Source organism: Onychomys torridus, chromosome 14 (assembly GCF_903995425.1).
Source record: "Onychomys torridus chromosome 14, mOncTor1.1, whole genome shotgun sequence".
Classification (NCBI taxonomy): domain Eukaryota; kingdom Metazoa; phylum Chordata; class Mammalia; order Rodentia; family Cricetidae; genus Onychomys; species Onychomys torridus.
Genome location: NC_050456.1, coordinates 82,224,194 through 82,295,775, shown reverse-complemented (window position 1 = coordinate 82,295,775; position 71,582 = coordinate 82,224,194). Strand labels below are relative to the sequence as shown.

At 47.2% G+C, this 71,582-nt stretch overlaps 2 long non-coding RNA genes across 4 annotated transcripts; both read left to right on the top strand.

Moving 5' to 3' along the window:
* The first annotated feature begins 12,264 nt into the window (after window positions 1-12,264).
* On the top strand, window positions 12,265-41,755 carry LOC118595512. 2 transcript variants are annotated; one of them, XR_004946530.1, is made up of 5 exons: window positions 12,265-12,609; window positions 16,682-16,773; window positions 25,231-25,341; window positions 37,264-37,474; window positions 41,647-41,755. It is a non-coding gene; the product is annotated as an uncharacterized LOC118595512 (long non-coding RNA). The 2 variants fall into 2 exon arrangements; XR_004946531.1 differs by lacking the exons at window positions 37,264-37,474; window positions 41,647-41,755 and adding an exon at window positions 26,376-26,711 and having other exon boundaries at window positions 12,267-12,609.
* A 4,043-nt stretch (window positions 41,756-45,798) lies between these two features.
* On the top strand, window positions 45,799-52,850 carry LOC118595513. 2 transcript variants are annotated; one of them, XR_004946533.1, is made up of 4 exons: window positions 45,799-46,313; window positions 48,840-49,032; window positions 52,549-52,650; window positions 52,758-52,850. It is a non-coding gene; the product is annotated as an uncharacterized LOC118595513 (long non-coding RNA). The 2 variants fall into 2 exon arrangements; XR_004946532.1 differs by lacking the exons at window positions 45,799-46,313; window positions 52,758-52,850 and having other exon boundaries at window positions 46,323-49,032.
* Window positions 52,851-71,582: the final 18,732 nt, after the last annotated feature.

Genomic DNA, 71,582 nt, shown 5'->3' with positions numbered 1-71,582 from the left:
ATGTCTTGAGCTGCCAGCAGAGAGGCAGCTGAAGACAGCTATACAATTTGTTCTCTAATCAAAACCATCACGATTCGTGGCTCTGAGTCAGTCCTGATTGTCCCTGCTCACAAGCTCCCTGATTCTATCCCTTGCCCTTGAGTTTTTGGGTTTAAAATTTTTCCACTCTTATTCCTGATTTCTAGATTATAGAGTTAGAAACATCCTTGCTCAGTTGGAGCCAGCTGGGCTCCAGGAATATGGGTTGTGTGTGGAGGTCACTTTTCCTGGGGTGAGGGACAGAAAGTTCTGTCTTTCAGAGGTTTGTGGTCCCTCTGGTTTTCCCCTCCCCTTGGTTCCCAGCCCCAGGGGAGAGTGTAAGGAGCAGAGCTTTTCTTCTTGACCTCTCTCTAACCTTACCCCCTGCAGAGCCAGGAGTCAAAGGTCATTTTCTCAGCTTCCCTGGCTGGAGAGAACTAAAGGCTGCCTTCCCGCTTTGTACACCCCTGAAAGCTCTCTGTGGGAAGGTCAGTGACCTGCTCACTGTGTGCTTTGAGCTGACCGGCCTTGCTATTGCGTGGAAACAGTCTCTAGACTCACAGTGCCTGCTTGTCTTTCAGGAGAGACTGACCGGGTCACCTGCTCAGAGATGAAGGGCTTATCCCATTCTATGTCAGCGTTGAATTGGGAAGACAAGAAAGAGGAGAGAAAAGAGATAAAAGGAAAAAGAAGGGAGGCGTGATAAAGAGTTGCTTTGGGTATTGGTCTCTCCTTGTGCCTTTGGCAGGAAGATGTCACATCACTTCCTTTAGCTCCGTGTCTTTTTGGAAAGAGGCAGCTGGGTTTTGCTGCCAGACCCTGCTTAGGGACACCGAGCCAAGCTGCTTGTGCTCTGCTTCCTAGGAAGAGGCACCTGTCAGTGAGGCACTCTCCTGCTCTTTGCCAAGGGTGACCACAGGGAAGGTCAGACAACTGAAGCTGACCTGTGCCTAGCTTCTGGTTTGTCCGAAAACCCCATCTAGAAGCTTTGCCTCAGTTTCTGTCAACAGTGATATTTTCTAGAACATTCTAGTGGAGGCAGGTTCCTGAATTACAGCTCCTACCACCTGCTCATTGCCCTCACTAAAGAACTGGAAAATACAGATAGATTAAGGGCATTCAAGAGTCACCAATACCTGCCTGACCCAGGGCATCACTGAAGTTTCTTGGAGTCCTGCCTATTACCCCACAACCCACACAGTTTTGGGGATGTGTTTTATGACAGACAAAAGCTGAATCCTTATAGGCACATGTTTTTGAACCCTACCTCTCTCTCTCTCTCTCTCTCTCTCTCTCTCTCTCTCTCTCTGTGTGTGTGTGTGTGTGTGTGTGTGTGTGTGTGTGTGTGTGTTTAGGCAATTAACCCCTTTAAGAGTTTTATTGAGAGCTGGGAATTTAGTTTAGCTGTAATGTGTTCTCTCGGCAAGCTCAAGGCCACAAGTTAAATCCCTAGTACCCAAACAAATAAACAAAAAGCTATTTTTCTAGGTATGGTGACATGGTGACACACATCCATCATCCTGGCACTTGGGAGTAGGAGGTTGAATGATTAGGAGTTCAAGCACTCTTGGGTACATAGTGAATTTGAGGCCAGCTGATGCTACATGAGACCATATCTCAAAAAAAACAAACCAAACAAATAAAAATCCCCCAACAATTGGGTTGGAGAGATGGCTCAGCAATTAAGAGCACATGCTGTTCTTGCAGAGGACCTGGGTTGGAATATCACCACCCACACAGGCGGCTCGAAACAACCTGTAACTACAGCTTGGAGAGATCCAACACTCTCTTCTGGCCTCTGTGGACATCCACATGAATGTGAACATATGTATATATAGACACACACATGCATACACATAATTAAAAATAAAAACAAATTTTAAAAAACCTACAACAGCAAAAATATTGTTAAGGAACATAGGTAAATCTTTGCCTAGAGGATATTAAAAGTAATATTTACTTTTGTTTTTATGTGTGTATGTGTCTGTGTATGCCAAGTGTTGGGGTGTACCTCCAGAAGCCAGAAGATGGCATCAGATTCATTGAAGCCAGAGTTCAGTGACAGTGAAGCACCCTGCATGGATGCTGGGCTCTTCTAGAAGAGCAGATAGTACTCTTAACCGAGGAGCCATCTCTGCAGTCCCAGGGAGGATGTGACTGAGCACACCACATCTTTTTGTTTTGTTTTGTTTTGGTTTTGGTTTTTCGAGTCAGGGTTTCTCTGTTTAGCTTTGCGCCTTTCCTGGAACTCACTCTGTAGCCCAGGCTGGCCTTGACCTCACAGAGATCCGCCTGCCTCTGTCTCCCAAGTGCTGGGATTAAAGGCGTGCGCCACTGCCGCCCAGTTGAGCACACCACGTCTTATTTAAGCACACTGCTATGACATGAATCAGTTTTATGATTGGCCCACAGACACTGATGAGTGGCATGTGCCCTGGTGGTTTCTCTGTAGCCTATTAGTAGAATGGCAACCATCTTTGGGCACCAAATTCAGAAGGTAGAGACATGAGCCCTGTGTATGAATGCATGTGGCCTGCATGCCTGTGTGTGCAGCGTGCATATGTGAGGCCAAATATAGGGCTGCAACCTTAAGATCCAGGTGGACAGGTGTGGTGGATTGCTTGGGTCCAGCCAGGGCTCACCTTGCGTCTGAGCCCTGCCGACATCATAGGAGGTCAACTAAGAGTTCCTCCTGGAATTGAAGCTGGTGCCAGATATGGAGGCCTGTAGAGTTCACCTGCTACAGCAGGAGGTCACAGCTGGGAAACAGGGAGCAATGGAATTTTGCACTTTCTGCCCTCTTACCTGTGTGGGAGCAGCCTGGAGACTGGCCCAGGGTGGTTTAAAGCAGCAGGGAGCAGTTTCTATTGTTACAATGTCTGTTTTTAATAACAGTTAATGTCAAGGGAAAGCCATGACGAGGTGTGTTTGGCTGCCATGAACATCAGCCCTAGTTCTTGACTTCTGGCACATTCTCCCGCCCCACCCCACCTCACCTCCCTCCCTGTTTTGTCTTCAGATCCACACAGATCGGCTGGAGGTCCCCTTTCACACCCCAGTAGATGCTGCTTATGACCATGGAGCCCTCTGAAGGGAAGCACACACTGAAAGTAGCATGTGCCACCCATCATCCTATTAGTTTAAAAACATTAGTCTAGGCAAGGTGTGCTGGCTCAGCCAGTAGTACAAGTGCTTGCTGCAAAAGCCTAACAACCTGAATTCAAGCCCTGGAACCCTCACGGTGATGGGAGAGAACTGACACCCCATAGTTTTCTCAGACCTCCACACGGGTGCTGTGGCATGCATGTACCCCCTCCCACATAAAATAATAAATAAAATAATTTAAAAGGCATTAGGCCCTGGTCAGCTCTATTGCTTTTCCTCTTATGTGCAAATTTCAACACCACTGACTTCTAATGGTGCATTGTGGGCATGAGTGTGAGGTGCTGAGTGTGAGGTGCTGCGTGCTTCTGGTGCTTGCTTGTGAGCCAGAGGAGGGATGTGCCGGTGAGGACACTGGCTGGGAGGTTGGATCAGACAAGCCTGATGGGCTGTCATGGTTACGGTGTGTTATTCTGGAGACACAAACAAGCATCCACAGCACACAGCAGATGAAGTTTACATACACCTTACCTAAAGCAGGGCAATGACCTTGGAGGCTTTATGGCTGGAGATGGTATAAAAGAACTCAGTAAAATGCATCTATGGGGGTGACAGAGACTCTTCCAGCCAGGCAGAAGGAAATGCATTGAGACCAGAACTTCACACCAAATTGTATCCCACTTAACTCACAGTGAAGCTAGTGCTTCCTGTCCCCGAGTTTGATCAAAAATGATCTTGATGGTTGCCAAGAAAAAGTTCCAGACATAGTAGAGAAAACTAACCCAGGAATTCAAGGCAGTTTACTTTGAAAATTTAAAATATCCAGTTCTTCCCTTAGTAGCATATAAACCTGCTGTTTCTAGGGGCTGTCTGTTGAGTTCTTCCAAAGTCACCACTTGGGCCAGAGTGGGAGTACATGTCTTTAATCCCAGGACTGGGCAGAGGCAGGTGGATCTCTGTTAAATTCGTCAAAGCCATCCTTTTCTACATAGCAAGTTCTAGGTCAGCCAGGGCTGAACAGTGAAACCTTCTTTCAAAGAGGAGGAAAAGGAAGAGGAGAAAGAGGAAGAGGAGAAAGAGGAGGAGGATGAAGAGGAGGAGGAGGTTTTAGTTCCTATTGAGCATGAATAAAACTTTCACTTCCTGGGCTGAATAGTAATGGGCTTTAGTGCCTGTACCAGTACCCAGTCTGTCATGCACACCTGCCCCTTCTGGAACAATGTTTCCCCACTCACTACCATTCTTTTCTCTTTGTTTGTGATCATAGTCATGGTTTGGAGCAGTCACTAAGGAAGAAGAATACGGGAGCTTGTGGGTGGTTGGCAGGTCCTCGAGAGTCACCCCAACCACACCTACATAGCTGATGAGCTATTCTGTGGACAAGAGCCCATTCTTTGGGTGAGAATGTGAAATAGATCTCCAGGTTCCAGAAGAAATACATAGAGGTCAACAGCCACAAGAGCCAGGGAGGAGGAGCTCTTTTCATGCAGCGGTTATATATTGCTAATGATGAAATAGCCAGTGGCAAGAAGCATCATAGAAACCAGGTCACATGGCAAAAATAACAGGCCAGTTCGTATGCAATTAGAACATGAAGAGAAACCACCCAAACATGTACGTACATACGTACGTACGTACGTGTACACACACACACACACACACACACACACACACACACACACACACACACACGTGTCTGAGAGACACCCATGATGTTGGAATTGGGCAGGAGGCTCATGGGAAAGGACGGGGATGGCTTGCTTCTCCACTACCCATGGCTGCTGCATCTTCTTACAGACAGCTTTTGTCTCAGAGATACAGCCTAGGCAAGGAAGGGATCACTAGCTTTGTGCCACCAAGCTTCACCAAGCCTACCAGTGAGCAGTTGCATAAGAACAGCTCTTATAACTGTGTTTATTATTTTTGTGTGTGACTGGGGTATGGGCTCCAGGAACTGAATTCAGGTCTTCAGCTTATACAGCTGGTGCTGGGTACTTTTACCTGCCAAGAACCCTTTTGCTGATCATGAGCAGTTTTAAGTATCCAGTGTTCCTGGTTATCCTTGAATGGTCACAGTGTCGGCATCCCATCATAAATAGAATGTGTTAGAGTTCTCTTGGCCTAGGTGAACTTGACAGATGGCTGGCAAGGGCCTGTGCTCTGCTTGCTTTGTGTTTTCTACTTTAGGGGAACACATATCATGACATTTTAAAACAGCAGATCTGTTTTTGATTCTTGCTACAGACTTTTATCAAACCGGGTAGACAGCAAAGACACTGACTGGGTTGTGATGTTAGTGGCTCCTGAGCAGCCAGGGGCTGGTTCTTGGGGGGTTTTAGAGGAGGCTTCAGCCAAGGAGGCATTACAGGTGTGGCCACCTGTCTACTCATCCAGGCAAAGTATCACCACACCCACAAGAGGATCACTGGATCATTTTAAATATAAGGGCACGGATCTCCTGTTCTGTTTGCTGATGTTCCTGATTACCTCCCCCCTACAGTGCTCAGTAGTATTCCCATCTATCTGTGTCTGTGCCTGGGAAGCTTTGAAAGGACCACATGAACTCTGCAGAATGAGTGGCTCTAAAACTGACCTATTGCTGAAGGTGACAGTTTGAATATAATTGGCCCCCATAAGCTCATAGGGAGTGGCACTATTACGAAGTTTGGCTTTGTTGGAGTAGGTATGGTCTTTTTAGAGGAAGTGTGTCACATGGGGTGGGCTTTGAGCTCTCCTTCACTCAAGCTTCACTCAATCTAACACTCAGACCACTTCCTGTTGCCTTTGGGTCAAGATGTACAACTCAGCTCCTTCTCCAGCACCATGTCTGACTGCATGCCTCCATGTCACACCATGATGATAATGTACTAAACCTCTGAAAATGTAAGCCACCCTAATTAAATGTTTTCCTTATAAGGGTTGCCCTGATCATGATGTCTCTTCTCAGCAATAGAAACCCTAACTAAGACAGTAGCTTTTCCATTTGACCTTAGGGTAGTGGTTCTCAACCTGTGGGTCATGAACCCATTGGAAGTTGAGTGATTCTTTCACAGGGGGTGCCCATCAGATGTCTTACAAGACAGAGATTTACATTATGATTCACAACAGTAGCAAAATTACAGTTGTGAAGTAGCATGGAAATAATTTTATGATTGGGGGTCACCACAACCTGAGGAACTATATAAAGGGGTCACAGCATTAGGAAGGTTGAGAACCATTGCCTTAGGGAAACCAACATTTCAAACACAGGAAAATACCACTAGATGTTCAGATGAGATAATTTTGACAATGTTGAGGGGAAGGGAGGAAACTCTCTTGCACTGGTCTAAGGCTGACTGGGAACGTTGTGCTAGCCAGAACCCCTCTTGGCTTTAGAGACACAGGGTGAGAAGGGATTGCAGGGCATCACAATTTTCTATTTGTCATGGATGCTTTCCCAGGTCCTGATAACCTTCAATTCAGCAGTTTGGCAGAGGCCAGTGAGCTCCTAAGACATTCTCATCTTTGGCTGTAGAAGTAGTGCAAAGGCAAGATGGTGTTCACTCAGGATCTGGGCAGACACAGGGCAGACCATTGAGCCCTTTGTTCTAGATCAGGGTCACTTTCCCATGAGTCCCAGCAGCCAGCATGCTGCTCAGGAGGGCAGGTTGTCCCATGAAGACTTGGAATGTAAGGCATATTGGCTAGCAAAATGACATTCTCTTCACCTGGCATAGAGACCCTCACTGGTTTGCCTGTAGTTGACAAGTATCATCTGAACACCCTTAAGCTAACAGTGAGAGGGGTGCATGTGATGTTGGAGAGCTCTTAGCTGGTCTCAGCTGCTTGTTTTATAGTCCTGCATATCTAGCCATAGTTCCATTAAGAAGTTGGGGACCATGTGGTGGCTGCTGTGATAAGGACCATTTCTAAAAGATGGAAAAAAATGAAGCTTTCAGAAGCAAGACTTGGGAGCTAGAAAGATGGCATAACAGTTAAGAGCATTGGCTCTTCCTTCAGGAGACCTGAGTTTCAGTCCAAGCATCCGCATGGCAAGGCTCACATTCTCTGACCAAGCCTTGGGGGTTTCTGCAGCTCTGGAGGTGACCTCTACCTGACTTTTCAGCTTTCAGTGACTCATAGTCATTTCCACACAGTTCATGGGTATCAGTGGCTCTGATGGCATCCTCCATACAGAACTTCAATGGTATTTTCTGGATTGCTTTGCAAATGTTCAGTGGCTCCTCCAGTATCCTCAACAGTGTCAAATATAGGAGAAACATGTTCTCCTCATAGGCCCAAAGGCCCCAAGATCAAGTGGTCAGCGTCTGGTGGGCTTTATATTTGATAGTGAGGGGTCAAACAGCAGTGTGTCTAGAGCACAGTGTTACCAGTTGGTGACACTGATGTACCAAGTGAGGGCTGAGAGTTGCTGTTTACACAACATATTCCCTTCAGAGCCCATAGACTTCCTTCACACTGGCAGCCAGGCACTCCTCAGAGTTATGTGATTCCGTTAACAGTTGACAATGAGGTGGTCTTCCAGTGACCCTGTCTGTATACTGAGTTGATGGGCACCAGGCAGTGTGGCAGCTGGCAAGGATCTTTACAAACACTACTGGCCTTCTACCTTAGCTAGAGTTTATGCAGCTCAGATTCACGTGTTCTTCCTTCCAACCCCTACTACCCTTCTCCATTCTCCCTTCCTTCTAGGCCATCACGCCGGTTTCCTCAACCCCATCTCCACTTTCAGCCCCCATCTTCCTTTGTAACCCCTGTGCACTTTGCCAGCCCATGTGAGGAGCAGGGTGCCTTACACCTCGCCCCTCCCTGTACTCTCCCTGGTGGGCGGAGCAGCTCTGCCTCAGCTCCTGTTGCTAGGACTCTGTTGCTAGGATCAGGCTGTCTCCATCCCCGGCAGGAAACATGTAATGAATTATGGATGGCTGATTCTCTCCGAGGCCTGATCTGTAATGCAGATGAGCTCAAAGAACCCCCTTTTTCTTCTGGCTTCTTAAGGAAAAAATCAGTCTTAAATCTGAAGCAGAGCTGTCCAAGCCCCAGCTGCCCCTGGCAGTGGCTTCTTCTGAGCAGGGTGCTGATTCTCATGCAGAGGGCCTGGCCAGGCTCTGCTACTTGTCCTGGGGGCTGTGCAGGATTTTCTCTGGGCCTGTGACCCTGTGGGAGCATGCTCTCTCTTCCCTCTTTGTGCTGAGCGGCAAAATGGAATATAAACACTAGACATGACATTTCTTAAGTGCGTGGCCTCCTCCTCTGGGCCACACAGCGCAGGCACTGGTCTCTTTCCCTCATTTATTGCCTTCTTTTCCAGCCTCCACCCCAGAAGGCCCAGGACTTCTGTGTGCACAGAAGCCTGCACAGATGAAGGCAAGAGAGGGCCTGAACTGCAGGGTCGCTGTCGGCATGGTGGCCATGGTGCCACCCCACTGCCCTGACGCTGGGGGTCAGAGGACAGAGGCGCTTTCCTCTATCTTCTTCCCCTTTCCAGCATCAGTGACTGTCAGTGAGAGCGGATGTCAGGAGGAAGTTCCAGCCCTGAGTGAAAATTCCAGGTCTAGGCTCCAGCATGGGTAGCAGTGTTGCTGTGATGAAGGTTGCTCGGAACTATTGACGGGATATTTCACTGTGAAGAGGGAGCCAGGAGAATGTGAGGAAGTTTTGGGGTTACTCTGGAGAGATGTTCAGTGGGCAAAATGCTTGCTGCACAACATGTGTTCTTGAGTTCAGGTCCCCAGCGCCTACACACAGATGCTGGGTGTGGGGCTGTGAGACAAGTGCCCGTGCAGGGTAAAAGCAGGTGGGGCCCAGGGACTCATTGGCCAGCCAGGATACTGAAACAGTGAGCTCCAGGGTCAGGGAGACCACGTCTCCAAGTAAGTCACTGAGGAAGACACTAGAGCAACCTCTGGAATCCATATGAGAGAGGGAGAGGGGGGGAGGGGAAGGGGGAGGGGGGAGGGGGAGAAGGGGAGAGGGAGGGGGAGGGGGAGGGGAGGAGGGGGAGAGGGAGGGGGAGAGGGGGAGAGGGAGGGGGAGGGGGGAGGGGAGAGGGAGGGGGGAGGGGGAGAGGGAGGGGGGAGGGGGAGAGGGAGGGGGAGGGGGGAGGGGAGAGGGAGGGGGGAGGGGAGGGGAGAGGGGGAGGGGAAGGGGGAGAGGGAGGGGGGAGGGGAGGGGAGAGGGGGAGGGGAAGGGGGAGAGGGAGGGGGAGAGGGGGAGGGGAAAGGGGAGAGGGGGAGAGGGGGAGGGAGAGAGAGAACATAAACACTGAAAAGAGGAGCTGGAGGGATGTCTTCACAGTTAGGCTCACTGGCTGCTCTTGCAGAGGACCTGCTTTTGGTTCCCAGCACCCACACAGCAGCTCCCAACTGTCTGTAACTCCAGTTATAGGGGGATTCAATGCCCACTTCTGACCCCCACAGGCACTGGGCACTCACAGGTGGTACACAGACAGACATGCATGCAAAACACCTGAACACTTACTAATAAATTATTTATTAAACAAACCTTAAAAAAGAAAGCCTTTTCAATTATTCAATTATCCTTGTGACCAAGGATTAAATATCCAGACTATATAGAGACCTTAAAAAATTAAACACCAAATTTTCTTCTCCAAATTATCCAGTCAATAAGTGGGCAAATGAATTGAACAGATGATCCTCAAAATAAATACAAATGGCCAATAAATATGTGAAGAAAACAAATGTTCACAGGATCAGTATCCACTGGGGAAACACAAGCATACTGAACACAGTGATTGCATTTCCTACCTATCAGAATGGTTATCACCACCGAAGCAGCAAATGCTGGCAAGGATGGGAAGGACACCCTAATCCACAGCTGGTAGGAATGCAAAACAAAAGCCAGAACTTCGAATGATACAGCTGTACCCTTCATGAGACTATATACCAAAGGAATATATGTCAGCATAGACTAGAGATGCCTGTATGGCGATGCTCATACCCACCAAGTCATGGGCTCAGTTTAGCTGTCCACCAGCAGATGAATGGATGGAGAAAGTGTGGTCCTGGGGCTAGAGAGATTGCTCCATTGGTAAAGTGTCCATGATGCAAGCATGAGGACCGAGCACAGATCTCAGCACCTAGTTACAAGCTGGCTGTGGTGGAGTGTGTCTGTGAATCCAGAGCTAGTGTAGACATAAGCAGATTCCTAACGCCCGTTGACTGGCGAGCTTAGCAGAATCAATGAACTCCAGAGTGAGTGAGAAACCCTATTTCCAAAAAAAGTAGAGTGACTGAGGAAGACACTCAGAATCGACCTCTGCATTCACTCATACCCTACATGAATATGAGCACATGCATATATAAAAGAAAATACAGAGAGAAGTTATATTCAACCGTAAAGAATTGTATCATTTGCAAGAAAATGGGTAGGACTGGAGATTATCTTGCTAAATGGAAAGCCAGACTCAGAAAGACAAATACCACATTTTTTTCTCACACATGGAATCTAGATATTCACACACACACACACACACACACACACACACACACACACACGACATGGAGGTGGAAGGGAGACCATTTGGATAGAGGAAGGGAACATGAGAAGGTCATAGGGTCAACATGTCAAAGAGCTGGATAGACTTGCCTAAGGATGTTATGTAGGAAAAGGAAACGTTATTCTGAAATCTGTGCTTTGCACAGTGAGTTTACACTAGTGAAGAAAAGAACCACAGGCGGGGTGAGCACAGAGGTTTGGGGACACTCAAGAGATTGAAACAGCTCTTTCTGCAGCCCACTCCACTAAAGCTCAGAACAGGGGGCCATGGGTACAGGCCCTTCTACACACAACACCTCCAGGTCTCATCCTGGTGCCTAGGGAGCCAGCACAGCTGTAACTGAGCCTGGGAGATTCAGGCACAGACAGGCTCTGCCTTAGGAGGGAAGCAAGTGAGACTCTCAGGCTTGGAGACCCACAGAGCTTGAAAAACAACAAGCCAATTTGCTGAAAAGGTGCCGGGCCAGCACAGGCAGAGATGGAGAGTACCGGTTACTGCCTGCCTCTCAGCAGGCCCTCTCAGCACCCCAGGCTCACAGCCATCAGGAGGAGGAAGCGGAGAGAAAGAACTTTATTTCAGAGGCGAGTCTTCATGCTAGAACGAAGAAAAAGCACTTGAGGTGAGAATTACATTTGTTGCCCCCATCTGGGAGTGTTTATTGAACAGCGGCTGGGTCAGTGCACGGAGACCGAGACACGGGGTCCTAAGTAATGGGTTAGTGGAACGGCCTCACAATCTCTCCCAGAATAGAATAGTGTACATTTGTTTGAAGTTCCTCTCTCTGTCTCTCTCTCTCTGTCTCTGTCTCTGTCTCTGCCTCTCTCTCTCTCTCTCTCTCTCTCTCTCTCTCTCTCTCTCTCTCTCTCTCTCCTCTTTCTTGTCAGTGATATGGAGGTTTTGGTTTTAGATTTAGAGTATTGGGTCATAGCTTACACTCAAGGTCCCATATGCCTTCCAGTGTGAAAGACAACAAAACAGACAGGGAAAGGCCCCCGAGGACCTGACCTTTTCTCTTGAGTCTGGGTCCAGAGAACTGAGCTTATTAGTCAGATGACCAGGACCACATCCCTGGTACTCAAAGCATGGTGCTGCAGGGGGATGGTGCTTCATGGGGATGATGCTGCAGGGGGATGGGGCTGCAGGGGGTTGATTCCCCTTCCTGGGTAAGGATATGAGCCAGCTTCCTTCGTTCTTCTGGTATGTACACTCACAGGGCTTCCCTATGTGTGACGGAGGCTGTGCAGTGGAAGACCCACCTGGGAGTGGGCAGCTCACATCCCAGCAGATAGACAGGCTGACAGTTCGAGGTGTTAGATTAACTTGAATGTGTTCTGTTCTGGAACATCTAACACCGATAGAGACTGTAGGAAAATGATATTCTTAAAAAAATGGTTTTATAGTTTCTTTTCATGAAAATGTTGAAGAAAACACATAAACAAGCAGAAGTCACCAGGACCTGTACCAGCCTCCCTGGGAGGGTGAAGAAAACTTGGCTGTAATGGAAATGAAGTCCCACATGCTGCTCGTGGTAAGATAAACAAAGCATCATTCAAGGGGCCGATTCTGTTATCAAAACGCAGCCTGTGGGGACCAGATCATCATGGTATTCAGGCATTGTTAGCTGTTGTGTGTGACCACTCACCAGATGCTCTGGACAGTGGAGACATTGCTGAGAGTGGAGAGGGCTGCGGGCGCATCCTGTGCTAGATGCAGGGAGGAAACTCAGGAGGGTGGGCAAAGGCTGCTGCACTGGACAGTGCTTGTGTGTGTATGGCCAAATGGACCACGTGCAGCTTGTTCAAAGGTTAGAAAATAAGCTTTCCAATAGGGAGCTGGGGTGGCTGCTGCATCATTGGCCTGGTGGACCACCTTGGTGGTGTTTATGAAGTGAGCATCGAGTGAAGGCAGAACTGTTTTGCTGTAGGATATTTGTTCAGCATCTCTGAGCCACTGGACTCCTAGAGGGTGTGGTGAGTTGGTGGATTTGTTGTTCTGTAGCCATGCTATTCTGGAACTTGCAGTCTTCATACCTCAGCCTCCCAAGTGCTGGGTCACAGGTGTGCCTCCTCACACCCAATGGGTGGACCATTTCAATGTCAAGGAAAGGCCCTACAGGAGTGCCTGAGCTGTGAAGCTACAGCAAGATGGTGTTCTCTTGCAAGGGCTGCACTGTTCTTTTATTTGATCTGACAAAGTTGGACTGGAGGGGTAATTTCTGGCCCTGCCCTTCCTAGCACTGCGGCTTGCCCCATAGCCAGCTATGCAGCAAATGCAGCACTGGGAACACTGTTCAACAGCCCGGAGTCACCTATGTTCTCACTGCTGCTGACATTCTGTTCCTCTGTCTCAGTTTACCTGTCATGAAAATGGACAGTTAACAGCCTACAGTACTCTTGCTGACAGAGTGTTATTTGGTTAAGGGGGAACAGTTTTCTCATAGTGAGGCTGCACTTTCCCCTGAACACAATGAACAGAATGGCCATGATGTCAGCATCCCTGAGGTCTCCTTGTAATCAACAGTGAGTAATCCTATCCTGAAGCAGCTGTGACTTAGGACCTTTCTCAGCATCTTCCTTATGGGCCCTTCTGTCTGTTCTCTGGGTTGTGAGCCAACCTGGATCCATGCTTAGGGAGACAGGTTCATGACATTGCAAATGGATCAAGAGAACGTAGAGCCAATCACCGTGAAAAATGGGGCTCCTGAAACATCTCCACGGCTGGAGACATCTCAGGGAAAGGAATATTGATGACACTTTCTTTTTCTCTCCTTAAGTCAAAGCATGGTGTGTGTGTGTGTATGTGTGTGTATGTGTGTATGTGTGTGTATGTGTGTGTATGTGTGTATGTGTGTGTATGTGTGTGTATGTGTGTCTATGTGTGTGTCTATGTGTGTGTCTATGTGTGCGTATGTGTGTATGTGTGTGTATGTGTGTGTATGTGTGTGTATGTGTGTGTGTGTGTGTGTGTGTGTGTGTGTGATATGCACATGTGTGCAGGTGTGCTCACTTGGAGATCAGAGGCTAACCAAGTATTTTCCTTTATCACTTTACACCTTGTATTTTGAGACTAACAGGGTCTCTCCCCTAACTTGGGGCTTGTTGTTTCAGCTAGAATGGCTTGTCAGTGAGTCCCCAGGATCCTGTTTCTCGGCACTGGGATTATGAGCATGTGCCACCATGCTCTGCTTTTGTGTGGGGTCTGGGGACCTGAACTCAGACCCTCGCGCTTGCTCAGCAGGCACTTGACCCACTGCACGAGCCTCCCCAGTCTGCCCTCGTGTTTTGAGGCAGGGTCTGCATCTTAGTTGTCTTTCGATTGCTATGACAAAACACCTTGGCCAAAAGCGACTCAGGGAGAGAGAGTTTATTTCATCTTACAGTTCGTGGCCCTTTATCCAGGGCGTCAGGGAAGGAACTTGAACCAGGAACCTGGAGGCAGGAATTGCGGGAGAGACCACAGAAGAGATTTGCTTACTAGCTTGTTCTTCATAGATGACTCAACCTGGTTTCCCCAGGTTGGCACCACCCTTAGTGAGTGGGGCCCTCTCACATCAACTACTGACTAAGAAAATGCCCTATAGGATGCCTGTCTCCAATCTATTGGAAACATTTTTTCAACGGAGGTTCCTTCCTGTTAGATGACTCTATCTTGTATCAAGTTGACAAAAAACTAGCCAGGACAGGCTCTTGCTGAACCCAGACTTCACTAGCTGGCTAGGCTGGCTGGCAAGCAAACCTCAGGAATATTCCTATGTCTGCCCTAAGCACTGGGATGGCAGATGTGCACAGCCCTGCCTGACCTTTTAAGTGCTGCTCAGGATCCTAACTTAGGTTCCCATGCCTGCCTAGCATCTCCCACCCTCCAAAGCATGTTTTAATTCCAGCCAACTCAGCACCATCTTCACATGGCAGGGGGGAAAAATCACTAAATTTGCAACAATCAAAAGATTCAATAAAATTCATGTTTGGAATCTCAATGACTATGTCCACAGATTATCATTGTACCCAGTGAAGGTCTGAGTTGCTCTGAGAATTGGCCTCAGGCCACACAGACACACTTGAGCACTGCTGAGCGCTGAGCCATCTCTAGAACCGGGTATAGTTGTGACATGCCAGGGCATGGTCGCTAAAAAGGTAACCATCTCTGGCTGCATTCTACAAAAGCCCTGGATGACTAGAAAATACTAAACAGTAGAGAGTTTGAGAAGCAGAATGGATTCAGGCTTTTGTTCAGGATGCTCAGTGGGAGGAAGGAGTCTTTGGCAGGTGCCATATGCTCTCTGTTCTGGGGTCTGAGCTTCCTCACCGCAAGGACTCTCTTACAGTTCTATCCTCTATGTTAACACCAAGGCCCCATAACCTCCCCAAGCCTCTCCTGCTAGGGCCAAGCAGTGTGTGTGCCCTGCTTACTTTCCTAGGGGCACAGTACCACCTAGGAGCTGGTCCTGGGCACCATGGACTGAGTTGTTCTTCAGTTACCCCAGTTCTGGACACAGGGACCACTTTCTAACTCCAAGTGCCTTAAGGACCTCTGTGGGGTGCCATGGACATCTGACTTCTGCACTTGCTCAAGCTTCCCACAATGTTCCTGACAATTCAACTTGGCTGGGACAATCAGGAGACTCATAGGTTGGAGTTATACTGTCTATGGCGTCTTCACTGGTGACCTGAGAATTTATGTGGTGGTGGTGCTGGGGTGCCACAGTGAAGCTGGTTAATGGAGGCCCAGGACTTGTTATACATACCTGCACATGCCCTGGCAACCTCTGTGTATAGGCTTATGACACTGAAACCATCTGGAAAGTAAGGAGAGTAGAGAGCACAGACCTGGGTCTCCAGGGAGGCCATTCTACCAGCTAAACTGCTTATCTTTTCTTCAGCTGCTCAGATTTAATCCTGTTTTTTTTCTAGAAAATATGAGCTCTTTGCTGTTACATCTATGTGCACAAGGCAAAGGCTGGGTGCTTTCCTGCTGTGCATCCCTTTATAAGAGAGTAGCTGTTTACTCCACAGGAAAGGTGCCTCGGGGACCCTTTCCTGATGCTCAGGGAAGCTACACACTTTCTGAGACCCTGAGATCAGTGGAAGGAGCCCTGCATGGAAGGAAGGAGCTGAAATTGAGCTGTCTTTAGCAGAAGGCAAAGAGAATGTGACCTCCTGAGTCACTGAGTCACTGTGGAGATGCCTCACTGGTAGAGCCGGTCCAGTGGCTTCTAGAGACCACAGCAGAGGATGATGACCGCTCAGCTCACGGGGCCTGTGTATGGCAGCTGTCTGGACCACACTGACCCTTTTCATCAGAGGCCTGAGGACATAGCCACCAGCATGGGAGGACTGTCTCAGGCCCTCCCAGGGGAAAAGACCAAGGTGAGGATGTGGCATTGATCTGCCGGCTAAGAAGAGTCATGCTCCCAGGAGCTTCCTCTCAGGCACAGCTTCCCTGTGAGAAGGAGCTTAGATTAGAATTTTATTGTGACAGAGAGGAAGCAGAAAGTAAAAATATTTACTTGGAGAAAGCACCAGCGGTTTGCCTAATTACACTGGGTGAAGGGGGTCATTAATAATCCCACCACTGCAGAGGTCCTGTGAATTGTGAGTGAGCTGCTGTGTACCACTACAGAGTGAACCTGTCCTCTGGGCTGGGCAAAGGGGCTTGGCTTTGCTCACCTGCCCACCCCACATCTCTCTCCTGGAGGTACTGGTTTTTCTCTTGCTCACCTACAAACTTATTGCAAGCATGCTCTCTGCCGGGAGACTAATCTGTGAAGAGCCTCTTCAGCGAGGTGCCGGCTGCAGGCTCACCTATGTTCTGTGACCCACAGTGCTCTGTGCTAGGGAGGGACCCTAGAAAGCCCTGTGTGCCTCTCTCCAGTAGCTTGCTGAGTGTGTAGTGTGTCTGCATTGTGTCCATCTCATGTTCTGTGCTCCCCGAAACCAGGGTCAGTGGTAGGCTGGCATTGCTGGGAGTACTGTGGCCAAGACACAAGGTGTAATCGGTTTGCATAGCTCATCACATCTCAACATCTGTATTCCCTCTTCACAGATGAGAAAGCAGAGGCAGAGCCCACAGTGCCCTGACCAAGGTTGCAATGCTGAGCCACCCTCTTCCTGGTGACTTCAAGGAGAACAACAAGGGTATTTATTATACGTATTTGTACATGTTCATGTGTGTGCATGTGTATATACATGTACTTTTATAAATTCATGTGTGTACTTATGGATTTGCACGCATGTGTATATGGAGGCCCAAGGTAGATGCTGAGTGTCTTGCTCAATTGCTCACTACCTTTTCATTGATTTATTATTTGTTTGTTATTATATTTACTCATTTTTATTTTATGTGTGAATGTTTTGCCTACATGTTTGTATGTGTACTACTTACATGCCTGGTGTCCATGGAGGTCAGAAGTGGGTATTATATCCCCTGGAACTGGAGTTACAGATGGGTCCTCTGCAAGAACAATCAGTATTCTCTGCAGCTAAGCTATCTCTCCAGCTCCTCCACATTATTTTTTGAGACAGGGTCTCTCACTGATCTAGAGCTCTCTTCTTGATGAGGATAGCTGTCCAATGAGCTCCAGGGATCTGCTTGTCTCTCCCTCTCAGGGTTGGGATTACAGGTGTGTGCAGCCATACCTTTCTGGATGTGGCAGAGATCAAACTCAGGTCCCCATGCCTCTGTGGCAGCACTTCACAGACTTAGCCTAATTATAGCTCTGTGCCAATGGTGGTTAATAAATAATCTCACAGATATCAGCTGAGAAGAATACACTGATGTAAGAAGTACTAAGTCACACAAAGCAATTAGCTAGAGGAGTGCCCCTGGTTCTCTTATCAGGAAGAGGATCATTCTGTGTTACAGGAAGGACAATCTTGGTTAACGGCTGCCTGGTAAAGTACCCTGTCTGTTCCCTGATAACTACCACAGTATTTTCAAATTATAAATCTTCCCATTTGTCCAAACAACCAAACTTTGACATTTCTGCCCCTATGAAACATTTATAATAGCATAATATAAAATCTGGGGCTGTGAAACTTTATACACCAATGGAATTTCTGTTGGGGGCTGGTTCTCTGGTGTAGCCAGAGTCAGTCATTAATATTTTCCTTATTAGTCTCTAAGTGGTGGAGTGATTTCTTACCGAGAAGACATGCTATTTTTATATACCATTCCTTCTGTGGTCCTGTGTCCTTAGTTAGCATTTTTGTCAACTTAACACAAGCAAGAGCCATTTGAGAGGAGGGAACCTCCATTGAGAAAATGCTCCCACTAGATTGGCCTATGGGTAAGTCTGGAGGTCATTTTATTGATTAACATTTGATAGGGGAGGGCCTATCCCATTGTGGGCATTATCACCCCTGAGCTGGTGGTCCCGGATGATGTAAGAAAGCAGACTGAGCAAGTCCTGGTCTGTGAGCAGTAATCAGAGCTCCTTCATGGCTTCTGCTTCAGTTCCTGATTCCAGGTTCCTGCCTTGAGTTCCTGTTCTGACTTCCTTTGGTGTTGGAATAGGATGTGGAAGTGTAAACAAAACATACCCTTTCCTTTCCAAGTTTTCTTTTTTTTTTTTTTAATCACAGTGGGTTTTTTTTTTTTTTTTCACAATAGAAACCCTGACTAATACATCCTGTGAATTCTGAGTAAATATCTGTATACCATTCTAGGATAAACCTGTTCTTGTACTGGTCAAGCCAGGCAGTGGCCTCCCCAGCATAGCAAGGACATCTAGAGTGTGAACTGGAGCTGGAGAGGTGACTAAGTGTTTAAGAGCATTGGCTGCTCTTCCTGAGCACCCACATTGTAGCTCACAACTGTCTGTAACTCCAGTCCTGGGGGATCTGATACCCTTTTCTGACCTTTGTAGGCACCAGGCACACATGTGGTGAACACAGATACCTACATGCAAAACACTCATACACATAAGATAATAAATAAATCTGGAGTGTGAACTGGAGGTATTTTATGATATAAAAGAGAAAAAGAATTTGAAGTCTGAAAGTCTGAAGTGTCATGGGTGGTAGTGGCTAGCTCCCTTACCTAAGCCTGGGGATGATGACGTGACTGTTGGAAAGTATCACGTATACAGCAGAGGGGCACACATGGCCATTCCCATCCAAGGAATCATCCTCCTGTGACTTCACCTCATGCTGAAAGGAGCAGTTACCCAGGCGACACTTCCCAAGGCCACGTCCCTACATGCAGAGATCACCCTGCGAGCTGGGTAGTCTTATGTCAAATGACACAAGGTGGAGTCATCCGAAAGGAGAAAACTTCAATTGAGAAAACTGAAATCCATATGCTCCAGCTGTAGGGCATTTTCATAATTAGTGGTTGATGGAGGGGGCCCAGCCCTTTGTTGGTGATGCTGGGGTCTATCAGGAAGCAGACTGAACAAGCCATGGGGAGCAAACCAGTAAGCAGCACTCCTCTATGACCTCTGCATCAGCTCCTGCCTCCAGGTGTCTGCCCTGTTTGAGTTCCTGTCCTGGCTTCTCTCAGTGATGGACTATGGTGTGGAAGTGTAAGCCACATAAACCCTTTGCTCCCCAAGTTGCTTTGGGTCATGGTCTTTCATCACAGCAGTAGTAAACCTAACTAGGACACATACTAAGCGTGATCCTAATGGGCTGCAGTGTGTGTAGTACTCTGTGAAACCTGACTCCTTATTTTACACACATGGGCTGTTGCCAGTGTTTAATTTTACACGAAGTTAGAGGCTTAAAGAACATGAATATTTTAAACCCTTGATATCAAAATTTTGTTTTTCTAGAATGTTATTAATTTATACTCCCTCTGGTAGGGCTGTCAGCATCATATAAAAACAGATACGCACCCGGGAAGCAGTCTCCAGCCCTTGGCATATTGGCAGGGAGAAAGTGGGACTTGATGGATGAGGGTTTGAGATTGTTGCTTTTTATTATTTTTTTAAGTTGCCATGCAAATGTGGTTCATTATGGAATTGGATATGTGCGTCATCATGCTTAGTCCTTAATCTGTCCCCTCCCCCACTGTCCTCTCACAGCCCCTCCCTACCCCCTTTTCTCTCACCCCCCCCCCTTCTGCCTGCACATCACAGGTACTCCCTTACTCTCTCCTCTCGACATCCTTTGAGCTTTCCTCCTTCCTTCCAGATCTCCATTCTAGTTCGCGACAGGCAGGCACTCTCTCTTCCCCACTCTCTCTCTATCTCTCTCTTCTCTAACTCTCTAATTTTAGTCTAGATTCTACTTGAGAGAAAGCATGGCATTTGTCTGACTGGTTCATTTCTCCTCACATAGTGATCTCCAATCCCATCCGTATCCCCGCAAGTGCCATTACTTAGTTTTCTTTACAGCTGGATGTAAGGTCCCCATATGAATATGTGCCACATTCTCCGTAACCATTCATGTGCTGATGGACATCTAGGCTGGCTTCATTTCCTGGCTCTTAAGACTTGTGCACCATTAACACAGATGTATAGGCGTCTCTGCACTGTGCAGACTTAAGAGTTCTTTGGTATATCTGGGAGTGGAACAGCTGGGTCATACAGTAGTTCTAGTTTGAGTTAACTTTTTTAAAGTCTTTTTTTTTTTAATTTATGGGTATAGGTGTTCTGCCTGTGTGTCTCAAAGCACCACATGCATGCAGTGCCTGCTGTGGCCAAAAGAGGGCGGTAGATCCCATTACAGATGGCTGTGAGTCACCATGTGGGTTCTGGGGACTGAACTGGGGTCCCCTGCTCTTAACTGCTGAGGTGTCTCTCTGACCCCAATTTTTAGGGCTTTTTGTTTGTTTGTTTGAGAAATCACCATGCTGACTTCGGCAATGAATGGCTGCACCAGTTTACACTCCTACCACCTGTGCATCAGAATTAACATTCACATCCTTTCCAGGCCTTGTTTTCTTGATGGCAGCCATTCTGATCGTAGTGAGGCAGGCTCTCACAGCAGTTTTAATTTGCATTTCCCTGTTAGCAAAGGTGCTGAACACCTTGACCAACATTCATTGTCCATTTGTTTTCTTACATTGAGACCTGTATTCAGTTCATCCATTTTTTTTTTGTTTTGTTTTCCTCAAATTGGTTAGTTTGGTTCTTGGTATCTCATTTTTTATTTATTATTTGAAAATTCTATGTGTATACACAGTGTATTAATTATATCCATCCCCTACTCCCTCCCTTCAACTCCCCAGATGTATCTCCTTTTCATCTCCATGTCTTCTCTCTTCTTTTTTGAATAACCCACTGAGTCCAACTAGTACTGTCCATGTGCTTACAGGTATGGGGTTATCTACTGGGACATGGGCATAGGAGGGTGCCAGATCTGGAACTGGAGTTACAGGGGGTTGTGAGCACCATGTGGTGTTGGGAAGCAAGTGTTTCTAACCTTCAGAGCCATTCCTCCAGCCTTCAACCTTCTTACCTCTCCCGAAACCCACCCTGATGGGCCGGCCCAGTGAGCAGCGCATCAGACAGGTCCTCTCTTACCCCACCCCTTCCTTCTCTGTGTTTTCCGGCCGGCCCTCGTGGTTATAAAGACCTCAGCTGGGGGTAACCAAGTGTCTCTAGTGACTCAGCAGAGCCAGGCTGACAGGAACTGACTTTCCCATGTATTTCTTCAGGTTAGGCAGCCTTTGTCTCAATGTGGGGTGGGTTATTACCCAATTTCTCTGATCCCACAGTACTCATACTGATCCTATTCATCTCCGTGTTCCAAGCCCCACGAGCCAATCTGAGCCAGACTCTTCCATTGTTTGCTTAAAAAGGTTTTTTTTTTTTTTTTTCAATTCCAGAAGCTCTGCTGTTCAATATTCCCTGATTATTGTAATTTTTTTTCACCAGGCCATTGTTAAGGCCTCAACTGCATCTGAATCATGTTTACCCTTCCTTTGTAGGACCTAAGGGGTTTCTTCTGTCAATTTCTCCTCACTGTGTCCCTCCTCACCTCCCAACTTTTCCCATGGGACCCAAGTTTGGGGACTCTAGGAAGGCCTCTTCAGCACATAACAGAAAAAACTCCCATAAAATGACTAAACTGAAGGGGCTTCAATCCCGGGAACAATCAACCCACTGCAGTGCACAGCAGAGACTCTTGCTGAGGACTGACCCCTCTGAAAACATTCAGCTTCCCCAAAACAAACACAGGAGACAGACAGACTGAGAGTCACACAGGAGACAGACAGACAGAGAGTCACACCGGAGACAGAGAGTCACACAGGACACAGATCGAGAAGTGTACGGGAGACAGATTGAGTCACAGACACTCACTCATCTTTCCCAACAATGAAAAACCCGCTCCCCCCCCATTCCCCATGCAATCCTGTTTATCTGCATCATAACTCTTTGTAGATGAATTTAAAACCAAAGTACAAGGATGAGCAAGAGACTAGCGGAGGCATCGTGCATTCTTGGTAAATACAACAAATGATGATGTGCATCATGGTAGGACCACACACAGTGAATATATTTTAATTCAAAATGTAACCACCTGGGCAGGTAGCTCACAGTACTGTACTTGACTGGTATGTGCAAGACCTTGGATTAAGCTTCCAGCAACACACACCACCATCACCAACACACACACACACACACTCGCAGACCACACTCACTCACATACACACACTCACACACCACACTCACTCACATGCATGCATACACACACATTCACACTCACTCTCACACACACATACACCATCACCACACACACTACACTCACTCACATGAATGTATACACATACCACCACCACCATATACTCTCACACACACATTCACAGACCACACTCACTCACATGAATGCACACACACACCACCACCATACACTCACACACACACACACACACACACACACACACACACTCACACACTACTCTCACATGCACACACACAGTCTCAATGCTGCAGAGAAAGGACACATGTAAATAAAACATATCATGCTGCTTTTGTTGAGCACATGATGGGAGTCCTCTGACTTCTGGTCATATAACAGCTAAACACCAGGGAGTCACCTACAACCTTGCAATTCTTAGAAGGTGTGATATATTCATGTGGCAAAAGTTATAGCACATATTGATGATAGAAATAGGTTTATACAGAATACAAACATCAACTCCAAACAATAGTGTGTTTTGTTTAGAATACAGAACCCGAACTGAAAATAGCAAGAAAACCACAGGGGATAAATTAGAGCAAGTCTCTGTCCCCATACACGGGACAAATGTACCAAGACCCCAGTGGATGCCTGAGACCGGAGAGGATTGACTCCTGTGTACTGTTTTCCTAATGGACACATTTTGGATGAAGTTTAATTTATACACTAGTCTCTGAGGTTAACAATAATAACCAAGTACAATGTGCTGTGATGGGAGTGTGCAAATGTGAACATGCACCCTCTCCCAAAAACAAAATGGGGGCTGGGGAGGCTGCTCAGTATCTGAAAGCAGGGATGCTCCTCCTGAGGACCCAGACTTGATTCCCAGCACCCACATGGCAGCTCACAACCACTCGGAACTCCAGTTTGAGGGATCCAACATTCTCTTCTGGTCTCTGAGAGCACCGGGCATACATATGGGGCACAGACATGCATGCAGGCAAAAGATCCCCATATGTAAAATTCAAAAAACAAATAATTCAAGTTTAAAAACTAATAGTGAAGATGGAATTATTTACATTTGTGGAGGGTTTTTTATTTTATTTTCAGACCAGTTGGCCGTGGGCCCCTGGAACATTAATGGGGGGCCTATTCTAGGTCACTCTGCATAGGATAAAAAAGTTCTAAAAATTCAGTTATCAGGGCTACTGCTCCCGTATAACCCTGTAGACGGGTAATAGCTATCATTCATTCAGTTGTTTATTTCCCGTATGCATACATGTGGATGGAGTTTCCTAGTTTACAGATGGAAATTATATATTTTCAGTCAACTGGGAAAAACTGCATCTCAACAAATAGTGAGTGGTCCCCGAGCGTGTAAAGCTGGATATACATTCAGGAAATGGTGAGTTACAAAGGGAAGTCTTCTGAAGCATTCTGTGTGTCTTTAGGTGAGAATTAGCACAAATCCCTTTGACAGAGACTTTGAAATGACTTACTTCTACTTCTACATGAAATATAGGTGCACACTACAAAACTAGTCATTTCAAGAGCAAGACTGACTTGAAGAAGCAAGATGGAATATGCGTTCCAGAATTTGATGATCTTGTGGATATAGATTTTAGAACTTAAGACTTTTAGGGAAAAAAAAAAAACAAAAAAAACCTTCCTTTTTACTCTGTACCAATTTGGGTAACACATTAAATAAAAGAACAACAGAAGATGAATGATACAGCAGGTCCAATATAAATAATGTGTGTGTGTGTGTGTGTGTGTGTGTGTGTGTGTGTACATGTATGTGCACAGTGCTCTCCACAGCAGAAGCCAGAGGTGGACTTTGAGTGTTCTCCTTCCTCTACCCATTTCCACATCACTTTTGAGGCAGTGCCTCTCATTGAATTTGCCATTTTGACATAACTGGCTAACCAGGAAGGTGCTCTGTGTCTGCCCGTCTCTGCCCCTTAGTGCCGGAGTGACAGGCACGCTGCCATGCCTGCGATTCTCCTCCTACGCTCTTGGCAGTTGCAAACCCAGGTCTTCTTGCTCTCGCAGCCGGCACTTTACCCACACAGCTGTCTTGCCCGTTTGTCAACGTGCTCGACGCTCCTAAAGGACCAGGAGTTGAGAAATTCTCCGAGGAAAGCCAGTTTGACTATCAAACACCTGCAGCCAACGTTGAACACATCTCAAATCCTGTTGCTCTTACCTCATCCCTACAATGGAAGGGCAGATCAGTGAGGGGAAGAGGGTCTCCAGACTGACCCTAAGCTGGATTCAAAACCAACTGTTCTCCATTAGAGGCAGTACTGTCATCATTCAGCGAATTACAAGACTGAAAGAAAAATCTCAGCCATGCTGGTTTTCTCAGTGGCATCTATAATTGGACATTTTTAAAGATAAACTGCTCCAGCTACATTTAAACATGAACTTACAGCTTACAAACACATTATGAGATGTGTTGCTGTTAGGAACTCATGTGTCAGGATAAAAGTCTTTCTTTTTCTTTTTTTTCTGAGACAAGATCTCACTGTCTCGATGGCCGTCCTGGAACTCCATATGTACACCAGGCTGGCCTTGAAAGGTAGGCCTGCCTCTTCTTCCTGGGTGCTGGAATTAAAAGCATTCACCACAGTAGCCAGCTAGAGAGGCTAAACGCTTTTGAGTGCTTTCTAAATTCTGATGTGAGAAGCCAGGCATGGGGGTGCCTCAGGAAGCCGAGGCTGGAGGAGTGTGACCTTGAGACCAGCCTTCCTTGCCCTTCCACCTTGAGTAAGTTCTGGGGATCAAAGTCAGGTAGTCAGGCTTGTGTGGTAAGGGTCTTTGCTGAAACATCTCACTGGCTCTAGCCAGGGATGGATACTTTTTGAAGTGGGGTTTTGTGTTGCCTGGGCTGGCCTCAAACTCTCTCTTCCTCTCTCTCTCTCTCTCTCTCTCTCTCTCTCTCTCTCTCTCTCTCTCTCTCTCTGTCTGTCTCTCTGTCTCTCTCTTTGTCTCTCTCTCTCTCTTTCTCTCTCTGTACATGCACAGGTGCCTACAGGGTCAGAAGAGAGCATCAGTCTCTTGGAGCTGGACCTGCAGGTGACGGAGCGCTGACTAACATGGGTGCTGTGATTAGAAATCCATTCTTCTGCCAGAACAGTAAGTGCTCTTAATCTCCAAACCAGCTTTCCAGACACAAGTTAAATGTCTTGGGAGAAACCCCCATTTGTCTATGTAGCTGAGTAACAATTGTTATTTCTACACTGAGAATCTAAATACTTCACAAAGAAAAGCAAAACTCTTCCCAGAGCAATTTCCTGATGCAACATTTTCAGCAGTCACAAGAGGGCGCCTCAACAAAAGATAACAAGACCACACAGATCATCTGCTTCTGGAGATGCACACAGCATGCTCAAATGTTATGGGTCTGTGCACACCAATACCTCTACTCACATGTGCATGCTCACACACAGAAACACATGCATGCACATACAGTTCACATACATGCTCACACAATCTTGCATGCACACACATGGGCACTTGCATGCACTTGCGTACATGTGCACACAATGCATGTGTGCACACGTGCACCCACATGTATGCCCACACAGAGGCACACACACACTTGTATTCTCACAATACACACAGACACATGAACGTCCACACACATGCATACAGAAGTTTAGTCTTACTTTAATTGTGCTCAGGTTACTGAGGTTAAAATGGAGTAAATGCAGTGAGAGGTTGACAGACAACCCTTCTGCTGCCCTTGGCAGTTTTCCTGAGCAGTGGGAGGTTTGCATCCAACAGCCGCTGCTCGGCTTCGAACCCTACAAGTGGCACATCAAAGAAGCGCCAATGTTGGGGTCATTCTCCCACACTCGTGACAAATAGCGATTCGTGTTTTCCTGGTTAATAGAGAAAAGTAAAGTCCATCGTTAATATTTCCAGCCCTTTTTAGCTAAAATAATCCTGTCACCTGCTGAGCTCCCTCCATCCTGAACACACTGACAGGAGGCTGACCAGTGTGCCCAGAGCTGCTGGAGTCAGCCCCTGACTTCAGGGATGGGGGTGGCATTTACCTTCCTGTGCCACAAAACCTATTTCAGTGTGGTTGAGGAAGTGCTTAGGGGGACTTCCATGATGGCTCAGAATCATGCTCTCCTGAACTTTTCTTGATTCTGATTCTCCAGGTGCAGTCAGCAGCCTGAGGAATGAGGCTGAGGAGGTAGATAGGAGTCTCCATCTTCCTGGTCTTTCACCTTTCTGAGTTGTCCAGTGTGAGCCAAGACCTGCAGGGCTGTGAAGCTTCTTGGGGCTGTAACACTTGAAAAATCTCTTGGCTAGCATCTTACAACCAGAGCTCAAAAAATTCTGTTTCATTTAAGCTATCACTTCCCTATTATGACTTATTTTTCCCTTTTAAAGTTGAATTAATAAATTTCTCTGGGTTGAACATTCTTCACTCTCTACCCATTTCATTCTTGGAGAACAGTGGGAGACAGGAGGATTGACAGTCTCACCCAACTGTTTCACTTACAGGAGCCCAAATGATTCAAAGGCAGCTGCACCCAGGAAGGACCCCACCCCAGCATGAGTGATGACTCACAACAGCCACATAATTGGAGTCCCCTGAGAGATTGGCAGGCAGCTGGACAGTGGAAGCAACTTTTCAAAGCAACCATCACTGCCGATGTGGGGAGGGTGGGGCTTGTGGCCTGTATGCTTCAGGAACTTCCTGAGTTTTCTGAGTCTTAATTTCTGAGTTTTGTTTATTTGCTGAAACTTAAGGAGCTTCTCTCCTGGGTGGAATGTTTTAATTAAGAGGAAATTGCTATGTAGCGTCTCCCTTGGTTTGATTTATTATTAGTTTTTGAGGTTTTGTGAATGTAATAGGTGTCTGGATTTCTTTCTCAGTGAGTTTGTTACTGGTTTATAAAAAAAAAGCTACTTTTTTTTTTTTTTTTGGCTTGTTGATTTTTATATCCTGCTACTTTGCTGAGCATATTTCAGATCTACAAGTTTCTGATGGAATCTTCAGGGCATTTTAAGTACAGCATCACTTCTTCAACAATCGGGACTAGTTTGATATTTCCCTCTCCTCTTTGTGACCTGTGTTGGTAGTGTAGTAGTGAGGGTAGCATAGCTGTCTTTCTTTCCTGTGTGTGTAACTCTTTAACTTTTTAAAAATGTTTGTGTATGGTATGAGTGTTTGCCTACATGTATGTATGTGTACCATGTATGTGCCTGGTGCCTGTGGAAGTCAGAAGACAGACAGTTGTGAGCTACTACATATGTGCTGGGAACACAACTTGGGTCATCTGACAAGCAACCAGTGCTTTTAACCACTGAGTCATCTCTCCAGCCTCTCTATTTGGATCTCTTTTATTATTGAATTACTAAGAATTCAAGCAGTATCTAGAGGAGGTATGGAGAGAGCTGACACCCTGGCCTGTGTCTGATCTTAAAAGAAATCCTTTCAGATTTCCTCCACTGAGCATCTGGCTCTGGGTTTCCTGTGTGCAGTCTTTGTTTATGTTGAGGTGAGACTCTTCCAGCCTTAAGTCTCTGGGGGGGGGGGCTGTTTATCAGGAAATGTTGCTGGATTCTGTCAGAGGTTTTTTCTGCATTTATAGATAATTGTGGTATTTTGATGCTATGTACAATACTTTATTACATATATTATGTGTGTTGAGCCACCCTTGCACTGTTTGTGTTAACTCTTTATTAGCATCATTTGTCCTTACAAAATGACGAGAGAGAGAGAGAGAGAGAGAGAGAGAGAGAGAGAGAGAGTTACTGACAACCACACTGATTAAGCCCATTAAAAGTTTTGAGTCCCTTATTTTAATGGTCAGACCAGGAACTGGTTGGAACCTCTGGCAAGTCCTTTGATACCCAGGGTATAGCATTTAAAAAGGCAAAATCACAATTACGTCAGTGCTCTAGGGGACCTTACATTAGTGATGGGTTAGAGCTGCCTAGTAACATTTGCTCTCTTGACAAGACCCAACAATATCTTCCAGATACTACCTGACATGTTTGAACCATGGTCAAGGTCATGGACAGTCCCAGGATTGTCCCCAAGGTGAATGTCTGTTAGGGGTGAAAGGCTGAAAAGTGACCAGGCTAGTGAGGAGGGTTGTGGGCCATGGGTTTTAATCAAACATTTTACAGCATCAAAATTATTTGATTCATGCTCTTATTTACTTAAATTATCTTTAACATTTTGTGAAGTCTCTTTGATGATTCCTGATTTGTTAGCATAGAAGTAGCAAGCCTCTCCCAGGGTTATACAAAGTCCTTCCTGGGACGTGAAACTCAGTCTAAACCTCTGGTTTTGGAGGACTACTTTTGTTAGAGACTCTACTCCAGCACCAGCGTACTGAAGGAGAACTGAAGGTGTCCAGCGTCTGAATCTATCTGATGACTCCTCTGTCGTAGACCCAATTCTCCTCAATCAGGCTTGCAGTACTCAGGCAGTGGTCCCTGCCACCCCCTTTCCTGCCACCCCCGGAGTGAGGAGAGGACCAGCTCTCCTGTACAGGGGGGCAGCCTCGGGGGTCTGTAGCTGGAGACCTTCTCTCCAGCCCCCCGCCAAGCCCTGTGGTCCCACAGCCCACTTATAAAATAAGCACACAGACGCTTATATTATTTAAACTGCTTGGCCATTAGCTCAGGCCTACCACTGTCTAGCTCTTACTCTTATATTGAGCCCATTTCTATTAATCTATACTTTGCCATGTGGCTCATGGCTTACCAGAACCTTACATCTCACTTGTCATGGCGGAGGCTGGCAGTGTCTCTCCCCTCAGCCTTCCTGTTCCCAGCATTCTCTTCTCTGCTTGTCCCGCCTTTACTTCCTGCCTGGCTACTGACCAATCAGTATTTTATTTACACAGAGTGATATCCACAGCAGGGATTCCTGAGTAACACACTGGGAAATACAAGCACAACCATGAACAAGGTCTACAGCAGGTGACACTGGTGGTCCAGGCAAGCCAGGTTCCTGTGGGAACAGAATACATTTCTGAGTGAAGAATAACTGTAAGACCTGTATTACAAGAGGCGGAAACAGGCGGTACACAACCAAACACGACGCTTATCTCTGAGGGTCTTACTCTGAGTGGATCTGGTCCTGGTGAGATGGTTCGTTTCTGGTCCTGGTCTGGAACAGGCTTGGCAGGGGAGTGATGAATCTGGGCTGTCGAGGTTGGCCATTTGCCCCTGTGAGGAGGGTTTCCCTTGTATAAGGAGCCTTGAAAGTCAGGTCCCAGCCAAGGGTGAGCCTGCCAGCTTCCTTTGCTAGGACAGCAGTTGCAGCTACAGCTTGGACAGATTGCAGTAGGCCTCTGCCAGGGTCCCAGTGTGAGGTCCTCCCCCGACTCCCCACCACCGAGTCCTCACCCACAGGTTTAGGCTGCCCCATCATTTGGATAAGATAATGGACCTGCCTTTCCTTAGTCCATAGGTCAAAGGTTGATAAGGCCTTAAATGTAGCCTGGAAGCTCCGCTGAGCCTGCTGACCTCAGAGTTCTGGACAAGTCAAACACGTGACCCAGACTGTTGAATCCACCTTCTCTAAATTAACTTTGGAAACCTGTGAAAATGGACCTAACCTTTTACCCCTAGCCCTTCTTAGGACAAGATTCACCCCCACCTTCAAGATCATGTTTAGAAGGCCATCTGTTTGCTGCCCATTTCAGAGACCCCATCACTGAGGAAAGTACTCATTAGCCTCTTTTACAGCACCCCAGTCTCTCCAACAGGTCCAGCCTGCAGCCTGTCCTAGGGTTCGAGTTACCCATCCAGCTCCCTCCTGGGTGCCCTTCATTCACTCCAACCTGGGACCAAGGAAACATCAAGAAGTTTCAGGAAGGACAGACACCTGCCTCGAAGGGACCTCACACTGTGGGACACATTCAGAGGCAGCCTGCATGGGCATCTCCGGGAGATGCAGGATCTGGCACCCCAAAGAAAGTAACTCAGTCAACGTGGTGGCACACAGACAGGGAGTCTGGTGCAGCTGATGCACCAAGAGACGTCTGCGGGCTTCATGGAGGACAACTCTTGAGTCTGTCAATATTCACCATCCAGCTGCATCCTGTTTTACATCCCGGGAGGGGCCTTTTCTTCTTCATGGGAGTAGATGAGTTGAGGAGGGAGGTAGACATCAGGAAAAGCAATGGGCAAGATAGGCATCTCTGCTGCCCTTCAGTCTCTGGGCTTCAAGTGTGTTGGTTGTTCGATGCCCTTCACAGTCTCCTCTGGGAGCCAGACTGCTTCAAGGAGAGCAATTGTTTTTGTTTCTTAATTTTTTTTTAGTCAGTAGGCCTTTGCCTCAGGCAGGAGAGTGTCTTGGAGGCCTGGGTGGCTGGCCTGAGGTATGTCCAGCAAGTTCTTACAGTCACAGAGGGGGACCTCGGGGTCATCATCAGGTGTTGATGTCACAGGATTGAGATTCTACAGCAGTAAAATTGAGAGGGCGCTGATTGAGCAACAGACTGATATTGAGTGATGCCATTTGCCCCTGTGAGGAGGGTTTCTGCAGCAATATAAGGAGCCTTAAAAGTCAGGTCCTGGCCAAGGGTGAGCCTGTCAGCTTCCTTTGCTAGAATAACAGATGCAGCTACAGCCAGACACTTGGACAGATTGCAGTAGGCCTCTGCCAGGGTCCCGGGGGCTGAGTCCAAATGCCTTTTGCAATGCCTGAGTCTCACAGATGAAGAAGTGGACCTGCTTGGGGACATTTGGTAAAGCCGAAGCTGGGGCTCTGGTTAGGTAAGAGTCTGCTTCAGTTCCCAGGAAGCTTTGCTGCTCTGCTTCAGTCCACTTCAAAGGCTGGTCTCCCGCAGAGGCAGAATAAAGGGGCCGGGCTATTTCAGAAAATCCAGGAATCCAGAGCCTGCAAGCATTATCTCCCCACCCCCAGGTACCTGCTCGCGCTCTCGCTCTCTCTCTCTCTCTCTCTCTCTCTCTCTCTCTCTCTCTCCCCCTACCCCTCCCTCCCCCCCACCCCCCTTTTTGGTTTGAGACAGGGTTTCTCTGTGTAGCTCTGGCTGTCCTTGAATTTGCTCTAGATCAGGCTGGCCTCAAACACAGATATCTGCCACTTCTGCCTCCCAAGTGGTGGGATTAAAGGGATGCTCTGCCACCAACACCCTGCTTCTTGATTTGGGGAGCAGGGATCTGGAAGGCTTCTCTCCCAGCAGCTCTGAGAGTTCTCCTACCTGGAGTGAGCTTTTGTTTGGCAGAGCTGAACCTTTTTTTTTTTTTTTTATGGAGACAAGATATCCCAATGCCTGGAGCAGCTGGAGCAAAAATTTTTGTGTCTTCTTAACAGGTGTCGATGTCAGCTGTTGCCAATAGATCATCTACACCCTGGAGCAGAGCTGAATTAGGGCATGACACCCTAAATCCAGTTAAGTCTTTTTGTAATGCCTCCCCAAAGAGTCTAGGGGAATTTTTGAACGCTTGGGGTGGTCATATCCACGTTAGCTGGCTTGGCTCAGTCTCACTGGACATGGGATCAGTTCACTTGAAGGTAAATATGAGCTGGCTAACAGCACAAGGAGAATGTAGGCAAAAGCATCCTTAAGATCCAGGGTTGTATAGACCCTGTGGTCTGGTAGGAGGAGACTGAGCAAAGTGTACAGATTTAAAATATGGGAAGGTGTTTTTCAAGCTGATTGGCCTGGGGTGGGGATGTTAGCTTCTCACAGCCTTTTAACACGAGGAGCAATCTTTAGTCCAGCCTCTTGGTTCGTGGGATATTGCAAGACCCTTATCAGTGTGGCTTACCAGAGGTGCTTACCACAGCTGGAGGGCAAGCTTCCAAGCATGGATGATTTGTCTTAGTCCATACTTTAGGAGACCGTTGTTGTAAATCCTGGAGTAGGGTCTCTGGATCTGGATTTGTTTCTGTTGTGAACTCTGGGAGAGCTAGAGACATTCTTCGGACAGAGGGGCAGCTAAGCTGAATAGGTAGGCAGATGTAACGAAGATTTTAGTGTCTTGAGGAGTGAAGGTGATGGTGGTACCTAATTTTCTAAGATCTCTGCCCCAGATGGGGAGGGCAGTCTGGGAGGAATGAGCTAGCTGTTTGTAGCCCAGGCTGGCTATTCTTTTAGGTTGAGGTGACAATCTTTAATGGTGCCTGTGGCTCCCTGAACTGGCATCTTTTTATTGGTAACTAGCCCCATTTTTTTTTTTCTGTTTGTTTTTGAGGATCTCTTCCTTGGACATGAGCAGTAAGAGCAGTGGGGAGTTCAGAGAGAGTGGCAGGCAGTCAGCACAACCTTTGCCTGCTTGCCATGGCAGCTTGCCTTTGCCCTTCCGTGTCCTGGTTATTTTGAATTTTTCAGGCCACCTCCATGAGCTGAGAGATATTTATCCCTGCAAAACCCTCTAGCTTCTGGAGTTTGGGGAGGAGATATGTCTAGAGTTGATAAAGTGACAAAAAACAAATTTAATTGAGTAGTATTTTCTGGAGTCAGAGGATTAAAGTGGGTGTAAATTTAAAAAAAAATATTTTTTTGTAATAGCTCAAGAAACACTTTCCCCTCCCTGAAAAACCTCAGTAGACTTGGACAAATTAGGTTTTCAAGCTGCACCCTGAATTCCAGTTATAAAGTACAAGTAAAAAGTGTCCAGGGCCTGGGAACCTGCATATGTACTGTACTGAGGGCCTGGTCAGGGCCTTTGGATGGAGAGCTGTCTCAAAGTGAGTAGCTTTTCTGCGTCCCTATCAGTAAAAACCTCTTCTGCCTCTGCCTCACCAAGTTCCCTTTTCTTTGAAGCAGAAGAGTCAGAGGGGTGGGGTGATGGGTGCAGGGTGGGGGAACTGGACAGATACCAGGAGGGCAGTTATGGCCTCGGGCTTATCAGAATAAAAGGAGGTGTCTGGGTTATCCAGTTATGCGGATCTGAAGGAGAAAAGGAAACGTACATCAGGAAAGGGCAACACCCTTTCTCTAAATCGTTGCTGCTTGCTGTAGGAGGAGCGGTGTCTCCTGAGACTGAACTCCTGAGTTAGTATGGGGCGTGGGGTGGGGGTGGGGGGCTTCAGCGAAAAGCAATGGTGTCTTCTAAGGCGGCAGGACAATGGGGGGGGGGCGCTGCGGGGGTAAGAGCACCTGGGAGTGCAGACCTCAGCCTCCCCAGACCCAGGTCCCCAGTCCCCCTCCCCAGTGCCCCTCCTCCCAGCTCGCCCAGGCTCCCTGGGGTTCCTCAAGGGCTGTCCACCTAGGTTCTGGACTTTGCCACGTGAAGCAGGCCCCCAGGCTGAAGTCGGAGGAACAAACCCCGGCTTTGGAGCCCGCACTGTTGAAGGTGGTGGGGTGGGGGCAGACAATAAGACAAACAGCTAACAACAAGGTGCAGAGGGTGCTACCTCCTGGAAAAATCCGAAGACAAAAACAAAAACAAAAACAAAACAGCAGAATTTCAACTCCTTTTTACAGGGACTAGACAAAACAGAAACACCAGCAACAAAATCAAGAAATAAATAAACAATTCCCTGGGCCAAATTTGCCTGTCACACATTCTCAACTCCCCGGGCCAAACGCGCCCATCACACTTCTGATCATTTACACAGTCTGCCAGCCATTCATTCAAGCAAAACAGAAACCATATCCTTCAGGAGAGGAAGAGTCTGTATGAAGGTCCTGGCTGTGGGTGTCTGAACCTCGTGTGGAGGACTGGGGAAGAGTTTCTGGTCAGTATTTTCTCTTTCCAAACCAGGAAGAGGGCTTTCAACATCTCTTTTATCCAGACACTTTGGGGCCTATTCTTATCCAGAACTGAATTCGGTGTACTGGAGCTTCAGAACTACCTCTCTGGACTCAGTGAGAGGAGCAGAGTCCTCGAACTTTTGTCAGGGTGAAACTCCCCTACAACCTCTCCCTGACTTGGAAGGCCAGACCCAGGCTGAGCGTGGGAAATCTCGCTGGGGGCCTCCCCATGAAATGATCCACAAGAGATAGTTACTGACAGCCAAGCTGATAATGGCAATTTAAAGTTTTGAATCCTTAATAGCCAGACCAAGAGCAGGTTCGCGCCTCTGGGAAGTTTCTTGGTGCCCAAGCTCTGGGGTATAATGTCTTAAAAAACAAAACCATAATTATATCCGTGGTGTGTGTGTGTGTGTGTGTGTGTGTGTGTGTGTGTGTGTGAGAGAGAGAGAGAGACATTAGTGAGGGGTTTAGAATTGCCTAGTAACATCTGCTCTCTTTACAAGGCTCATTGATAAATTCCAGACACTACGAAACATGTTTGGACCATGGTCAAGGTCATGGACCATCCTAGAAGGGTCCCCAAGGTGAATGTGGTGGCTGTTGGAAGTGGAAGACTGAGAAGTGACCAGGCAGGCACAAAATTCTGTTAGGATGGCGGTACCTCAGCCATTTCATTTAGATACTTTAAAACATACTTTAGACATTTTTTATGTGTATGAGTGTTTTGCTTGCATGTATCTCTGTGTGTGTACCACATGTATGAAGTGCCCACAGAGGTCTTCCATCCCCTAGACTCTACCAAATCCCTCTACAGCCTAGAGGGATGTAGGCCTTCGATTCCCTGAAGATGGTTGTCAATCATGTGGGTGCTGAGAACCATACCTGGGCTCTCCAGGAGAGAAGCTAACATTCCTAACCACCGAGAGCCATCTTTCCAGCCCCAGGTGCAAACAACCAAACAACTCCTATCCCCACCCATGGTTCTCATTTTAATCTATTTTGATTTTTGCTTCCTGTTTAAAATTTTTCATTTTAAAACCTTTTTTTTTTTTTTTTATACAGGGTTTCTCTGTGTAGTCCTGGAACTCACTCTGTAGACCAGGCTGGCCTCCAACTCAGAGACCCACCTGCCTCTGCCTCCCAAATGCTGGCGTCACCACCCATCTGAAATTTTATGGTTTTTTTTGAAGCAAAGTATCTTGGTCTTTTCCTTGGAATCTGTGTCCATGGCCTTCATATGTGAAAGTCTTCAGTAAGTAGAAAAGGTAAAAATCTGTATTGGTTTAATTTTGGAAATGATGTGAAGTAAGGTTTTTATTGATTAAGTGATTGAGGTGGTCTTACTCTTATCCCAAGTTGGCCATAAACTTACAAGAATTCTCCTGCCTCAGCCTTCTAAGTGCTAGATGTATTCCCGAATTCAGTTGAGGTTCTAATTTCATCTCTCTCTCTCTCTCTCTCTCTCTCTCTCTCTCTCTCTCTCTCTCTCTCTCTCATTTGTTTTGAGGCAGGTCTCTCTGTAGTACTGTTTGTCTGGAACTTGCTATGTAGACCAGGCTGGTCTTGAACCTACAGAGACCCTTCTGCTTCTGCCTCATGGGTGCTAGGACTAAAGATGTGCACCGCCAAACCAGCCTTAGGGCCACTCTTGTAAGAACTAAGTTTGTAAGAGGAGATAAAGAATGAGCATTTAGTGGTGGCTCATTCTAGCACTCAAGAGGCAGAGGCATGTGGATTTCTGTGAGTTCAAGGCCAGCCTGGTCTAAGAGCGAGTGCCAGGACAGGCAGGACCACACAGAGAAACCCTGTCTCAGGTTGAGTTCCACAGCTGGAGCAGGCTTTACCTACCTGAGAGGTGGAGTCTCAAGGTCTGGCCGCACTGTCAGGGTGCAGGACCCAGCATCGCCAAGACCAGAATTTGAGAGAACTCAGCCTCTATGCTTTAAACTGTTTTTTATTTTGTTTTTTGTTTGTTTGTAGCTAAGGATAGAGAAGGAGAAAGGGGTCTCATTGGGGGCAGAATGGGGAAGAAGTTGTTTTTCCTAGGGAAGCTGTTTGTAAACCTGCAGGGTCTACTGTTTCCTTCTGCAACCTTCATACACATCTGGGTCTGTGCCTGCACCGGGTTTTTCTTTTGTAGTCTCCAGATGGCTGGCATCCTGAAATTTTGAGCTCAATTTAAGATCTTTGCCTTTGTGTGAGTGGGGAAAAATGGGGATTTTAAAAATTCTTTCCTGTAGCGTTGTTAAACAGCCCTCTCTCTGCCCTTATTTCTTATGGGTCTGCATCCTCACACACCATCTGCTTGGCATTTTTTTCTATATCTGTCTCTGAGCTTTCAATTTTGTACCCTGGTGCTCAGCCTGGCAGGTATCTGAGCAAGAACAGAGTGGCTCAGTGAACTCTTGCCTTCAAATCCTGCACAAATCTGCCTGTCTGTGCATGCCTGGTATGTGTCTGTGTGTACACACCTATGCTTACATCTAGGTCTGCATGTGTTCGTATTTCTAGTACCTGCCTGTGTGCTTGCAGGCCTGTGGGTCAATAACCCAGATCTCCTTGTAGATGTGGCAGCACTGTCCATTCTGGAGATGTCATGGTGAACAAGGGCACCAGTCTCCAGTCACAAGGGTAACACTGAGTCATTCTCAGACCTGTGTGGCAGAGACCACATTAGTCTCTTATTACATGTTCCAGTTTAGTTTGCTACTACAGGAGAAATCCCTTTTCCAGGGCCTGTGCTGAGTGCTGTTCCTGAGCCTGGCATGAGGCCAGTGACAATGTTGGTGTCTGTCCAGTCAGCTTGTGCCTGTGCCCACTTCCTGGGTCTGCTGTTGTGGTCTTGCCTGGGAAGATCTCCCTGGTGGCTTCCTATCTGTTGGCTGTCTCTGAGGAAGCAATGACTTCCCAGTTTGACTTGGGAGCCCGAGGAACTGGAGGACTGTTAGTGCTGGGGGTCTCCTTCCTCTACAGGCTGCAGCAACTCCTTCTGAAGGTTTCCTCTGACCCTGACCATGGGGATTCCTCAACCAAGTTTCCCCTTCTGCCATTCTGACAGGCTTGCTGGCAGTCCGCTCTACCCCCCCCCCCCCCCGAAGCACCCACCATGACACTGGAAAATAGAATCTCTGTGGTGTCCCCTGAAACCCCCAGATCCTGAATGTTAGCCACCAAGCAGAGTCCTGGCCAGGAGAGAGCCTGTGGGGGAGGGGGGCTGCAGCTTCTCACACTACCTGCTCTCACCTGGAGACCAGATTATTCTTTTTTGCAGTGTGCCACTACTCCCAACTGCCTTAGCTGGTGCTCACACCCCTGCATTGTATCCACACTCTCCCTCTTCCTTCAGCTCCCTGCTCACTCTAAATCCAAGGACAAAGGCCCTCTGCTTTCAGAGCCTCCAAGGAGCGTTGAGGAATCGTGTTATTTCATGAATACTGAGCAGGCCCAGGGCAAGCCCCAGTGGTTCTCAGCTGAGGCCATATGAGATCTGGCCCTTCAAGCTCCCACTCAACGGTCTCAGTGGAAGGGCGAATTTCTGTCAGGCTGCCAATTAGGAGGTGAGTGTTACACCATGCTGGGCTGGGGGTGGGGAGGGGCTGAGGTGTTTTGTGCTCCTCTGCATCAGGCAAGCTGTCTTCTGTGGAGGTTGTCCAGGGATATCAGTGAGTCTGAGCAGCGAAGAGGGTGAGTCTGGGACGACAGGGCATGTGGTGATGTCTACCGACAGGTACAGTTTTATATCCTTGCTGCTTCTGACCATACAGAACACTGAGTCCAGACTGGGTCTTCCTACAACAACCCAATGTTGGGCACCCCTCACAGACATGCCCAAAGGTTTTCTTCTGGATGGTTCTAGATCCAGTCTGGCTGACAATCAAAATTAAGCATCACAGATTCTGGGTTCACACATGCCATGGCCACAGCATACTCTATTTCTCTTTCAGGCAGGCAAGTATTGGTGAAATTATTAAGGCCACTCCACGAAGTTAAAAGGGAGGTTTATTTTGTGGGGTAACTTACAAATGAAGGGATAGGTTGTAGAGTCTGGCAAAGGTATGGCGCAGTCCGGGGGTGTTCTCTGGAGAACTCTGCTCGGTCTACCTCCTGCGTCCAGTGTCCCAGAACCAAGAGAGAGACCTCCTCTCGATCCTGGGTCTTCTGCTTCCTCCTCCGCCCCGCCTTGTGGGCGTGACCATTACCGAAGCTTCAATGGGGGTTGGAACTTCCAGGCCAATGCTGGGATGGCTATCCACTACAGGAAAGCCTGTCTGTGCCCAGCCCAGCTACTTCTGTACTCTGCCTTAGCCCCATCTGCACAGTTACCCCATGCACAATGCTATGGCAGTAACTGGACTAGGCGGTAGTATGTAACATAACAACTTCTCTTCCTGAATCCTGAACCCAGTAGAAGCAGATCTTCAGAAGAGGAGATTTTCACATCATTGGCATATCTCCCACAGTACAATGGAGCACACCAGTCCAGGCCTCAGCCTTGACTGCACAGGGCACCCCAAGTCCACAGCCCTCCCCACCTCTCTCTGCTTTCCTGTTTTGTTTGCCTTCTGTGGAACCCCAGCCTCTGTGGCATGGAACTCACTACATTCTCCTTGTGCTCCCTGACCCCCGAGCACTCTGTGAAGGGTCCAGAGTCCAGATGCAAGCCGGCTGTTGCTGCCTAGGAATGCATTTCCCACATCAGAGTCTGCAGTGCCTTTTACAGAGCACAGGGGGTGTTGTGGCTCAAATATAAAATATCCATAGGCTCATATTTGAATACCTGGTGTCCAGATGGGAGCACTGTTTGTGAAGGCATGGAGGAGTTGGGAGCAGGAAGCTGAGTGCTTACATCTTAAAACACAAACATGAAGCAGAAAGGACAAACTCTAGGTAGGTAAGGCTTGTTCATCTCAAAGCCTGCCTCCAGTGACGTACTTTCTTTAGCAAGGCTGCACCCATAGGTGAAGGAAGTAGGTAAATCAATCACTCAGGTGATGTCCACTGGGGGACACAGCCAGCTCAGGAGGACACCCCACCATCCCATAAGGCTAGAGGACCTTGAAATTGGTCAGAGTTGTCCATATGGCATCCACAGGCTCTGAGCAGAGCTGAGGAAGCAGTAGGGAGCACTCAGAGGGTCCCCGCAGCCTGTATCTCAAGTGTGGGCATATTTTCAAGATACGGACAGGTCACCCATTCCCCAGAAACAGGCTGAAAAGGGGAAGAAGAGGGATGTGAGGCTGCACCAGTGTCTCTTAGAAGTTTTAGAACTTGTGGCAACACTTCTGTTGCCATCTTCCCCCTCCCCTTAATGCACGTGGGTGTGCATGTGTGCACATGCACACATATTTGTGGGTTTTATGTTATGAAGGTGCACACATGTGTGTTGTTGTGGAGGCTGAAAGATAACCTTAGGTATCATCCTGAGGAATTCTGCCAGCTCCTTTGAAGCAGTGCCTCTCGTTGGCCTGGAGCTCACCAATTAGGCCTGACTGCTAGGCCAGGAAGTTATAGGGATCCTCCCGTCTCTGCCTCCCCAGAACTGGGATTATAAACGTGCAGTCATGCCTAGCATGGGTTCTGAGTCACACTGTTCTGACTCGGGTCCTTGAGTTTGCAAGACAGGAGCTTTGCTCATTGAGTTGTCTCTCCTAGCCTTTCCAGCCTTCCCATTGCCGTCTTCCGGCAGAAGAGTCATCTACATGCAGAAGAGCAATGTCTGTTCCAGGTAGCCCTGCACCAGCAAAACATGCTGAGCAGCCACTGGGACCTGACCCCATCACCACAGCTTTCCCATTCTTCACCCTCTCCCTAGGCTGTTGGCAGGCTAGGGTTCAGCTTTCATCCTGAACTGAGGTCCCTTGGGTGGGGCAATGGCACATAGGATATGAGAGCTTTTGGAGACAGAGCTGTGGCCTGGTGGGAAGAGTCTTGGAGGTTGCCTCCCAGCTCTCAGAAGCTGTCTGGGATGGTTAATGGTTACACAGGTCCTGGGTGCAGCACAATTCTATTGCATCATGAGACTACTGACTGAAAGGTATTGCAGGTGCTAGAACAGGCTGGCAGTATCATCGGTGCCAGGCAGAGGATGCGTCTGCACCACAGCCCATCATGCTTCCCACTCTGGACCTGCCTTCACACATTCCACACCGTACAAACATCACGAGGGACTACCAATGCCGTTGTTCACTCCCTCACATCAGGAGTTTTTGAAGCTGTGCACTGTGACAATGGGTGAATTCCTTTCACCTCCTCCATGGTTTGGAGTACCTTGCTTTACTCAGGGAAGAACTGGAGAAGAAGTGGTTAGGCTTTGAATTGACAGGTTTCCTAAGGGACAGCTATGGATGAAGGAAGCTATAAGCACGGGCCACTGTGGCGGGGATTCAGAGTCCAGTTATTTGTTCAAAGGCAGGTCTAGGTGTTGCTAGGTGAGTTTCCATCTATGACTGAAAAGTTTCTGCACCCCAATAAGCCTCTCCACCATTGCAGCAATCCAAATCAGACCAAATTAGAAAAAGCCCTGATTTAACGGGTAAAGTGTTCGTGGGTGATTCTCCAATACCCCAGAGAGGAGACAGGGACGGGAGACCCGAAAACCATGTGTCTGTTTCCTTGGAGGCAGTCTAATTAGACTGTGGGAGTGGTCTTGAGCATCTCTTGGGGAGGAGCCATGTTTGGCAGGACTTTCTGATGGCAGGGTCTGTGCAGAGAGATGGGGCTTCCACCAGACAATTCCCGGCTCTTTGGGTATATGGGTGCCAGGGTGCCAGGGGCTGAGGTAGAGCTTCCACCAGAACAGTGACCACTGGATTTTGATCATATTAAAAAGGAAAATGTACAGTATGATCTCCTGATCCAGGGGGGCAGGAAAGGCCTGTGGCTGGGACCAGTAGCATGTGGGCATCAGGGCTCAGCAGGGAGTGGTGGAGTTTGGGTGGTGGTAACACCTAGACAGCTCATTCCAGGCCAGCATCCACCACCCAGGTAGGTGATGGGAGGCAATGTGGGACCCTGTGGCCTTTCTGAGAAGGGCTCCTCAGCATCTGTCCCCAGCACAGTGTGACTTGGGTGGTATGAGATTGTCCCACCTATACTTCCTGCCTGGCTACTAGACAATCAGTGTCTTATTTATTATCCAATCAGAGCAACAATTTGACATACAGAACATCCCACAGCAGTCAATATTTTTAAAAAATTAGTTGCTAATTATGTATACGTATGTGTATCTGTGTGTACGTATGCTCATGTGAGTGCAGGTGTCTATGGAGACCAGAAGAGGGAGTCAGATCCCCTGGAGCTGGAGTTACAGGTGATTGTGATCCATCTGACATAGGTGTTGAGAATCAATCTTGGATCCCCTGCAAGAGCAGTATGTACTCTTAACCACTGAGCCTTCTATCTAGACCCTTTACTTTCAGTTTTAAAAGTACTTTTATTTTAGATGTGCTCTTATAAACTGTCTTTTTTAAAAAAAAAAATTAAAGTTTCATATTGAGGCTCTAATTTACCTCCACATTCAAAGTTTTTGTTTTGCTTTTTAGAGGGGCTATGTAGTTCAGGTTGGTTTCAAATTCCTGGGCTCCAGGCATCTTTCTGATCAGCTGGGATTATAAGTTCTATTACATTAATTATGGTATTGAGTGAGTGCATTTTTTCTGTATGGTTGTATTTCTTGTGGTTTCTCATGTTTTTTTTTTTTTCTTTGCCTCTTTTATTTACTCTATTATAGTAAGCTGTGGGATCAGCCCTCTGCTGAGTGTGCTAAGGCCTTAAGACAGGCATGTGCATACAATAACTGATGGAAGTGGATGCAGAGATCTACAGCCACACCCCTGGTGGAGCTCCAGGAGTCCAATTGGTGAGAAAGAGGAGGGATTGTATGAGTGAGAATTGTTGAGACTATGATTGGAAAAAGCACAGGGACAAATAGCCAAACTAGTGGAAACACATAAACTATGAACCAATAGCTAAGGAGCTCCCAACTGGATCAGGCCCTCTGGATAAGTGAGACAGTTGGTTAACTTGAACAGTTTGGGAGGCCCCCCAGGCAATGGGACCAGGACCTGTCCTTAGTGCATGAGCTGGCTGTTTGGAACCTGGGGCCTATGCAGGGACACTTTGCTCAGCCTGGGTGAAGGGAGGAGGGGACTGGACCTGCCTCTATTGAATCTACCAGGCTGAGCTGAATCCCCAGGGGAGTCCTTGCCCTGGAGGAGATGGGAATGGGGGGTGGGCTAGGGAGGAGGGGGGCTGGAGGAGGGAGGACAGGGGAATCCGTGGCTGATATGTAAAATTAAATTATAAAATAAATTTTAAAAAAGACAGTCAGTTCTGTCTGAGATAATCCCATTTTGCTTACAAGCTTATTCTAGTCTGTCATGGAGGCTCATGTCACTGATCCCTGCACTAGGGAAACTGAGACAGAACCTCAAGTTCAGGTCTATTCAGAGCTACCTAGAGAGACATTTCCTCAAAAGAAAACCAAGCTAAGCAAAAATAGGCTGAAGAACTAAACAGACACCTCATCACAGTTCTACAGATGGCAGCTGGGTGTGGTGCTGCACACTCAAGGTCGTAGCACTTGCTTATAGTGGGAGAGAAAGGCCGGAGAATCTGGAGTTCAAGGCCAGACTGGGCTACATGTGAGAAACCTGTTCCACAAAAAACAAATGAAAAGCCCATTTCTAGTGATGACCAGTCCTCTCAGATTACAGTCCTTGCCAGAAGACTTTCTTCCTACTTCACTTTGAATTACCTCCATTTTAAGCATTTTTTATTGTATTTTTAAAAAGCACAAACCTAAAGTTTCAAAAACGTGCAATCTGCAGTCTGTCACTGCCACCTGTGACCTCACAGGGCAGGCCACACCCATCAGCTCTGATTCTTCTGTCACCTGTGACCTCACAGTGCAGGCCACACCCACCAGCTCTCATCCCTCACTGCCACCTGTGACCTCACAGTGCAGGCCACACCCACCAGCTCTGATCCCTCACTGCCACCTGTGACCTCACAGGGCAGGCCACACTCACCAGCTCTGATCCCTCACTGCCACCTGTGACCTCACAGTGCAGGCCACACCCATCAGCTCTGATCCCTCACTGTCGCCCATGACCTCACAGTGCAAGTCACAGAAATCGACCTGCCTCTGCTTCCTGAATATTGGGATTAAAGGTGTGCAACGTCACACAGTGATGCATTGGCTGTACTTTTTAGTGGTTAATCAAAGAGTGGGATGCAGGCAAGGTGATAGTCCTGACCACTTTGATCTCTCCTGAGGACAGCTTCCTCTATAAACTGGTCAAAGCAGAGTTTTAACATAGTTACAACGCAACACACACCAAGATCTGCAGGCGACTTTATCGCTTCCTTCATGGCTCTTTGCAAAATCAAGATGAGTTCCCTGTGTGTAACCTTCGTGGCTCTCCATTATCCTTCTAGGTTGGGTCCCAAGCCTTTACGTTTCTGCCTCTTGTGACACTGACATTGAGAATAGGCCGAGTCAACACCTCTGCAGTGTCTTGTTGGCTTGTGTCTCTTTGACCTGGCTGTGTTCTGCCTGGTTTTTACCATGTGACCTTGTTCTCTGGGCCACATCACCAGCACCAGGGGCTCTCAGCTGCCTCTTTCTTTCCATCTTTACCTGTCGGTTTCTGTCTCGTTCTTTCTGTGTCTCTGCATCTGTCTCTCTTTCTCTCTTTGTCTCTGCTTTGTTGTGCCAGTCTGCTTCCCTTTTTCATCTGCTTTTATCTTTTACTGTTTCTGTCTCTGTCTGTCTCTGTCTCTGTCTCTGTCTCTGTCTCTCTCTCTCTCTCTCTTTCTCTCTCTCTCTTTCTCTCCTCCCTTTCTTGACTTCTGGGAATGTCTCTCTCTGTCTCTGTCTCAGCAGAAGACCTGTAGAGAAGTCTGCTTACTTTATACCCATTTGGCATTTGTCAGCAGACAGGCTTTCTAAACCTTCCTCTTTTTACCACAGGACTTGAAGTGTAGATTTTAACTCAGGGTTCCTATTGTGAATGGATGGAAGCTGAGACACCTGGGTCTTGGTCTAACCTGGGCAAGACCCAGGGACAAACAAGCTGTCTGACCCTGAAGTCAGCCTGGAGGCTCTGGGATGCCTCAAGTAAGAAGAATGACCTCAGGTGGAGGAGCTGAGTCCTTGTATAAGTATCTGCGGGGTATCTAAGGAGGCAAAAGCAACCATGGTCACACAAAGCAGCAAGCAGACAGCTAGAGGGTACGGGGCAGGAGAGGGATTTAGCTCAGAATGTCCTGCTAGAGGGAGGCCCCTGTGTTTTGTCCTTGGCCCCTGCCTACCTTGCTGATGCCTCTGTCCTGGAACATCCCAGAAGTCCCATGATCCAACCTGGGACCAATAGAGAGGAAGCAAATGGTGCAAGTTCTCAGAACACTCCAGAGCCCAGGGTTACTTGCCCTCCGCTGAAGCACTCCACTGTCACAGGGAGCCATGTGAAGTCTGCCCTCCCCATCCATGGCTCCGTGGATATGGTTTCCATGCATGGTGGGCATTCCTCCTGCTGCAGGAATCTTGGCCATGGCCTCTCGCCAATGATGAGGACATTAATGGGACCACTTAGCTCCTTTCCCACGTTAGAGTGTGAAACAGGAAAAGCTGTAGGTCAGCAGTGGCAGAAGTTGGATGAAGGATGGGTGGCGCTGCCAATGGGTGCCAGGAAACATGAACAGAGGGACCAGGACTCCCTTGAGTCCAGGCCACTGCCTGGTCCCCAGTAGCCCTCTCCCAGATGAGCAAATCTGGGGTAGGGGATGATGAATTAACACAGAAGAGATGGTGAGGTAGGTGAAGCCCCTGTCCACTAATCCTCATAAACAATGGAGTCAAAAGTCATCAGAGGAAGTAGGGGCCCCACTAGAAGAAGGATGGTCCCACTAGGGACTTGTGGACCTGAGTGGCACCTTCATGCCCCCCCCAGTGGTTACTGCACTCTGAGGGCTCCCATTTTAGCACCACCCTCTACTGGGGCTGTCTTCAGTAGGAGGCGCTTGTCACAGGGGCTGGGGCCTGGCTGACTGTGTCACACCTGGGTGTGTCCTCAGTTTGCTTTCACACTGTGCTTACCTATCTGGGCTCACACTCTGCTCAGCCTTTGGAGTCACACTGGTCTTTCTCTCTTTGTCAGTGAGAGGGGAAGGCAGGTGCTTTTATCCCCCTCTCTTCTGGAAAGTTTCCAACAAGCCAGTGGGGACCTTCACTGCTCCACTATCACTTCTAGTACCCATTGCAACTAAGACGCCATAAATTCTGTTCTGCTGGCCCTGGCCCTTTCTGGAGAGTGTCTTGCCTGAACCCTGTTTGGTACCCTGAACTAGGAAGGTAAAGGAGGCAGAACATGGTGGGAGTGGGTGGAACCAGACAACCTGCCAATCAGGAGCTGAGGACTCCTAATGTCCTCACTTAGAACAGTAGGAGGACAGCTGCCATTGAAGAGCACAGGGTTGTGGGAAGTCTTGCAGGACCTGTCTGATGCAGGTCTAGAGTTGCACACCTGGGAGCCATACACAGGCCAAGAAGTCTGCAGGACTGGCATATTTATGGGGAAATTGCAGGGTTTTCTGTTTGCATGTCTGGTTCGCCAATACTTGGTGGTTTAAAAAAATACATATTTATTTTATGTGTGCATGTATATGTACATGTGTGGGCACACACATGCTATAGCACACTTGTGGAGGTCAGAGGACAACTATTTGGAGTTGATTTTTCTCTTTCCATCCTGTAGGTCCTAAGGATCAAAAACAAGTTGTCAGGCCTGATGTCAAGTGCCCACACCCACTGAGCCATCTTGCTTGCCCATATTTGTTCTTTCTTTCTTTTTTTAAATTGCTTTTGAGACAGGGTCTTACTGTGTAGCCCAGGTTAGCCTTGAACTTGCCATCCTCCTGCCTTGCCCACCTGAGTGTTAGGAGTAGAGGCCTATGTCACCATGCCCAACTTCATTTGTTTCATAATTAACAAAGCCCTCTGACCATCAACCCTTTAAAATGACTGTTGATGCTACAGAAGGCCTGGGTCTCAGGGCCACGAGCTGAGGCTTGGCCAGAAGGAACACCTCTGAAGCAGGTGCACATTTCCCATGTGGCTTTGCATCTTGACAGGGTGCAAAGTGGCAGGGAGATGTGCTATCTCCCAGCATTCTTCCATGGATACAATGACTGGTTTAGAAAATGCAGCATGAAGTGTAATTAGCGAAAGTCACAATACCCTACCAAGCCTTGCAATCAAGCCACATTGCACTGTGCTCTCTTGGAAAAATCAAGAATGAGCTTTGTCCTTTTTTCTTTATTCCTTTGAGGTGATTATTCCATTTCTGAGTCACTCAGAAGCTGAGGGGAAACACAATGCCTTGGAGTGGGCCTGTGGTAAGTGGCAGGGTCTTCTGGGGGAAGGCAGACCCAGTTACCCATTTGTTTGGAGGTGTGTGAGCATGTGTGTTTGTGTGAGTGTGTGTATGAGATTTTTTCCAGATAAGCTTCTGTTCTTCTGCATTAAAATAATAGCCTAATTAATTTTCATATTCGCCTGACTGTGCATCTAAGCCTGTGTCACAGGAGGAAATTACTAATAGGGTACGTGCCAATTTGCAGGGTGCATACTGCAGCCTGCAGCAGGAAGGTCGGAGCTTTGTGTGCCCGACAATGGAGGGAGTCAGCCGCGGAGGCTGATTACTTAGGCAGCCTCCAGACAGATCCCCCAGCCCATTGAAATTCCAATCATTTCCACGTAATATTCCCATCTAGATAATTGTCAACTGGCCCTTATCATTATTTATTATGCAAAATTGAATTTTTTTGAAGCGTGAAGAGTGAAGTAATTCCATATGCAAACAGCTCAGGCTCTCCTGTGTATTCTGATTACGTACATGTTGATAAATTCACTTATGATGAGTGACAGCGTGAGGTTTTGGGGTCAGATCGGTCAATCCGTGGAAGATGCTGATGAAAATGACTAACTAAATGCCAGCAGAGTCCCTCACACACCTCAGGATGAGCATGCAGAATGCCGGTGTCGAGCCTGCATCTATTAATAACTAAGTATGATTGCATGTAACGAGCAGAGAGCTTCCTGGTGATTGAAGTGCAATAGTTTTGATCTTCCAGATGTCGCTGCTTAGAAATTCACATTGCTCTCTTACTGATAGATGTGGGATGACCTTCTCAGACCTCTTGCTGTTGAAACCCCTATTGTTCCCAGCCCTCGAGTCAAGCTGGGGCATGCGTCTCCTCTGGCCTTGGCTGATGCGTTGTCCTCTGCCTCGTTCTACTCGTGAAGTCCTTCACTATGAGGCCATATGGGTGGGTGGTGATGTTGGTGTGATGTACATCCTCACAGGTCATGTTCACCTCTTTACCCTGGGACTGACAGCTGGCCTAAGCACAGAGATGAGATCTTCAGGAGGGACAGGCTCATGGTTTGCCCTCAGCGCCTGACTCAGTGTTGCCCTTGGTTTGAAGCCTTGGAAGAAGAAGGTGGGAAAGCCCAGTCTAGGGCCATTTTAGGGTTAGGCAGTTAGCCTCATGGGAGCTCAAGGGTAGAGCTCAGAGTTCAGAGAAGGACTTGTCTTGATAACCCAAGGAACCCATTCTCTGGGTATGGGGTTGTGACTAGGTTTTGAAGAAAACGGAGGTCCTTCAGCAGAGTCAGGAAAGCAACATGAGGTTTTGGACAGGGCATCAGCAGTATCATTATTTGTTTGCTCCCACCCTCCTGCTGCAGTATGCACCCTGAAAATTGGCACATACCCTATTTATTCCTTCCACAGAGACATCATCAGAAAGGTTCCTGTCCCGGGCTGGGGGACATGAAGATGTGTCAGGTGCCGTCCAATAGAAATGAGAGGCACAAAGTAGGGCTCAAAGGGGAAGGCTATACATGAAAGCAGTTGTTGACAGTGGCAAGGGTTGGCTGACTCAATCAGTCCAGTGTGTGTGTGCGTGTGTGTGTGTGTGTGTGTGTGTGTGTGTGTGTGTGTGTGTGTGTAAGAATTGACAACACTGGCTTTGGACAGACTAGCAATAGGACTTCATTCTTATGAAATCCTTACGAAGCTACAAGTTCTTGCTAAAGAGATTTTTATAGATGGATTTGGAATAACCAGTGTTTATGTGACCAAAGCTTTGGTCCAAACAGACCCAAAAGTTAACATCAGTTGATTACCACAGGATTGTGTGTCTGCAAGACAACATGAGCCTCAAAGGGCAGTGGTTCTCAACCTGGGGGTCTTGACCCCTTTGAGGGTTGAATGACCCTTTCACAGCAGTTGCATATCAGACACCCTGAGTATCAGAGATTTACATTAGGATTCAAAACAGTAGCAAAATTACAGCTATGAAATAGCAGCAAAAATGATTCTTATGGTTGGGAATCACTACAATATGAGGAACTGTGTTAAAGGTCACAGCATTAGGAAGGTTGAGAATCACTGTTCAAAGGGACCAGCCTGGCTCAGCAGATAACTCCCTAAAGGCTCTGTTTAAGCACAGTGACCTCACTCTGTACCCAAGTCATTATTAGAGTTATTCTTTTAGAAATGCTTCTTTAGCCTAAGAAGGCAAAGTTCATGTGTTTCTGTGTGAGTGTCGTTCTCATAGAGACCAGAAGAGGGTATCAGATTCCCTTGTAGTTACAGCAGTTCTGAATCACCCATTGTGGTGGCTGGGAACTGAACTTGGGTCCCCTGGAAGATCTAAGTGGTAAGGCATCTCTCTAGCCCCAAGTGACTCCTGCCAGGTCAAGTCCCTACAGCCTGCTGGGGGTTCCTGTGCCCTGAAAGCTATGCTTAACCCTAAAACCTTAGGGTCCACGAATGTGGTATTTAGAAACATGGCCTTTGCAGATAGGACGAAGGTAAGATGGGTCATTAGGGTGACTGGGGTCTTTATTCTAAGGTCATGAGAAGGTATGGACATACAGACAGACACGGATGTCACTGGATGGAAACAGTGGATTGTTGGATATGAGTATTACCGGAGTAGCAGAGCCTCCCTGCCCTTGACTTCAGATGTCCTGCCTCTAATGATTTGAGAGGAGACTTCTATCACACAAACTTCAAACCAACTCCTTCAGATATTCTGGATTATAGTAAGTTTCCCTGTGTCCCACCAGGTCCTGCAGCCGCTCAGACCCAATTAAACACACAGAGGCTTATATTACTTACAAACTGTATGGTCTATGGCAGGCCTCTTGCTAGCTAGCTCTTACATCTTAAATTAACCCATTTCTATAAATCTATTCTTTGCCACATGGCTTGTGGCTTATCGATACCTTTACATCTTGCTTCTCCTGGTGGTGGCTCTCAGCGTCTTCTCTGTTCTGCCCTTTTCCTTCCTTCTCTCTAGTTAGAATGTCCTGCCTAACCCTATTCTGCCTTACCATTGGCCAAAGATCTTCATTTGTCAACTAATCGGAGCAACAAAAAGACATTCCCCCATCACTGGATCCTTGTTAGGTCACATGCCTTCCAGAAGGAACCATCTTATCCATTTCTGCAAAGGTGCCACTCAGGATTGGAGCCTGGGGTGCACTGAAACTATACTTCTGCCCAGGGAGCATCACCTCAAGGTGACGTCTCCACATCTGTATACATGCTGCAGTGTCTCTGTTTAGATATTGAGTTCCTCTTGACAAAGAGGTATGATGTTCAGAGTCCAAGCTCTCCATTTCTATGAACCATATTCCTAAGGATTTTATCCCTCTTTGTGCTATTGTGGATGCAATTGCTGTGTCTTTGGAGTGTGCCCTGCAAGTGTGTAGAGACACCTTTGATTTGTGTGTATGGATCCCCTCAGTGAGGCCCTGTGTGACCTCATTGTTCTCTCTACCTGGAGGCTCTTCTACCTGGTGGTGGCCCTGCTGGCTTCCTCCTCTGACAGCTTTCCCTGGCCCCTCTCTGGTCCCAGTCTCCCCATCCAGCTTTCTCTGGATTGGGCCTTTGTTCCAATGGCTGTCTCCCAACCACAATGTGATGCAGGCAGCATTTTCTTCATCATGCTCTCTGAATGCAGTGATGGTGCCTGGAGCAGCAATGCCTGGAAGGCCACTCTGAGCCCTCTTATCCCTCAGCTTTGTGCTTGTGGGTGGACATGGCCTTCCCTTCATCTTTAAGTGGTCAAAATGAGGCCAAGAGTTGCTCTGCTGCCCCCAGCTGCTAGGGGTTTTCTTTAAAAATTTAGTCTTAGAGACAGCAAGTACCATTTCAATTCTTCTTTTCATCTGCTGCCCAGGGTGAGTCCCAGAGAAATGACCTGAGTCACCTAGGGTCTCAGGCTCCTGAGGGTAGAAACCCCCTCAACCATCTCCTAGTGGGCTGGCTTTTCTTAAAAAGCTACAGGAGTTGGAAGTGGGGATGGAATGACTTCTTGGAAATATGTTGCTAAGATTGGCCACAGGCAGGGTGACAGGATGACCTGATCTGGATGAGTCCTTTCAGCAGCCCTTCTTCGAAGAATGGACCAGAATTGCCTGGCCCCCAGCTTTCTCTGGCGGCATACCCAGTAGATGCTCTGGCTTCTGCCTGACCCCGCTGGAATCAGGTCTGGGTTTCCTGGGCATGGTGAGGCCTTTGGTGTGGAAACTCTGAGTCTTCTTTCCCTGCACTTAGAACAGAATGAATATTTGTTGATGGAAAGAATGAATTTATAATTTCGAGCCTCTGGCTCTCCTAGCTAATGCAAGAATCCTGAGAAGTAAATCTGTGAAGTTTGATCAAAGCTGCCTCAGATCCTCCTAGAACAAGGAGGGATATAAATAATAATACAAAGGTGGAGTGCCTGTGCTGGTGAGGGAAGGGGGTGCTGGTCCCCGTGTTCTGCCTGTTAGGATTCTGCCACTCCTCCAGCAGCATGACCATACACGCTCAGTTCAGTAGATAAGTAAGGGGTCTTACATCATCTGTGAGCTGCATGATTATGTAATGTGTGCGGCAATCTGCGCATGCATGCATGACCTAGCTCTATAAGCCCACATGCACATGTGCAGGGAAATCCTTAAAAAGCCAGACACAGACCCCTCCCCTCTCTTCTGCTCTCTCCTCCTCCCCACCTCTGCACATGTCTTCCACAGGCCTGGTCACTCTCTTCTGTCCCCTCCCCGCTTCCTCCTAACAAAGCTCTGATTCTGGGTTCCGTCACCTCGTGACCTTTCTCACACAGTAACAGTGCTGCTCATTGACAACCAGCACTGCCACTTTACTGACTTTCAAGATTCGAGAGGACGTCAGGAGGCAGAAGCATACCATACCCTAGCATCTTTCATGGCAGAGTGGAGACTGGAAATGAGTCCTCAGGACACCAGACAGTGCTGCCAGAGACTGCATGGTCATCTTGGTGATCTTGGTGCTTGTAACATGTTGGCCTGGAGGCTGAGGCTGCCACAACTAAGTGTGAGCTAGTTCAGGTTTCCCAGAATTAGAGAGAACTTGGCTATCACTGGAACAGTCATGGAGAGTCTGGGTCTGTGGTCTGTGGCTCCCAGTGGAGCTGGTGGGGGGATATATCCAATAAGAAGGTGACTGGCTGGCCAGTTTGAGAAGGTCCCCACTCTTATCTCTGTAGCAGAAGTTCAGGTGGGTTGAAGTGACATCAAACTGGCCTGTAGAGGAACTGGTGACTGTGGGTGGGGATTACGAATGGCAGAAGTGAATTGACTTCAGAAGGCCAGGAGAAAGCCTCGGGGTTCTCCCTAGTGTCCCTGATGAGGAGCATGGGTGGAGACAGGGACTCAGGAGTAAGGACAACCAGGACCCGAGGCTTGCAGAGTGGGAAGATGGGGAGCCACAGAGAGAAAGATCAGGTATCCAAGGCAGGGTGTGGGCTTATGTTGAAGGAAAGGTTGGGAGAAGGAGAGGCCCTGGGAAGGGGCCTGATGTGGGTGCCCAGGTAGATGAGTGTAGCTCAGTCTGCAGGCACATTCTGGCGATGGTTCATGTGCACTGGCCAGCAGCTGATGTGAGGAACAGGGTGCAAGTGGTCCACTGAAGCAGGAAAGAGTAACATCAGGGAAGTACTCACACAGTGCAAGGATCTCCATCCACTCATTAATTCCCTGTACGCTTCCTTCTCTCTGCTCAACACCAGGTTACTGACTTACCCGCCCCCGCCATGCTGGACACCCTCTTTTCTGGGTCCTGCTACTTATGGCACTGTGTGTGCGGTGCAGGGCACTGCTGTAGTTTGAGGACATTTGGAAAACTTGCCTTGTGGCCTCTGAAAGGACCTCCTGAGGGTGTGGCTGCTCACCAATCTGAGCTGTAGTCTTACATGCTTTGCTTCCAGAGGCATTTTAGTAACTCATTAACAGGAGTCCAGTCTGTTGTCCTGAGAGCACGGCTGTGTTGGGGGAGTTTCTGGGAGAAGTGAGAGGTATTGGGGGCAGGTGGAGGGGACTTGGCCTCTCCCATCTCTACCAGCACACACTGCTACCCTGAGGGATTTGAGACATTTATTCTGTCTGTGGTTCAAAGGAATTTAAAGAATTGCTACACATACCTTTCTAGTGTTTAAAGAATTAAAATGTAGCAGAAACCTCATTTCTGAAAAGGAGGTGTCCCCCGTGTATTTCTCAAGGAGACAATGTCACTAACTGTGTTCTGATCCCTAGACTGCCTTGGCACAGCCTCTACCAACAGAAAACAAAGTAGCCAAGGTGCCAGCAACCAAACAACAGAGAAGGCAACAGTAGAGACAATGTTTTAAGGGTGAGGTATGTAGGCTCTTGTCTTTATCTTTTTATTCTCTTTAAAATGCTTTAAATTGAACATAGATTTTTTTGCATGTAATATATTCTGATTATGTTTTCCCCTCCCACAGCTAATCCTAGGTCTTCCCTGCCCACCTAAGTCCATACCCTTTCTTTATCTGTCTCTCTCCTTAGAAAAAAAAGCAGGCATCTAAAAAAACAAACAAATAAACGGACAAGAAACAGATAAAAGAACCCAAGAAAAAGCACAAGAAACATAAAAATGCAGAGTCACACACGGAAATCCCATAAAAACACAAAACCATAATGTCTAAGAAACAGACCTGTAAAGGTTAAAAAAATCCAGACAAAGGATTATGAGACAAACACCTCCAAAAACACCATTGCGTTTGTTTTGTGTGGGCCACCTACTGCTGGGCATGGGGCCTGCCCTGGAGTGTGGTTTGTGTCCCCAGTGAGACTCCATTGAAGAACACTAATCTTTCCTTTGAGGATGATTATCAGTGGGAGAGAGCTTCTGGGTTAGGGATGGGGGCTTATGTCCACTTCCCCTCTCAGTGCTGGGACCCCATGTGGCTTAGACCTGTGCAGGCCCTGTGTGTGCTGCCACAGTCTCTGTGAGATCACATGTGCATCAGTCCTGTTGTGCCTAAAAATAAGTAATAAATAAACAAACAAACAAACAAACAAACAAATAAATAAAAAGGCTTTTTAAAAATTTATGTTTGTCTATCTGCATGAGTTTATGTGCACCGTGTACATTCAGGTACCCATAGGGTTTCAGATAACCTAGAACTGGAGTTTGTGAGTCACCCGATGTGGATGCCAGAAATTGAACCTGGGTCCTTTGCAAGAGGAGCAAGTGCTGTTAACCACCAAGCCATTTCTACAGCCCCAGATGAAAAAAAAAATTGAAACTGAAGGTCAAGTAAGACTTTGGTCTTAAGGAATAATGAATTGGGTGCCTGAGGTAGTAGGCCTTGTGGAGCCCAGATGCACCCAAAGCCCCTGCCAGTGTCTACTTTAGTTGCACCTTGTGATGGATGGCATGGCTTTGTTTTGTAAATCATACTGTCAACTTTCTTGGGCTTTTTAGCAACTGTAGAAGAACTTTTAAATGTGTAAGTCTGGGGAAAGGAAAAGCGGGGAGAGTGTAGTGTGAGAGCAAGCTTCTTACAGCCCTGGCCTGATGCAGGAGGCTGAGCAGGCCTGTACAGAGCTGCTGAAGCCTCCAGAGAAGATATATGCTTTCTTCAGCTTGGCACACTCCTGGCCACAGAGGACCTGCTATTCCCTCTTTTGGAATTTACTGGGACCATCTTGGTTCATCTCTGGGCATGAGAAAGTGAACGGAAGTCCTCAAGTCACAGCTGGGCTTGGCCTCAAGACACTTCTTAGCTCTCTTCCTGGCTGTAGAGTGAGGTGCGGATGGAATGCAGACCACCACAGTATATAGATATTTGTGAGAAATTGAAGGGATGGCTCCTCAGGAACTGTATAAGTGTCAGAGTTCTCTAAGCCACATAGTTTGGGGTTTTTCACAACCCTACAGTGTCCAAAAACCTACTCAAAAGCCTGGAGCTCTGGCAACCCAGGATAAGGAGATGGGTGGAAGGAGGAAAGCTGCAGGTGTATTTCTTGGCTCATTCTCCACATTTGGTACCATCTGTAAGGGACCAAAAAGCTCTGAGGAAAGGAGAGGATCCCGAAGCCTGTGCAGGAGGCTGGTGTAGAGGTCTTCTGTTGGAGGGCACTTGGCGGCTGGAAGCTGTTCTTCACAATTTTCCTTGTGAGCTGAAGTTTCCAGAATCAGAACTTCTGTGGTTATTACTGAAGATTTTTTTTTGTGGGGGGAGAGGGTCCTCATCTGGGTTACCACATGTTATCATGGAAATTGGTGTCCTTTCTCAAGGTTCTTAGTCCATTTAATAAAAGAATTTAAGAACAGGTGCAGAAGAAAGCTTTAGGACAATTTTATCAATGTTTAAAATAAAAACTGTAAATTTCAGCAGTTGTCTAGAAGAGAGAGAGGGAGAAGGGAAGAAAGAAGGAGAAGAAGAAAGAAAACATTACTGTTGGTGAGCAGTCACAGGATGGAAGAGGCTTGAGGAATAACTCAGAAAAAAAGTGAGAAAGCCCAGAGTGTGTGGGAAAGCATGTCCAGACTTTGTCCACTATCTGAGAGAAGGCAAAAAAAAAAAATGTATAAAAAGAAGGAAAAGAAAAAGTTGTGTTTCTCTAATTCAAAAAAGCCAACAGTCTTAACTCAATCACATGGGTGTAACTCTGAAAGTGACTTCACTGATGTGGGAATTCTGGGAAGGAAAAGTACATCATTTCATTAAAGGGATAATTATTCCTCCCATTTTTTAGTGCGGTATTAGGTGAATCCAATTTTCTGAGGGGCTATCCCTCAGCTAGGCAGCTGATTTGCCTAACTGGATTAACTCTTAATTTTTGATAGTTTGGAATGTTAGCTCTCTGTTCAGACCAGAGTATTTTGGACCATAAGGACATGACTTTCTGTTAATGGTCCTCCAATGCCACTGTAACATCCATCCCTTCTGTTGAGGTAACTATAAAATCATTTAGGAAATGGGCTGAAGTTGGGGAATCAATATAATTAATTTTTACCCCCCAAACCTAGAGGTTCAAGTCTAAAGGTGTTCTCTAGAGGGAATTAGTGTCTGGCTTAGAGTTTCAATGCAATCTTTAAGTATAGGCATCAGACATGGGGTTCTCATTTAGAAGATAAGAGCTCCCTTCTGGCCTTTCTGATTAGACAATAAAGACATTTTGTCTCTAGGACTGCAGTCTTCGTGGGAGGGACAGATCTTCCCTAAGTCTGTCTAACCAGTTTTTACTTCCTGTTTTTAGAAACCTTGGAGAGTTGGAATGTTATAGATCCATAGCCAAATTATCCTTGGTTATCTTTAGCTTTTCTAATAGCCATCTGTTATCCATATCTGTGTCTAACCTAACATCTTTCCTTGTAACTATTTGGTTAAATCCTTTTAGGATGTTGTGCTGATTTGAAAGAGAATGCCCCCATAGGCTAATATATTTGAATGCTTGCTCCACAGTTGGTGGAATGGTTTGGGAAGGATTAGAAGGTGTGGACTTGGTGGAGGAGATGTGTCACTGGGGTGAGCTTTGAGGTTTAAAAAGCCATGCCATTCCTGGGTACACATCCTCTGCATCCCTGGCCCCTGTCGTCCACCTCATGGTTGTGTCTTAACCTGTATGCTGTAAGATGCTGCTCCAGTGCCATGCCTGCCTGCCTGCTGCTCTGCTCCACATGATGGTCATGCATACATCTTCTGAAACAGTAAGTTTCCAATTAAATGTTTTTTGGGGTGGGGGGTTGAGACAGGGTTTCTCTGTGTAGCTTTGCACCTTTCCTGGAACTCATTCAGTAGCCCAGGCTGGCCTCAAACTCACAGAGATCTGCCTGGCTCTGCCTACCAAGTGCTGGGATTAAAGGCGTGTGCCACCACCACCCAGCAAATGCTAGTTGTCTTGGTTGTGGTGTTTTGTCTTATAGCTAAGACAGAAGCTACATGCCCACAAGTCAATCTGGTGGAAGGAATTCCTCAACTGAGTTTACCTCTGCACAGGTAATTCTAGTTTGTGTCAAGCTGACAAAAAACTAACTAGCACACTAGCCCTATGGGGCAGCCCTGAGCCAGGCTTTCATCCCTGTGATCTCAAGGCTCAGATAATGGGCCACAGTTTATCTTACATTTTATACTGCAGTAACTTATGTTCATAGACCAAACCCTTACATCTTTGGATGACATAAGAATACCTTCCCCAACCCAAAGGCATCTGAAGACTGTTGCAAGGTTTTCCCTGTTTCACTGTAAACTGTGAATCTAATGTTTCTATTAATGTATTTAAAAAGTGCCTCGCTATACAATTTTGTGCTGTTGCTATAAAAATTTAGTGAAATGGTTACTGCATTGGAACATGGTATTTGGGGCAACATGAATTAGTGTTTCTGGGCCATGGCCACTCATATTTGGCTTCAGATATTTTTGTGTTTCGAGGTTGACAGCCTTCTGTTAAAATATACCATATGTAATCATTCTTCTCTTCACTTAGCCCACATGGGTTGGAGGTCTGTACCAGTGGTGATGTTCAGACTGCAGGCTTCCCGCTGACTTAAATCTTTCCTGTGTACATACATGGTGCTGGGTTCAAACCCAGGGCCTTGTGTATGCTAGGCAAGCACTTTGCCATTGAGATAATAGCACAGCCTCTGGCTTGAAATTTGGAGGGGCTTGTGTGGCTGCATCACTGAACATCTCACCAATGGAGCATCCTAGGGAGGTTCTAGCTGACGAGCCAGACAGCCCTAAGATAGCCAGGCAGCTGTGCTTGGAAAGTACTCTCTTATCAACCTAGGGCATACAAGGACCTAAGGGTTTGGTCTATGAACATAAGTTACTGCAGTATAAAATGTAAGATAAACTGTGGCCCATTATGAGCCCCAAGATCACAGGGATGGAAACCTGGCTCAGGGCTGCCCCATAGGGCTAATGTGCTAGTTAGTTTTTTGTCAGCTTGACACAAACTAGAATTCCCTGTTCAGAGGTAAACTCAGTTGAAGAATTGCTTCTACCAGATTGACTTGTGGGCATGCCTATTGGTATTTTCTTGATTAATGATTAATGTAGAAGGGCCCAGACCATTGTGAGAGGTGCTGCCCTGGGTAGGTGGTCCTGGGTTGTATAAGAAAGCAAGCTGGGCCATCAAGGAGTGCAAGCCATAAGCAGTGTTCCTTAAAGGCATCAGTTCCTGCCTCCAGGTTCCTGTCTTGAGTTTCCACGCTGGCTTCCTTACGTGGTGGACTGTAACCTGCAAGCCAAATAAACACTTTCTTCCTCCAAGTTGTTTTGGCTGGTAAAGGACCCACATCTCCCAAAAGCTAAGGCCTCAACTGAGCTCCAAGTTCCAGTGGGGCAGCTATTTGGGGATTGCAGAAGAAAGCAGCCTACTTGGACACCCACAGACCTCAGAGGTTCAAAACAGCTTATCTAAGGAAAACTGTAGTGAGTCTTTCTCAGTCCCACCAGCCAGCTACCAAATCATGACATGGAGACATTATTAATTATGAAAACTCAGCTAATAGGTTAGGCTTGTTTTTTAGCTAGTTCTTATAACTTAAATTAACCCATTTCTATTAATCTGTGTGCTGCCCTGAGGCTCATTTACCTCATCTACATACTGTCCAACCTGCTTTTCTGTTTCTTCCATGTCTGTCATGACTCTGTCTTCTTCTTCCCAGCATCCTCTCTGTCTGGGAATCCTGCCTAGCTATTGGCCATTCAGCTTTTTATTAAACCAATCTGAGTGACACATCTTCACAGTGTACAAAAAAAAGATTATTCCACTACGGAAAACAGCTAACACCTCCGTTCTACCCACAATGAACCCCCCTTTCCATTTCTCTATTCTTAGCTACAGAAACTCCAACTTAGAGCATTTAATCTGTATCCTCTGGAACTGTGGTCACTGTGTTGCTGGGTTTCATGCCTTGGTCATGGTGGCCAGATTTGGAGATGCCACCTCTCAGGTAGGTAGAGCCTGTTCTAGCTGCCGAGGTCAATCTAAAGGCTTTTTATTTCAGTCTACAAAGTTGATCCTCACCGTCAGTGTTTATCACAGCAACAAGAAAGAAGCTGTGACAGTCAGCGAAGGGAAGATGGCTGTCACCTCCCCAGATATTCTTTCCACACATGGAACAGGAATCACATGTCTTGTCTTTCAAGGTTGCTGGTGTATGGACAGAGGTTCTGGTGTAAAGTACCGAGCAACATCAGAGAGCCACAGGAGAGACCCTTCAGGTGGCTCTGGCTCACTCACTTCCATCTTTTACCTTCTTAGCAGTCCTGAGCATCAGGGGCCTTGTCCCCTTGGAGTCACTCCATATTATAGCCACCTACTTCATCTTAAATTTGACATCACAGGTGTTGAAAATCATCAAGCTCAACACCCTCATTTAAATACTTCTAACTTAGCCAAGACTGATCTTCAGCCCAACACAACAGGGCCTGCCTTGTTGAACATGCCCTGTGTATGGCTGGGGTGCCCTGTGGTTACTGGCTGGTGGTGCAGTGCAGACTGAGTGTGTCTTGCTGACTTTTAACTTTGGAGAAGCTTCTTGTCTGTACTGTTGGATGTCCTCACTAATGTCTGCTGTACTCTCCACGTCTGTGTGCAAGTCTCACTTCGCAGCCAGGCCACTCCGTCCTCTCTACCCAGAGAACCTGCTCAGTTTATTGTCCAGCACATGTAAGAAGCCTCATGCTGCCCAAGCCATCACCCAGGAGTTTTATCTGTGTGTCTTAGTTAGGGTTTCTGTTGTTGACCAAACAGCAAGTTAGGGAGGAAAGGGTTTATTTAGCTCACAGTTCCACATTGCTGTTCACCACTGAAAGAAGTCAGGACAGGAACTCAAGCAGGGCAGAAACCTGGAGGTGAGAGCTGATGCAGAGGCCATGGAAGGGAGCTGCTTACTAGCTTGCTTCTCCTGGCTTGTTCAGCCTGCTTTCTTATAGAATCCACGACCAGCCACCCAGGGATGGCACCGCCCACCATGGGCTGAGCCATTGATCACTAATTGAGAAAATGCCATACCGCTGGCATGGATCTCATGGAGGCATTTCCTCAGCTGAGGCTTCTTCCTCTCTGATGACTCTAGCTTGTGTCAAGTGACACAAAAAACCAGCCAGTACACCACGCAGAGAAGAGACAAATAGTTTTTAAATTAATCTGATTTATCACATGGTAGAGTTAAAAATTACTCAGTCTAAAAAAAGCTGGTGAATAAGGGCTTAATTTTAGCTAATGATTCTAAAACAAGTACTTATGAAAGGCAACTTTTAATTCCCAAACGGAAAGATGCTTTCACTTTGTCAGACAAGAAGGGAAGTGGCCTGTGAGTGACTGTTCTGAGACCACTGTGTTCCTGGGGTGGACAGTTGCTATATGGCTGGCCACTGCCTCTTTCCTGGGGAGGTTGGCACCGTCTGCAGTGAGGGGGTGGCACTGGCAGCCTGTGAACACCTTGGGTCCTGAGGGGTGGTGGCAGGGCACCTGGCATGTGGGCTCCACTATCAATGTGTCCTGTCCCCTCCCCATCAGAAAAGGGAGGAGACCGAAGACAAGAGGCACCTGCTTGCTGGCGCAGCTTGTGGCCTGAGGCTGGCGGGGCTGGTCTGTAGAGGTAGCCCACTTGGCTCTTCACTCCAGGTTCTCCCTCTCATCTTTTGTCTGAGGAGTGACTGGTCCCAAGCGCCTTAACCCATCAGATGTGGAAGGAGCCACACTGGAGTCTTCCAAGGCCTCTGCTAATGTGCAAATTCTGTTTTCTCCTGGAGTGCTCCATGGCAGAGCCTGGTTGTATGCTGCTGATTTAAAAAGCCAGGCATGGGGCAGCTACAAGAGGAGGGGGAGGGGCCAGAGGGAGGGGGAAAAAGCAGGGAGAGAATAAGATTTTCTCTTTAGGATACATCTGTTTTGTCCAGCTTATCACAGCACTGTTTAGCAGGTGACCTCCCAGGGCTCTTGGGTTACTTGTATCTTTTTCCTTTCTTTCCTATACTTACTTTAAAAACTTTATATTTTAAATTTAAATTAAATTAAATTTAAAAAATGTTAAACTAAAATATTTTTTAAAACTAAAAAATACTTTTAAGAAGGCAGGTGAGGTTTCTGTTCCTGTCCCCATTGACACAGATCTGGAGGTTCTCTTACCTGTGAGATTCTGAAACAGCAAAATTAGGATTCAGCTTCTATTTTGTCCTCAAGTTCAAGTGTTCTCAAGCACCTGGGCTATATATCAGCATTCTGTCTCAAAAAGCCTAAAAGAAAACAAAAAAACAAAGAAACCTGGGAGATGCAGGCAAGATGTAAGCATGAGGACCAGAACAGAGTCCAGCACCCAGGTGAAAAGCACCCAAAGTGAAAACCTGGAAGTGGTTCTCATCTGTAACTGCAGGGTGGGGGAGGCACCTGGGAGAATCTCTTGGATCTCATTGGCCAGTTGGTGACGCCCTACACTGACAGCTGGCACCCACACATATGTACACACATGAACATGGATATACACACCTCTCCTAAAAGTCCCTAAATTGGGGGCTAATAGTAAAGTGTAGAGACTAATAGGAAAACCTAAGGCAAAACATGTAAAACTTTTAAAAATGATTTATTATTATTATTATTATTATTATTATTATTATTATTATTATTATTTACATCCCAGTCAAAGTTTCCCCTTCCTCCTCTCCTCCCAACCCCTCTGCACCTCCCCCTGTACCTCTTCCCATCCACTCCTCCCCCATTTCTATGCAGGAAGGCCAGACCACCCATGGAAACCTCCTACCTCACCTTGTGCAATTTCGTTCTTCCAGAGATTAGGTTTCGGACAGCATCAGGTCTATTTTCTGCTGGGCGTTACTCTCACCTCATTTGACCAGGGTTTGTCAGCCGCAAGTGACGCGCCTCCCAAACTTTCTCAGCAGGTTGTTGTATTCACAGGCTGTGAGTGGATATCCTGATCTTTGTTACATGCACAATTTTAGCAGTTGGCTTCTATATGAAATCTGAGGTTTTCACAGCTGCTGTCACTGTGGCAGCGGTTGGATTTTGTTGTTGTCTATTTTGTTTGGTCTTTCAAGACAGGGTTTCCCCTGTGTAACAGCTCTGGCTGTCCTGGAACTCACTCTGCAGACCAGGCTGGCCTCCAGAGATCCACCTGCCTCTGCCTTAGAGGGTGGGGATTAAAGGAGTGCATCACCACCGCCTGGCTGTGATTGGACTCTTGAAGGATGGTAGCTTGTGTACCCAGGTACCTTGGTGAGCTTGAGAGTAAACAGTGAATCGTCATTGGGCCAACTCAGATAGTCCATTCTGAGGCTGTGTTATGTGCTCAGGTGGGCATTGGCCAGCAGATGGAGGGTTGCTGATCATCCTTATGTATGGGGCTATAGAGGCTGCTGCGTTTGGAAGACAACTTGTATCCTGATGGAACTGTGTGGCAGATTTTTGCTCATCCCTAAGGTGTGTGAAATTTATAGAAGGAGGCATTGCATCAGCCTTCTTGGACCCTTGGCATCAGATGGCTACCAGGGCATGTCTGACCTCACATTTCTCCTCCTGCTCCATCTTCCAGTCAATCCTGTCTGTCATCAATTATGATCTGTATCTTCCCATAGTAAGTCATGTCTCCCTGAGGTGTCCTGCATATCCCTGAGGTGAGCTGTGTCTCCTTGAAGTAACCTGTATCTTTCTGAGCTGACCTATATTTCTCTGAGGTGACCAGTGTCTCCCTGACATCATATGCTGCCTACCTGAATGTTTCTAGGGTGGGAAGGACATATGGGTAGCTAGAGTTTTCTTTGTAGCTATAGTTTTCCTGGTCCTGCCTGGCCCAAGGTCAGGACAAATCTCTCTTACCCGCCAGTCCCACAGCCGCTCAGACCCAACCAAGTAAACACATAGAGACTTATATTACTTATAAACTGTTTGGCCTAATGGCTCAGGCTTCTAGCTATCCAGCCAGTTCTTACATCTTAAATTAACCCATTTCTGTTAATCTGTAAGTTGCCACATGGCTTGTGGCTTACCAGTATCTTACATGTTGGTACTCATGGCAGCGGCTGGCAGCATCTCTCTGCCTCAGCCTTCCACTTCGCAGAATTCTCCTCTCTGCTTGTCCCGTCTATACTTCCTGCCTGGCTACTGGCCAATCAGCATTTTATTTATACAGAGTAATATCCACAACACGTATGGGTGAAGAGACAGGAGTGTGGTAGATGGTGAAATGATTGTTTCCAACCACAGCTTAAGGCTTTGTGACTCACATCCAGATCAGAGGCAGTGCCTCTGACTTTCTATTTTTGCTAAATCCACATTTAATAGTTTGACCTTTAAGCACACAGGCTTCTCATGTTGACATCAAAGTGTATTCAGTTGTTCTAAGCACGCAGTACTAATCTTGGGCCTTTGGTGCTAATATGTTAGCAGTCTGTTGCCATCAAGAAGCTTCATTCCCCTTTATTTTGTATGAGAGCCCCATGGACATAACAATAATCACTGTCCATCTCATTGTACCTGGGAGTTGAGATAAGAAGATCCAGGTATGATTTTAGGCATCCCTCAAGGCTCCATTCCCATGAGTGGCTCTGTGTTCTAAGCAGCTCTTCCTGACCTGTGCTTTCACAGGATTTGGGGCCTTGAATACCTCTCCTTTCCAGCTCTAGCTGTTAGTGAGTCTGCAGGAGGAGGCCTTCACTGTGCCCATTACTCAGTTGATGCTCCTGCCCAGGAATATGAGCTGGCTAGCCAGCTCAGTTACTGTAAGGCAGCTGTCTCCAGAGTTGCCCATCGACACAGGTTTAATTCTAGCCAGATTTCTGGTGAAGGTAAAGGGATATGGAAGGATGGTGGACACTCAACCTGCTCCAAAGCAAGTGCTCTGTCCAGGCAGCTCAAGTACCCAAAGGGTGTAGTTCAAAGCTTAAGCCATAGGCGTTTATTTTCCCACAGTGTGAGTTGTGGAAGCGTAAGGTCAAGTAGCCAGCTGGTGTCTGCTGGGCTCAAGACAAGTGTTTTGTCTTCTTGCTACATCCTCATGCTTTCTCTTGTTATCTGTTTGTCGAGAGCAGGAAGAGACTGGCTCCCCAAGTCCCTGGTTACCAATGCTTCCTATGGTGAAGTGTTTCTCCTTCCGGATCTCTCCTCCCTCTATAAGGACTCTTCTCCAGGCCTCCTCACTTGTCCCTTACCCACGGTGACCTGTTGCACTTAGCAGCAATCTTTAGTTACTCTTTCATCACTTGGAGGGATACCAGGGAGCAGGCACAAAAATCCAGAAATCACCAATGCATTCCCTCCATCCTGTGGCTGGGCCTGGCTTGAGCCCTAGCAGGACACCCGCCCAGCCTTCTCAACCTCCATTTTACAGACTGGAACTTTGGCAGGAGAGATGAACAAGTGGCCCACAGGGCTGAGTCCCAAGTAGGCAGGGAGAGTGCCCGGGAGTCATTAGACAATGGGCTCAGAGGGCAGGCAGGGACTACGGAATGGGGTTCTCCCACGCTTCCAGGGATGGATGGGGGTGACTTCCGACTGTGATTTGGTGGGAGTAAAAAGAGAAAGAATTCCAACCGTTGGGTGGCTAGGTTTATTAAAACGGCAGTTTGGTGCAGATAAGCTTTGGCGGAAGCCGCATCAGTTGAAGGAAAAGCTACTTCCAGGCTCTTGATGAACTAGATTCTTATTACTAAATAGTGGTTACAATGATCTCAGGAAATAAGCCAGGGATGGGAACCCATCCAGGAAGGAGATGATAGTTTGTATTACAAATGGCGTGTTGCAAACTCCGCAGTTCCTTTCCTGAAGGGTGCCCTTATGTGGAGCATGGCCTCATGCTTATAGCATGAGGCTCTGGGAGCTGAATCCCTGAACAGCCAAGGAGGGCATTCTGCTTATCTCACTGTGGCTGGAGTGAATATCTCTTTAATTTTTTTTCTGGTGTTTTTTGTTTTTGTTTTTGTTTTTGTTTTTGTTTGTTTGTTTGTTTTTTATTTTTGTTTGGAGACAGGGTCTCACTGTAGAGTCCCAGATAGCCTAAAACTCTCTATGTAGATCATGCAGGGCTCAAACCCAGAGATTTCTGCCTGCCTCTGCCTCCTAGAAGCTAGACTTAAAGGTGTGCACCACCAAGTATGGCTTTTTAAAACATTTTTTAAAGATTTATTTTATTTTATGTGTATAGTGATTTGTATGCATCTATGTATGTATACCATGTGCATATCTGGCTGTTGTCTGCAGAGGTCATGTTCTGATAGGGGTAGAGATCCCCTGGAACTGGAGTTACAGTTATGAGCCACCATGTAGTTATTGGAAACCAAACCCAGGTCCTCTGTAAGAGCAACAAGTACTCTTAAACACTGAGCCACCTCTCCAGCCCCTGGATGGCTCTTTCAAAATAATTTTTAAAATACATTTGTGTGTGCATGTGTGCATGCATATGAGTATGTGTGTGCATGTGTGCACACGTGCATGCGTGCATGTATCATAGTATATATGAGGATGTCAGGAGCTGGCTTTCTTCCAGGAATCAAACTCAGGTCATCAGGCTTGGCAGCCATATTAACCCATAAAGCCCAAGGAGTTTTAGACTTCCATAATTTCTTTCTTTTTTTCTTTTTCTTTTTTTTTTTCTTTTTTTTTTTTTTTTTTTTTTTTTTTTTTTTTTAAGGTGAGGATTGAACCCAGGGCCTTGAGCTTGTTAGGCAAGCGCTCTACCACTGAGCTAAATCCCCAACCCGACTTCCATAATTTCTAAGTCAGGACTCATGAATTAGAAGTACACAATGCACAGGAGAGCATCAGTTTTTACAGTTTCAGTTACTATACATGGTTATACATGTACAAACGTATATGGTCGGTCATATTCTCAGGATGATATGGATGGATACATACGTGTGAGCATGTTCACGTGTGTGTTTATGTTTGTGCGTGTACCTCCACATGTCTTTAGAGGCATGTGTGATACTATTTGGGGTTTGAAGGCATCAATTAGGCACACACCCCTAATTCTCCAAAGAATCACAAGGAGACTCCGGTGTCAGGATTCCTTCCCCAGGGTAAGCTGCCCAGCCAGTTGCAGCCAGACAGAAGAAGACTCGTGGACTTCACACTCCCCACACACCCTCTCTGTGGTGTTCACTCCTTTCTTGGGTATTTCATTCTCTCCTTTTCTTTGACAATGGAAACATGCAGTTATGCACAGCAGGTAAAAAACTAAGGTGAAGGGAAGGAAGAGCCCACGGGCAGACTTGGTTTCCCCACTTCTCTGTACTAAAGCCCCTCACACTTGTGTGTGGATGAGGCCTTGCGTGGGAGTCCATATGTGCACTGCCCTCCCAACTTTTACCACACATGCCACCCACTGCCTCATTCCTCACACTTTGTACCTGACATGTGGCATCTTCTTTCCCTACCAAGCAGGGTCCCAACGCCTTCTTTATAAAGTAATTTTTTAATATCGCTCATTTGTTTGTCTCATTGGCCATAATAGACCCATGGATAAGCTCACAGGCTTCCCATGGGCTTTGTGGCTTTATGGTCTTGGGCAGGTGCCTCTGCCTCTCTGCCTACAGTTCTCCTTCCAGGCAAACAGTGGGCCTTCCAGGTGCTGGGGCAATGAGAGGAGACAGTGGTAACTCAGCTGGAAAGCACAGATCAGAGGCCCCTGAGGGGACATGGGACTTCAGTGATCTAGGCTTGAAGAGGGCCTGTGGGACCACTTTCCCCAGAGGCCATGTTGCTTTCCAAGAGGCCACAGTTCTACTGATAAAGGTGGAGGGTGTGTGTGTGTGTGCACCAGGCAGTTGGTGAAGGGCCAGAAAGAGCATGTGGTATTCTGGAGTTTCTTCTTCTTTTTTTTTTTCTTGGTTTTTCAAGACAGGGTTTCTCTGTGTAGCTTTGGAGACCAGGCTGGCCTCAAACTCATAGAAATCCACCTGCCTCTGCCTCTTGAGTGCTGGTATTACAGGTGTGCGCCACCACCGCCCGGCTTATTCTGGAGTTTCAAGATAGTCTCCTGAGAAGCTGGGCTAGAAGCAGAGACCATTCATTGATCTCTGTGAGTAATCACATCTAGGCACCCTTGCTATCCCCAGACTCCTAGATATGCCTTTTACTGAACCACCACTTGATTGGTATGACTCCCCTGACCACTGGCACCCCATGTCTGCATGGCCACCTTGAGAGAGCACAGCCTGTGTCTGTAGGCAAGAGCTGGTACTGAGAGGCTGTTGCTGTGGGCAGAAGAGTAGGTACACCAGGGAAGGAGTCTGGTTGAAGTCCCCTGTCAACTGAGATTGAGAATTCCAGCAGTGAACAGTGTTTGTTCTGGAGTTGCCTGCACAGCAACAACATTCTTTTAGTGTAGAGAATGTTACGGTATCAATGAACAGTGACTCAGGTCCAAGTGTGTAGGGCCCTTCTCCTTCCAGCTTAAAACTACAATTTTCTAGAATCTCACAAGAAGCCCCATAGCAAAAGACACTTTTTAGCCACCCCACCATGCAACCTTTGTGACCAAAGTTTCACCTTATCAGAGTGAGCCTCTCCAAGAGATCTCCCGAATCACACTATAGCCTCCTTGAAATGAAACAAATCCCTGTCAACCCTTGGGATGGAACTTTAGAGCTACATATCCAAAATCGTGCATATGGATACTGTAAAGACGATACAGTGTCTCTCTCTTCAGAAGGCCACCCTCACACTCATAGAGGTTCTTATCTTTTCCATGGAATCTTTCATATTGTTAATCCCATGCACTCTCCTTTTCAGGAACTCTTCAGGTCTGCTTCAGGATGGCCCATCTTGAAGTTCTTTTCTGGGGTGAAGTCAATAACCCCAGCTTCACCCGACTGGAGTGAAGAGAACTCAAGCTGCTGCAGCTGGCTGTGTGGAGCTGTTTCTGGCCAGTGTGGTTGGGAGAGCTGAGTGCTGTGAGGAGGGAGAGAGGAAGGTTTGGAGAAGGAGCACCCCTCCCACACTGCTGCAGGTTGTTGGGATGCTGTGGGCTGGAGGCTCAAGGCAGAAGTTGTGAGTGCTGTGACCATGGGGAGTCATGGAAAATCACTGAGGTAGAGAGTCAGGAACCAGGTTCTCCATATCCTGTCTTTCTTGAGGCCTCTGGAGCCACTCTGGGAGGTACTGGCACAGTTCTAAGCTGGCCACAGTTCACAGGCATTCTCCTTTCCCTTCCACTGGATTCCCCACTGCCCTCCACGGTCAACTCACTGGAGAAATGGATCAACTGGGGTTGAGGCTTAATGTTTCTCAGGCCAGGTTGTGGCAGTCTATGGGGACATGCACTCAGACCAATGGTAGGGGCAATGCAGAACGTGATGGGAAGAGTCTAAATACAGTATAGTCTTGGGGCCTCACCAAGCCACAGGAAGCTCAGCACTGGACAGCTCCATCAGGTAGCCCATATGAGGACAATGGGAAGGACCAGTACCTCGAACATACCAATCAGGGGTTTGGACTGCCCCCAAGGGGTGTCACTTTGAACCAGAGGTACTACTACGGCTAGTGACCAGAGCCTCAGCTACAGTGGGTTTTGTTTGTTTGTTTGTTTTTTAAATTTAAGGCCAATGCAGGAACCTGTGACTTCTGACTGCTGTTACAAGCACCCAACTTTATCAAGGAACTCCCATCCTGAGGAACCCCCAATCCTGGGGCCAAATGAGTGGCAGGCAAGATTTCAAACATTCTAAACCAAAACATTTTTTTTTTTTAGGTTGTGTTTCACGTCCAGGATGGCTTTGAATTCCTACATCACCACATCCCAAGTGCTGGGATAGGAGGCATGGATCACCATGCCTGCAAACCACAGCAGCTAACCAGACATTGTGTCTCCCTTCAGTATGAGACAGGGACAGCCCTGACATCTTATTAGAGGGTGGAAGTGGAAGACAGATGATGGTGGTGGGGTGGAGAGAAAGGGCAGAAACAGCAGGGTTTAAAGACTTCTGTTTACAATGAAGCAGAAGAACCAGAGAGGTAGCATGGCCAGGCTGTGAAGGTCTATCTGGGAGATGGGAATGATAGACAGCTTGCTCTTGCATTGTTTCCTTGGAACCTGGTCCGCCCCCTCCCCCACTTGCTGGGCTCTCTTGAGGCCCAGCCTTTCCTCAGAGGCAGAAGCAATGGCCAGTCTATCCTGAGGCTTCCACTTCCTTCCATACCCCAGTGCCTGTGATGGCTGCACCCTAGGAGCAACTCTCCAGTAAATCTTCTGAGACTAGCTGTCAGCCATCACTTCCCTAAACCAACAGCTGCCACCAGCATTGACAGCATGAGGAGTGGTGGCTCAGCACCCAGGCTCCAGCACAGCTGAGACTGGAGAAAGACACAGAAGGCCTCCATCTCAGCCTGTCCCTTCACTCCAGGGAACATGTCCCTATGTGGACTTGAAAGGTGAACGTTCCTGGCCCATCCGTGGCCCAGCTGTGACAGGATTACCTGTTCCCAAGATCATCCCAGGAAGAGAGCAGAGGCCAGAATGTGGGGAAATTGCCACATGTCCAGAGAAACCTCTGTAGCATTTTTATCAACATATTCAACTAAAAACAAATGACACAAACCATCTGGTTTGTTTAATAAATGGAGCAGCGTAAATAGCTCAGACCAACCTCTAAACAAACACCAAGGTAAATGAAAGCCAGTCATTGTTCAGGAGCAAAGGTGTAATCAAATTCTAATTTTCTATTCCAATAAACATCTTTGAATTAGTGCCTATTCCACTAATTATGAAGAGTTTTTTTTATTAGCGTTCTACTTGATTAATAAAGCACAAAACACAGATTACCTATAATATTACTCTCAGTTCCCATGGGGCATATGGGGTGGCTTCTGCATGTGTTTAAATGCTAAATAAAGCAAGAGAAGTCTTCAGAACAAGAAGATGGTGGAGGGGGAGGGGAGCACAAATCAGCTTTTTAAAAGAGCAAGGAGGGGGGGGTCTATGGAAGAGCTTGGAGGGTGGAAGGAAAGAGAAGGAGGAAATGATGTGATTATTTGTAATCTCAAAAACAAAAGACATAGTAAAAAATTTTAAAAAGCATTAAATTTGTAAGACAAAAGCAAAGCCTCCTAGCACAGTGCCTCAATCCCTTGGTGCTGTCTGGACAGAACATTTCCTGTCAGCTTGAGCCTTGGGTTTCAGGAGGGAACTCCCTAATCTGCATCCTTGCAGAGGATTGAAGGAGAGTGCTGTGAACTGCAGAGTTTGCTGACAATCTCCAGGAAGATGCTCTGCCCAGCATCAGGGGCTTGTGTGAGCCACAGAAACTGGTTTAGGGAGGGCAGGGACCCTAAAGCAGCAGTTCTGAAATGTTCTTGATGGAGGCCAGAACAGAGTTGTATTTTCTGTCTTTGTCATCTCCTAAGTGAGCACCTCCTTCTTTCCTGAGCTCCCACCTATGCTCTATAACAAGCCTCTCTCTAAGACTCCCCCTCTGTTGTCTGTGAAGTCTTCAAATTTGAGAGACAAGAACTTGTAAGCCACTGGTTCAGAGTTTAGTTTGGTGGTTTCTGGGACCCTAGCTCCCAAAGAAAGTTTCTGCTTTTCTCAAAGACACCCCACTATTGCTATATCTTGAGCAACCAGGTCCCAGAGTTCTGATGTCATGGGGAAAATACAGGGAGAGACAGCTCTGCCTCCAGTGGGGCTGTAGCTGCTGTCCAGGCCTGGGAGTGGCATTGGGCATCCAGAGGTTGAAAAAGCTTCTCCCTGGCAGGTTGCAGGGCTGAAAGTAAACCTGCCCAGTGTCAGTTTGCAGCTTCCGGTGTGGACAGAGCAGTGGGAGTAGAGTTAAGTGTGAGCCTGTAGGGGCCAGGTTCAGAGCTTACTGAACCATATTCACAAGGCTCAGAACATGCAGGTAGACATCTCTCTCTCTCTCTCTCTCTCTCTCTCTCTCTCTCTCTCTCTCTCTCTTCTCTCTCTTTCTCTTTTCCAAGAAAGGGTTTCTCTGTGCAGTTTTGGTGCCCTATAGACCAGGCTGGCCTTGAACTCACAGAGATACCCCTGGCTCTGGCTCTTGAGTGCTGGGATTAACGGCATTCACCGCCACCACCACCTGGCACAGGTAGACATCTTTAGGGAGATGTGTGTGCATGCTTACATGCTCATGTGTGCCTGGGATTTATTTCTAAGGAAATCCAGTCCACTCCATCCTAATGCCATTTAGGCAAACTTTCTGTGCTTATGCAGACAGCTACTACAAATAGGACTTTAACTTTTGGCAGAAGCGTACTGAACCATTTCCCCAAGAATGTTAACAATTTCATAAGAATATATTACCTAAGTCTTGGAGGATTTAGCCCCTTAGTGCTGAAATGCTGACAACTTATCAGCTTCCAAAGTGAGTTCAAGGTCCCAGGAGGAGGAGCTGGCCCCATGCTCCTGGCTGTAAGATCTTGGATTAATTTGCTTTCTATTGTGGTAAAAACACAGACCCAAAGCAGAGGAAAAGATTATTTGGCTTACATCCCTACCCTAAAATTCATCACTGAAGGAAATCAGGGTCAGAGCTCAAGCAGGAACTGAAGCAGACATGATGGAGGAACACTGTTGACTGGCTTTCTCCCATGTTTATGGCTTATATTCAGCTCTCCTTCTTATACATCCCTGGACCACTTGCCCAGGGGTGGCATGTCCCACATGAGATGAGCCCTCCTATGTCAATCATTATCAAGAAAATGCCCCACAGACATGACTACAGGCCAACCTGATGAAGGTAGTTTTTCAAATGAGCTTTCTTACTAGCTTGTGTTGAAATGACTAAAACACCTAACCAACACTGGTCCTGAGGAGGGAGGGCTAATCCATGTCACATCATTGGGCAGATTGCTATACTTTTAGGGATTTTGTAGGCATCATAGTGACCAGGTACTCATGTGATGAGCATCAGGAGCCCTCAGTGGATATCTGTGGTGGTTTGAAAGAAAATTGTTCCCAAAGGGAGTGGCACTATTAGGAGCTGTAGCTTTGTTGGAGTGGGTATAACATTGTTGGAGGAAGTGTGTCACTGTGGGGGTAGGCTTTGAGGTTCTCCATGCTCAAGCTATGACCAGTGAGACAGTTCACTTCCTGCTGCCTGTAGATCACAATGTAGGAATCTCATAGCTTCTTCTCCAGTGCCATGTCTGCCTGCATACTACCATGTCCTATCATGATGCTAATGTGCTAAACCTCTAAACTGTAAGCAATTCCAATTAAATGTTTTATTTGTAAGAGTTGTCATGGTTGTGATATCTCTTTAATGCAATAGAAACCCTAACTAAGCCAGAAATTGGTACCAGGAACTGGGGTATTGTTGTGATAGGCCTGACCATGA